A 72,089-nucleotide genomic window follows, 5' to 3' on the forward strand; every position below is an offset into this window, starting at 1 on the left:
TTACTCACCTACTGATGCTGAAAGAGCTGTGTATTGCAGAGTTTTAATAAAAGCTTTCTTCACTTCATACAGCAGTCACTGTGCAATTGGTTCATGATCTTACAAAGCAGGCAGCTGGATGACAGTATTTCATAGAACTTTAATCAAGAAAAGCCAGGTCTGAGAAGAATTAGTGTAGTAATTTCAAGTGTTTTAATGAGAGCTAGCCTTTCTATGAGCTCTGTCTTATGAGATTTGAAATTCATTTTATGAAAGAAAAGTGAAGAAAATACTCAACAGGCAAAAAAAAACCTCTAATAAAGCAGGCTGTGATATTGTTTTAGTTTGCTGTAAACATTGCTGGACTTTTCTTTGTAAATGATTTGCTCCAAGAACATAAGTTTATGTAAAAATGAAATATGAAAGTATTTTTAATGCTATTTTGGAGAAATACCCTTGGTGTTTTCCTATTATACTAGATTTGAACTATGGGGAATAGATTTGCCACAAACTGTCTATGAAAGACTCTGCTAGTTTTAAATGGACAGACCACCACCCCAAAATTTTAAACATGCAGAGTAACATACTGCCATGGAGAAAGTTGTTTTTCTCAGGATTGCCATGGTATGCTTTGTTATGCTTGCAAAAGATGTGAACAGGTGGATTGAATTATTTCTTACTTTGGAGGCTTAGTTGAACTACAGTTTAGATGCTTTTGTGTATATTTTCAAGCATTAGAAATCTTTTCATCTTGCAAGTCAGGAATATACTCTAAATGCTGTTGATTACTGCATATATTGGTTTCTAAGTTTAAAATCTATAATTTATCAATACAACTATTTCCAGCCAAGAAAACCACCCATTAATTTATGAAGTTTTTTTGGCTAACAAAGTCTGGCAGTATTGGCAGCCAGTGGTTGGCATATGTCGCTGTGATGCTCAGATGAGACACAGGCAGCAGAGGGTCAGTCCATCTCAGGAAGGAAGATGCCAAAAGTGTGGTATGCATGAAATTGCTGGTCAGGATGAAGAAATACATCATTCAGTAAAATGTTGGGAGGAATGGTTTTATAATGATCATATTTATGGAACAGCACACATGTAAATTGTGAGCTATCTTAATTTCCCTAATCTGTTTACACACTTTTCTAGAGCCCAATTCAACTTGATGCCAGCCAAAGGCAATGTGACACGTTCCAGAATTCTTCATCCTGGGAAGGATTTCACTTCATCTGTAGCTTCACAAAGCCAGAAAATAAGTCATGTGAGTTATGCTGTAATCAAATTTCACGGCCTGCAATCTTTAGACTGTTACTGGCAAGCGTCTTTGTGAGAGAGAGACCAGAACAATTTGGAGTTTAAATGACCTTTGCATGTGGCTCAGTGTCTTGGATTCAGTGAGCTACCATCTTGCATAGCTTGTACTTTTAACTGAGATACAATGATACATTTTGTCTTGCTGTTCTAAGTATGCTGTTGTTGCCTTAACTAGCAAAGATTTTGTGGGGAAAAATGTCTTTAGTAGACATAAAATTCCCACTGTCTTTCTCAAACTGTTTTTATGTTTCAATAGGGTAGCATAAAGCTTATTTTTCACATGTACCAGATAAGAACACAAGGGTCATAAAGTAAGTGATTTGTCCAGTGTCATCCCTGGTGGTCTAACTCTGTGAATCTTTACCTTTCAAGTCCTAGACAGACCCCCCTATCATTGAATAGCTTTCTCTTTTACTGCTGTTTTTCACTGCCAACAGCAATGCAAATCTGCTGGGTTTGGCCATCTTAAGATTATACTGTTAGCAAGAGAATAGCTGCTCCCTTTAATGCTCTTAACAAGTACTTTTAATTCTTTAAACCTAGTCAAGTTAGGCCCAATTGACAAGATGATAGAAACAGCTCTGGGAATCAGAAATCTGTGGGAAGAGGAGGTCCCTCTACTGAATGGGGAAAACTGGGAATGGTCGGTGAATTGTGGAACGAGATATTTCCCCTCATCTCACCTTCCATGATACTTCTGTTACATTACTCGTGGTGTATGACAGTTGCTCTGTCATTTGACCTTTCTATGTGTACTAGATTAAATCTTGGCTTTGTGGACTCTGTTCAGTATGCTGTGACTGAATTCTGTTATTTGTGTTTCTGCACACTGTTGTATGTAGGCAAGAAAGTATTTGGTCATTAAATGTTTAATCATTTGAGTAAAAAATATTCTGGAAAGCTGTTGCCCACAGTAACAAATGAAGAACTAGTTACAGAAGTGTAATTTTTTTTTTTTTTTTTTTTTTTTTTTTAACAAAGACAGCAATGTTTCCAGAGTGCTGCAGCACAACTCTATGTTATCCAAAGTGATCAGGTCAGCTGTTTTATTGCAGAAACTGCAAAAATGATGTAAATAGAGTTCTTCCAGATTTTGGGAAACAATAGTTTTTTTAATTATGCCAGTAAGAAGCAGGAAGCTTCACAGACATAACTTTCAGTAAAGCTGTGCTAGCGTTTGGAATTTAATAAAGCTTTAGCTTATTACTTATAGTTTGCATGGTATTTTTTGATCGTGGTGATATACTTCCAAAGTAAATAATTTGAAAAATAAAAATGTAAAGTTCTCTTGAATAAGGTACTTAAGGAGGAGGGAAGGAAGAAGAAGAGGGAGTCCTTTTATATTTTAGACAATACCTGAAAGCTATTCAGTGTTAGGTGATATGGATGAGGTCCCAATTTTTTCTTTTATATTAATGTTCTTCTCAAATCTGTCTAGAGTAAGATTTCTGGAACAAAGTGCTCTACTCTATATACAAATTAGGTATAAATTTTGTTCAGAAATTTTCTAGAATTTACCAGGTGGAAATCATCCACTTCTTAGTGGTCTGTTGTGAGGGAGCAGTATGCTGCTGATACTTGTCTGATTTGATGGTTGGCTTCTGATAAGAAAACTTTGATAAAAATTAACAACTGTAAATTGCTGTCCAGCTTCAACTCTTATTGAGGTCAGTTATTCTGCTCACTTGGCATTCATTATGAATATTTTCTAATCAACAAATGTACGGTGATTGGGAGATCACAGTCTGGGAGAATGATTTAATAAGAACACGTGCTCCAGAGACCATGAGTTCTTGCTAATTTTGAAGATAAACTTGGCTTCCAGTTGCAGAAAACAGAGTGCTGTTCACTATCAATTCAGACATTTGTATGTTCAAGTTAGGATGTTTGCCTGGGTGTTGTGAAAGTGCTCATTAAATTCTTGGCTGAGGGTGGTGTCTTCCTTAATGAGCTAAGTCTGCTCAGACTGTCTAGACCAAGACTATTTCCATAGAGTGGCATGGTTTTGTGCTTTGATCAGTATTCACAGTGTCACTTCTTTTTAATATGGCACGGAGTTAAATGTGTTTCTATTGCATCAGTGTACCACAAAGCGTGTATGTATTATGAGTTCCTCCCCACTGTCTATGCTTATGTGTGTGGTATAATTCAACAGGTCATACCATAATCCTGAAACTAATGAAGTTTGATTTCCCAAAGGATTTGTGCTGTTTGTGTCCTAAGCACTACTTACACTCTCTTTGTATCATCTCAGCTTCTTCCCATGGCCTTGATGTTGCTCCACAGTGCCATTCCTTCACCCCATTCCTTCCCAGTTCCTGTTAGTCTTATCTGGACAACTACTGGTATACATTACTGCAGACTAGAATCTGGTCTTGTACAGATTACCTGGCTTTAACTTGTGCACGTCTTGAACAATTACATCATTCATTCAGATATTTCTACACATGGATAAGATCCTCCTTGAGCCTGCTCTTCTCCAGGCTGAGCAGTCCCAGCTCTCTAAATCTCTCCTTGTATGGGAATCATGTAGTCCCTCCATCATCTTGGTGGCGCTATGTAGTGCCTGTTCCAGTACAGATATGCCTGTCTTTCAGAGTGCCTCTCTGAGCCTGCAAGTAGTGGATGGTGGCAAAATTAAAGGTGGTTGGATCTTTCTGTTAATTCAAATTTCTTTCTTTCAAATAATCAGAGAAAGCTGCGGAGAACTGCAATTGTTTTTGGTTGTTTTTTTTTCCACTGAAAAGCAGCTAGGAAATATGACTCTGAAAGACAGCAGAAAATATAATGAAAGCATAAGGTACCGCTGTAAGGCATAAGGTATTGCTGTATGGCAACATGTGTGACAGTCTCATGTTTTGTCATTGTGCAGCAGATGTAGGCATGTTTATTCTGTAGTGTGTCATCGTGACATCAGGCATGAAGTAAATGACCACAGCCTCCCAAGCTATTGCAGTGTCTATGTTTGTGTGTGTGTGTGGAGCAGAAAGACCTGTGTTTTATGCAGCTGCTTTGTTTCTCTTGAGTTTCTGGCTCATTCTTCTTTTCAGATTTTCCCCAAGGTGATAATTTTGTGCAGAGATTGAATCCTGCCCTACCCTGAACTGCATCTGCCTATGTCTGTTGGGCAGAACTCCAGCAACTTGCAGTTAGAATAAAAGTAAATACCAGCTGAGTATATGGTTTCACATTTAGCCTTAGCAGCTGAGTCTGACCTGTATATGCAATATGCAGCTGTATGTGCAATACAAATTGCAGACCAACTGTGCCTGTATCTGAGAAATTCCTGATGGCTTCAGCTGAGCTTTCAGATCTCTGAGAGCTTCCTACAGTGAATGCATGCGGAAATCTCTTCAGATCTCCCCCACCTGCAGTGTTGTATTGTTGAGATGAGTAATATGTCTGCTTATTTATTTGTTGGAAGGACAGAAATTGGATGTTTACGTTCTTGGAGGGATATGATCTTCAGAGAGACAGGAACATATCTTCTACCTATAGACTATATTAAGATGCCAGACTGATTTTGTGCCAAAATGTTTTTCTGTACAGACCATAGGTCAGGATGGTTTTGGAATAGCTTTAAAATGCCTCTCAAGAGAAATGCATCAGCATTTTGAAAACTGGAAAAAAAAATGCTGGTGATTTTTAAGTTCTGGTGGCCAGTCAGGAATTAGATGTACATAACTGTAAGATTCCCAGATTTTGCTATCAAGAAAAAAAGTTAGTAAATGTTACAGACAGCATGATTGTGCATTCTTTAAGATATTGACCTGACAGATAAAAGAATATGAAACTGGGTACAAATAGAATAGTCTCAAAACACTGTTCATTTCTTTGGTAGCATCCTCATTATAGTTGATGTCACTTCACACCCATGATGCAAAATTTGTATCTGTGCTTTTGTATCATGTAATGCACTGTACACCTTAAAGCAAGCACTTGTGAGTGTAAGATATCAATGTAAGCATGGTTAGAACAAATTGTAATTTCTCTTATAAAAAAAAAATGCTGCTTTCTTTTGCTGAATAATAATAAAATTCTGTGGGTTTTCTTTTGTGTTTGTTTTGTGTTTTGCATTTTGCAAGATTTAAAGCTCTTCAGATAGGAAACATTGAAAATTACTAGTGCTTTTCCCGAGGAATTTTTTTTCTCTCTCTAAAAAATGTTTAATTTAAAATGCTGAATGTCTCCCTGGAATAACACACTTGTGCAGCAAGTCTGATTTTTAAACATAGTGATTTATAGAACAAAATTCTGTAGTTAATCTTTCAACATATTTTTGAGTGACAGGTTGATAAATGTTATTTCCATCAGTGCAGCACCTCATTTGTTTCAACAGTTTAAAAAAAGAAAAAAAAAATGCCCTACCACAATGTATCTTTCCCTTTCCTGCCAAAATAAAGAGCAGCTTATAAACCTAGAAGACTGGAAGATTTAATATTAAAATACAAAAGTATAAGCATTTACCTGAATTGGGTGGAGATGTATACTTAATTCTAAAGATAGCAATGCACTGTTAACTGATAAAAAGCAAACGATTTTTTTTAAATTGTCAAATCTTGGCCATAGAGCTTATTTCACAGAGTAGAATAATACTCTTAGGCTGTAAGCAATGCCCAGAATGGGAAAAAGAATTTTGCATGCAAACTGCAAAAACATGGTAATGTCTACAGATACACAGCTCTGTGAAAGCAGCAGTTTGTAAAGCACTGCCACCAATGAAACTGCTATGACAAGATGACAGCCAACTCACAGAATTGCCTTGCTAGCCTCTTGCAATAGAAGTAACCCTGACAGATTTGAGTTTTACTATGTTTTCAAGTTGCTGGTATTTACCTGAATTTGTCTGACCTGCTGTGACCTGGACAAATGCTGGTGGTGGGAGAAGTTTCCAGGGGCCTGGTGGGTTGTCAGCTTGAAGTGTTGATGATGTTCCTTGAGGCCTTAGATAGGTTAACCACCTGCCGCCTCCTATAGCAGCTGTCTAAAGCAATTTTAGTCAGTTCTGTTTCATTTTGCTGAACTCCACAGGCAGGTAAGACTTTTAAAGAAAGTTTTAGGGAAGAGTTTTCAAATGACACAACTGTGTCACTACAGGCTTTGGGTTCCCAGGCTGGACAAGTGGGTAGAATTCACATCATCTGTATAGCTTTACACTGGACAACACCGTAAATCTGCACAAGGATATTGGAGTCCCAGTTTACATGACAGTGGCATACAAAATCCACTTCTGCTCATCTGTATCCACTAATGTTTTGGAGATATACAGGTGTTTCCTGGTGTTTTGGTTCTGTCAAAGGCAGCAGGGTCCATCTCCCCAAACTTACAGCAAAGAGTGACCTGAGGCCATACAAAGGATTCTCTGAGGGGATACAGCTTTGAAATCAAACTCTGAATAATAGGCTAATGCCATCCTGATGGAGAAATTTGTCATGATAAACATGATGCAAGACAGTATGCAGTTAATGAAAGCAAAGCTCAAAGCTGTGAAAGCAAAGCTTTCCTTCTCTGTCCTTTGGCCAGAAGAAATTTTCTTAATACGAACTATGTTCTAGGTTTGCTCCTGGCATCACAGTAAAGTAGGAATTTCTAATATAGGTTGCAGCTGGTGCATTTCCTACCAGAAATATTACCAATTTTAACTATTTCATGCCTCAAATCTTAATCTTAACAATGAGATCTCTGTGAACTCCATAGAGACTGGAATAAACAAAAAAAATGCAATGGAAAGAATATCACTGCCCAAATATGGAGGTTCAATCTCACCTATTGCTTTCTGGTATTTTTCTCAGTGTATTTTCTATTGTGTGCACAGCTATCCTTTCACAATGGCATGAATGGCTCTTAAAATCATCATGAAAATGGAGGTTTTTCTTGGGCATAAGCTTTTGACTTGCTGAAGGTTATGTACGGAGATCAGAGAGTTAAAGAGAAGTCCCAAGCCCTCCTCTTAGAAGAGACCAGGTGGTTGTGCGGTTATGGAAAATAGTACTGAGGGTGTGTACAGCACAGCATAGTTTTTAAGAGCTCAGGGTGGTCTGGAGAGAGAGACTCATCATTCATAGCTTTCCTTCTATGCCTCAGCTATTTGTCACTGCATAACTGGGAGTTTCTGGTTAAAAACAGGCTTCCCTTCATAGTAAGATGTATATATGCAAAACCACTTGTGGAAACACCAATAAAAAGGACAAATAAGTAGACTAATGTCACTGTATTCTGGAAATGTTTGTCAATGGAGCCTTTCAGAGCACCCTGTGAAACCACAGAGGAGTCTTTCTAAAACATCACAGGTGGTGCTTCCTAAGAGCCTGGGAAAGCCTTGCCACCCCTCTTGTACCCTTTACTTTCCTTGGGAAAGAAAAATCTGGCAGTTTTAATGCTACAGGGTATTGACAAAAAGACTGCCAAAACCGTGTGCAATTTGGGGATTTACCACAATTAGTCAAAAGTATTTATTCATCTTTCTGGATACTGATTCTGACTTTGTTGGTTAAGTGGCTTTTTCTGTAGCTCCAAGGTCTGGTCCAAATGAAACAAGTTTGAGGTATTGAATGAGAAGCTTGTGAATGGAACCTTTTACAGCAGTGTCACTGCTCTTGCTCCATGATGACAGTGCATGGGCGTGTAACAGCCTAAAGCATCATTTACTCTTCTGATAGATGCAAATAAAATTCTGAATATCTCTGTCTACAGGAACCTGACTTCTTAATATGAGTTGAATGGTCCTTATGTGTTTCATATTACTGCTTTGCTTATCTTAAGCATGTTAAAAGCATCTAACGTGACAAAAGTCACTGCACTTGTGAAAGTTAAAAGCCAGTCTTTCAAGCTGAGTTCAACACAGTTCTCTCTAGAGGGCTGTCTTTTTGCTTTGTTTCTTTACTGCCTCTATGCTGGGTTATTGTTGAAAATATTAAAAAAAAATCTTACTTTTGATTGAAACTGATAGTTCCCAACATGGGAACAAATGAAAGTGGTGGGGAACAGAGAATGAACTGAAGTTTCAGTCTACTTTTATAATGGTAGTTTAGCAAAGCAGCAAAATCAAAACTCTAAAATGTCTTGGAACACAGAGTCAGTTACAGCTTAACTATTTCACAAAAAATGAATGCTATGACATTTCGATTCAGATCAAATTCTAAATTATATGGAGACTTAGATCTTGGTCCTGAATCTTATTTTATTCTTAGAGTCCTTTGTAGGATTTGAGAGCTTTTTCAATCCTTTTTTTTTTTTTTTTTTTCCTTTTCCTTTTGTCTTTTGTCTTGTTTATTATTAAAAAAAAATTGTATTCTTGAAAAGCCAGTTGCCTGGGGAAGATGGTACATCTATTTATACTGTAATTTGATTGATGAGAAGAGAATCTGATGCATTTCAGACACAGTTTGAAAACTCCTTTCCTTCCATTACTTTTGACCTATGGAAATGAAGGAAAAACAAGGAGAAGGTGTCCTTGCAAAACAAAATTTGGGAAGAACAAAGGAAGGATAGGTGGGGGGTCTCTGTAAAACAAGATAAAGGAAAAGCTGAAAAGAAGAGTTTCAGTCAGAAGGATCTAGTCAAACAAACTTATCTTGCAAGTATATGGCAGAAGATGCTAGCTTAGCACCTGTGTGTAAATCTTATTTGCTGGACAGAACAAAGAGTGATAGACTTTACAGAATATAAAGACAGTTCTAGTTGGGCCAAACAACAAACTCCGGATCCAGATTACAAAGTATGTATAAACAAAGGAAATGAAGGGGAATGAGCTGATAGGAGAATTGAGAAGACTGAACCCTAAGTACATCAGTAAATGAGGAAAGGAGGAAGGGCTCACTAGTGTTAGGGTACAGGGATAAAAGAGGGGCTGTGTTCCCCAGCACTTTGAGAGTCTCCACAGGTGTATGCTCCAGTGGACTTCTCATTTATTTGAATAAAGAAAGCTGATGAATCTCCTCCATCTCTTTTTGGGGTAAATATGATTGAGCAACCTTACTGGAGCAGAAATTTTCCTAACAAAACAACGAGATCATAGAATCATAGAAGCATAGAATGCCTTGGATTTGAAGGGACCTTAAAGATCACCTGCCATGGACAGGACTGCCACCCTCTGATCAGGCTGCCCAAGGGTACATCTGACCTGGCCTTGAAACAGCTCCAGATGTGTCAAACAGCATCACTCCTTATAAAGAACATCGTTAATTTAAGAGACTTCAAGAATAGCACTCAAAATTTTTCAGACAGGTTTTTTTTCTTTTTTTTTTTTTCCCATCTATAAGCAAACAACAAAGATTAACTGAGCAAAACAATTGCAGGGAAAGTATATTGTGTGTCATCCATTTTAGTTTTGCATAATTGATTCACCTTCTTTTTCCCCTCAGATATTATCAACATTCAGCATCAAGCTAAAAAAATTAGGAAAATAAATGCTAGAGTTTTCCTGTTGTATCTCTGAAAACCTTCAATAGACCACCTGAACTAAGATTTTAGGAATCCAAAGTCAAGATTGATTGCATTACTAATTTAAATATTTATACTTGGATCTTTTATTGGAATTGTTTTTCCTGTTGTGAGAAGGAATCAAGCCGACAGCTGGGGATTACTTGAGAACTTTTAAACATTTTTTTTGCTGTCCAGACAAATCCTAGAAAATTGCAAGGTTGATGGAGTAGTTTCATTGATACTTTTTGCTAAGTAGAAAATTCAGATAAATCTGAAACAATGGCAAATATACAATGATCTTCCCCTATGTTAAATATTGTGGGTAGGATTTTATTTCTAGGATTTTGTCTTGAGAAGATAAGATTATTTCCAGATGCCTGAGCCCATTTTTATGCTGAGGTCTTTTCCCATGACTTTATCAGCATAAAGCAGGATGCGTGCATCAGATGCAGCATACATGAGCATGCATCCTCACCATGGCGTTTCTGACACTACAGTAGTATATGAAGGTGAAGAGCCAGATGTGGTCCAAAGGGGCATCTCTCTGGACAGCTGGGGAAACAGAGTGCTGCAACATTCAGCAGTGTATCTGGGAGGGGAGTGCAGGAAGAGGCTAAGTCTCTGGGAAGGCAGGCAGCTTGTGGTCCCCATTTAACACAGCTGGAAGATGTCATTGCAGTTGTTTCTGGAACAGGGATGGGAGGGCAGGAGTATGCAGAGCTGCTCATTTTGCATGGAGCTGCTGATTTTACAAGACCGCTTATGCAGAAGATCTAGAATAAGCAGACCCAGAATTTCTTTTTATCAGAAGGCTTTCTCTAGATATGCTGCAGGAGGGAATATGAAAAATACTTTCAGCAGATAATTGATGTGGAGGGAAAAAAAAAACACGGCAGAAATAGACGTGGGTTAAGCAGTAGGCATAGTAGAATGGGCTGTTAGCAGCAGATCGTTAACAGCCCACAGTGATACTGGGGACACTTTAATAAACCCATTTAGGAAGGATTACCGCTATTAGAAATAATGATCAGTGGCAGCAGTGTGTTTTATATGAGTAATGTGGATTAAAGCCACCAGTGATCTCTGCTGGAGCTTGTGTATGTCTGCTGAGAATCAGGAATTTTTCCTTGATCAGAGCATAGCATAGCATGTAGATTGATACTTATATTTTCACGACTGGAAAAAACAACAAAAATATCAGAACTGTCCATTAGGGTTGTAGAAAACTTGGACAATTATCCAAGAAAGTGTTTGAAATGTGGCAGGAAACTGTGAAGTTACAGTTCTAAAACTGCTCATTTCTATCCTACTGACCTGTCTCTGTCTGCTTGGAGACAAAGCCAGGAACTAAAGTACACAAAATGTTTCCTACTTTCTTTTGAGTCATGGTGCATGAAAGTGAGCTAAATTACACATCTTCTTTCTTTTCAGACTCTGCAGGCATGCTGCAGCCCCAGCCTGCTGTTTAATGTCCAGTGCAATGTCACCTGAGCTTGCATGTGTGTCAATGAGAACTGCTTCAAATGATGGAGCAGATTGCCACTATTAAATTATCGCTTACAGATGGAGAGTTTCATTACTAGGGAAGTCATCCTTAAGATGTGTATTGTTAAGAGCAAATAAACCACTGCTCTGGGTTAATGTAGATGAAGCAGGGGCTTGTTTATTTTACAGAGCTTCAGAGCTTCTTTTGTTGTTGATCCAACAAAAGGAGTCTTTTGTTCCCTTTCAAAAGACTTTAATTTTCAGTTTAAAGATGTGTTTGGCTGACAGCTAGGGAGAAGTATGTTTAATACAGAGCCGCCAAACCATATAAAAAATGGAGCTTCTAATACAATTTCTGCACAGTAGATCACGCATTAAGAGGAATCCTCACTGATCACATTTGTGTACATTTATTTGTGTATGTAAAGGAAAATGAAAGAATGTATGGGAAAAAGAAAAGGAAAAAGCATGGAGCCATTTCCCAGCTCTCCTTTCCCTGGTATGCTTCAGTTCCTGTGACATGTGTCGTGTTCCAGCTGTTAAGTCTTTGTCTAGCAAAGCTTCCATCAAGAAAAATATTTCCAAGAGATGTGAAGAGGAAAAAAAAATGGACCTTATATTTCATTTATATTCATTTATATTTCGAAGGTCTTTCTGCAGGATCACTTTCTCAATGAACCTGCATAGAGCCAACAAACTATGTGAATAGTGACAAGTAATGGGCCTCTGGCATCTTGCATGAGCAACATGGATCTGACATTTGCTCAGAGAAAATATGCAAACTTGTCAATGCAAAACAGTGACAAAAGCTAAGCAGGGACTGTTGTGTATCCTGAGGACTGTCTTGCACATACAGACATTGCTAATTTTCAGTTTCCCATGGACATCATTGGTCTAACTCTGCTGCTTCTGAGAATTATGCTTACTGTTTTGAAAACTAGCCATCTTAAGGCAATAGTTTGGAGATTCCATCTCTCTAGTAGCAGTCCAGTCCATACCTTAGTAGGGAGGGCATTTCCCCATTGGAAGGAGAAGAGCAATGTCATAACATCCCCTGGAGCCCAGGCCAACCTGGAGTTCAGCATGGTGACAGATTTCAGACAGACATCTGAAAGGCTTTATGTTACTGTCACTGTACTGAGGCCCTAAAGGTGCTGTTCCAGTCTCCTAACCCACTTTCATCATCACCAGACACAAGTAGTATTGTAAAAACTGGAGACTGCTTGAATATGTGGGGAAGTAGAATTATCTGTTTGGATTACATTAGGACACAAAAAAGTTGTTGAAAAGCTTATGTAGCATATCAAGTGGTTACTATTATAACCATTCCAGTTAGGTTGCAGTTTCTCATGACTTTATCTCATTTTAATCATTTCTTGTGGTAGTGTGAAGTACAAGATGTCTTTGTCCTTCAAATAAGCACATTCCAGCAACATTCAGCTTCTACAAATAAAATGTCATGAGCTTGGATGTAACAGGCATGCTACCTACCAAAAGTTTGATCCTCAGTTGCTTGTGAATACGTCTTAGTTTCTTGGAAGCATATTTTTATCTGAATTGTGGATATAAATGTAGCTGGGAACAACTTGTTTGTGTTTATTTTGCCTGTCATTTTGACCAACTATCTTTTTTTTTTTTTTGTGCCTTAAACTGAGTACCATTGTTGTGACCCCTAAACTCATATTTTGCTCAGCTTCAAACTCATCCCGTTTCCATAGCAACCAGGGGAGGCGACTGTTTACCGAGCTGATTTTAGGTACTTACAGTGGAGAGTTCACACCTGAAATAACAACATGCAAATTGCCACGCCATCAAATAAACAACCTAGGGGAAAAAAAAAAAAAAAAAAAAAAAAAAAAGTTTTTTTTATAATGCAGAAGCTTATTTTCTTTTAGAAATTATCTGGACTGTTGATAGATCCCTTCTGCCACCTCTTCTGTGCTGTCTGGCAGTATGATATAAACCTGTTTACTTATACCTTCACATTCCAAAGTGTTCTTAAATGGAAAACAAAACTGAGTTACAAGCAATAAAAGCTCTGTCATATCTTTTCTTTCCAGCTTGTAGGCCGAAAAAATAGCTAATTTCTTGTTCTCTGTTGTAAGTGTCTCTCCTGTAATACAAAATGAATGCTATTAGTCATGATAAAAAGTTATGATATAGCTCACCTTTATGCACTTCAGGAATTAACTATTCAACACCTAACCCAGGTTGCTTATGAGAAAGATTCTGGGAGAGATTAATTTTTTTAAATCTAGGATTGAAAGTCATGCATAACCAGAGTCAGTACAAGACTGTGAAATGGCCTGGTTAATCAGAAAACAGTTTTCAGCTGCTTGATGTGAAAAGCCAGAATTCAGTCACATAGCTTTTCTACTTCTCCTCTTGTGGTCTGAAAAGATGGTGTTAGTTGTCTGATAAAATCAGGTATCTATATTCTTCTAGTGTACTCTGGCAGGATGTTGGCACTGAGATCTTGAAGAAGCAGCAGTGTAAATAGCCATGTGGACCAGGCTGTCATTGTCAAGTTGCTGCGTTTGGAAGTTCAGCCTGACAGTGGGATTTCAGTGCAGGAGAATATGAGGTCAGACAGCCTCCTTATTTTTCCAGGAGGTGGTTTGCATGAATTGCAAATGTCTGTCCATTCCTTGCAAGGACGCAAGGGAAATCATTTGCAAAATTGCAAAGGGAAATGCAGTTCTTCGTAAGGAGCAGCAAAACCTGCCACAAAGCCAGGTGTGCGACTCCTTTCATGCCCACTGAGGGCAGTGTGCAAGTCTGATGTGACAAACAGACCTCCAGCTGTTGATGTACCTCCAGCTTCACTACCTGACTGCTTTGTGCTACAACATCTATTGGTTTGTGCACTTTGCAAGGCCATTTTGTGCACTGTGGCTGCTGTAACACTGGGTTTGGCTGGAAAAAATGGAGACTGATTTAGTCATAAAATGAAATGTCCTGCTCACACTTGTTAAACCTTGAGCCTGCTGCTTTTGCCTGTATCTCCCACTGATGAGTCCTACACTTGATGAAATTAATGGGAATTTTGGCATTAACATCAAAGACTGGAGGCGAAAAAAAAAAACAACCAAACATTGCAGAAAAAAAGAGGTTGTTTTGGAGTCAGAATAAATATCTCTAGCTTGGAAGAAAGAATAGTCTTTGGCTTCACTAGAAAAGGTGGTTGTAAATCATACTTGTTCTCTGGTGCTGCTGGCTTGGGACAAATTAGACCTTGAAAGAAATAAAAGCAACTCTGAGGCAGCTCTTGGATTTATCCCAGCTGTTCATGGCATTAACCAGAGACCCCTGAGTGTCTAAGGCTTTTAACCAGGCTCAGAATACCACGAGCTTCTAGCAATCAAGCCAGCATGCCTTATTTTGGAAAAGCAAAACTCTTTGGTAGTGGTAATAACTGAGACTTCTGTAGGAGGGAGCAGGCTGAGGGCTGAGAAGGGAGTGAAGTACAGGGGAGTATTTCTGCCACTACTAGATCTGAGATGCAATTTTTATCCTGGAGTTAGCAAAACTTCTACTATCCACAGAAGGGATTTCTTGAGTGAGATTTAAAACTTCACCCATAAGAGACTTCTGGAAGACCTTGGAGCTCAAAACTATGAATCTGCGGTCACCGTATTTGCTTATACATATATTTCATATATACATACTTAGATTTACATGTAGGTGACTGTCACTACTGAATGTGCAAACTCCAGCAATACCTAGTATGGGAATTGTTGTACAATGTTTCAGGGAAGTCTCCAAGCTGTTCTGAGGCAGTAGCATGCCTCCTAAACAAAACTGTGATCGCAAACCAACTAAACAAATGTAATCAAGGTGTACAATGCAGAACTGTATTACTTGTAGAAAATGTGTGATGGGTCTTTTCCTATGTGAGTTTTCATTAAGCATCCTATGCCTAAGAATAACAGATACAGTTATTACAGACATCAGACTTGTTTTAAAAAATTCTTTAAACTTTCTACAAAGACTACAAGAGAATGGAAGTGGAAAGAATTGTGTATCATGATATGTTTTAATGTTTCTCTCTCTTGTTTGCCATCTAACAGCTAGGATACTTCAACGAATGAGCATCCTTTGTAGAAACCTTGTCTCTAGGTTATATTACTAAACTGTAATTTTGCAAAGATGTTTCAGAAAGCTGTGATCTACCTAGATCTTTCAAAGACAGTATGCTGAGACCAGAGTCATCATTGGTTGATGGGTCACTAGGGGTAACAATAACAGCAATCTCAAGTGCTGTATTTTCAGTGTACCTGAAAATATATAGAATATATATGAGATGTGATACAGCGTAAAATAGAAGTGAGAAAAGCTATCCCAGATTCCACACTATGATCCTATTATCGAAACCATTGCTGACTTCTAATGTATGTGACGAAGTGGGAAGGAAAATAAGGGAAACATCCTGAACAGCAAGGAAATAAAAGAACATGTACAGGAGATCTGGTGTGCTGTGTATGCCCAAGGGCTCAGTGCTAGTAAGGAAGAGCACAGAGGTCTGTACTCACAGACTTCCACTGCTGCCAAAAGAGGAGCATCAGCTGCAGACCCTGCTGGCCTGCCATGCCATGCACTCCTGTCTCTGCGTGGGTCAGCCAGCCTGTGACAAGGACAACAGGATATGGTGCAGGTGGCTGGGAGAGGAGGAAAGAGGAACAATGCAGCCATTCATTTCCTGTCATTCAGAGGTATTCTCACAGTCCCATCTCAGCATATAAATCAGAGCAGCAGATACACTCTGTGCCAACCAGCTGCATGCTAGAGTGGGAGTGAGCATCCGTGACCCCTGCTGACTTTCAGGGTAGGTGGATGCAGGTACAGATGGAAAGCAGGGCTGTGGAGACCAGAGAGCAAAATGTTTTGCACCTAGGAAAAGAGGCTTGCTTGGCCCTTGTTTCCTTCCTGTCATTCCACCCACATAAGAAAAAAAAAAATTGAATGTCCTGTTTTTGAAAAGGGTGGGAGTAAGCCTAAAAACACTGCTATTATTAACAATTTAAGAAATCCTTCTGAAAAAATATTTTTAAAATAGCCAGTTGTCTATGTTCCTATTTGTCTGACTGGTTACCTTGATTTAAAACGTGTCAGATAGAAATAAATGTAATGGCAGGAAATAACTAACAAGATCTAGGAGGATTTATTGCCCATGAGAATAACTGATTCTGTAGAGAAGAGTGGATCCAGTTAACAAGAGATGTTCTCAAATACAATTACATGTTAGCAATGCTTCTTCTGTCTGTCCTTAAATGTTATTTTATTAAGCTGAGATACATTTGGTTTCCTTCTTTACACTGCGGAAGATGCACATTAAGATAGAAATAGGACATACGCAGCTAAGGAAATTAGCTTCCTGATAGCAGATGCTTCCATGTAATTACAGTGTCCATAAGTGAATAATCTGCTCAGATGGATGAATGAGATTCTCTAATACAGATGCTGTGCAGCATTTATAGAAAATTGACTCTGTCTTTGGGAAGAAGGGTGTAATTTGACCTGTCAAGATACGAGGAAATTCTGGTACATGCAACTCCAAATGGTGCAGCGGATTTCAGTTTATTTTGGCCTTAATACCAGAGGTGACTTCATGTTTCACCACACCCTTACTTTCTGAATTACCTGAACAAGAGCTCCAGTTCCAGCTTGGTTTGAATGAAAGATGTATTTGACCAAAATAAATATCATTTCAGAGCTTTTTTTTTTTTTTTTTTTAAATAAGGAAAGAAACCCCTGTCAGTTATACTGGAGGAAAAACGCTTTGGCACTTAAAAATATAGACATTTTGAAAGATGGATGTCATTAATATTGTTGTTATTTTTATTAATTTTATTATTAAATTAAGACCTTAGGTAGAAGCAGTTATTCTCTTTGTGAAAAATGGAGTAGTCTGACCTGTAACATTCTATTTTTTAGAGCTCATCGAGAATTACAAAGAGATCCATATAACACTTTTTTTTTTCTTTTTTTTTTTTTTTTTCCCTTCAGGATGACTGTGTAAGCATTTACTAACCTAATTGTCCCTATCAAATCATGGGGCAATATGACATTCACACTCACCTTTGCAGGCTCTTCTCATTCTTCCCAATCAAATGTGAATATCTCTGGAAACAGCACTCATGAAATCTATCACAAAGTCTTCTAAAACCTTCTGTTGACCATTTTCTTTGTATCTGGGCCTTTCTTCCTTTCCTATTCCTTTTTTTTTTTTTTTCATTTCATTATCTCATCAGTGTGAGATCTCTACCTTACTCATTCACACTGCCTGGAAAGTATCTGTACATACCTCTAATTCTCTTGAAATTCCCTGGGTTTGGCTTACTTATGCTGTAGTATGAAAAAAACAAAGCCAAACACCCTCTTTTTAGGTACTGCTTTTAGTTATTTTTCTTCTCTCTTCTTATAGCTTAAATTAAAATATTTGGCTTTGGCTGAATAGAAGGACTATGATGCAAGTCTGGCTTCCAGTACTGATTCTACAGTAGATCTCCTTGCTGCTTCAGGGGAACAATATAAAGACCTCATTCTTTTTAGTTTCTTAAGGTTCTAGTCTCCCCCACCTCCCTCCCCACCAATAAATAAATAAATAAATAAATAAATAAATCTTAGGTAAGTTAAATTTCTCCCTCTGTAAAATATCTTGATACCTATAAATACAGTGCTGAAGTTAAAAGAGAGAAAAAGGAGCAGATATGCATCTATTGCCAAATACTGCCCTTGGCTATAGATCCGCACACCTAAATTTAGAGACATTTAACTTCTAGAAGTGTTGTAGAGCTGATGTCATGGCATTTCTCATGATTGTCCTTGACAGAAGGAGGCAATTTTTATAAACCTGTCACCCTTACCTTGAATAATAGCTTAGATATAGATTTTCACACTTTCTCCTCTGGCTTCCAAATCACTTTTGTATTTGGAGGACTCGGCACATTATTCCATTCTGAAGGCCGGTAGCTCTCAGGCACTACAGACTACAGTGAATGGTACTCATGGAAAAGCATCAGGACAGATAGTGTGACAGTCTATATGAACACTCATACTTTCTGACAGCTCCATTTTCTCCTGCCATCTGTGTCCTCAGTATTTCTGGAAATTATGGTGCATCAGCAGTTCTGTTTTATTACCCAAAGCTAAAGCAATTTAGAAAGATATTTGATATGGCAGCAGATTCTCAAGTTTCCACAGAAAAACTAGAATATTTAACACTTAAATAAAAGAAATTATACATTGTGGGCTCATACTTACTGGCATGCGTATATTTAGAATCAGAAAATAAATTTCACATTTCTGAGTCTTCAAGTCCTTCACCAAATTACTTGGAGACTTTAAATGCATTTTTAGCACTTTTTTTTTTTTTTAAGAAAAAAAAAGAAGAAAAAAAAAGAAAAAAATAGAAATTTTAGCTATCTCATCCTAAGAGAAAAAGCTCAGCATCATGTTTAAGCCTTGAAGTCTCCTGGGAAAATTCTTGAGACTCCTTGCAAAATCCTGGTGAGGTAACTTCTGTGGTACTGTTTTCTGCTTTGACAGTCTGTGCTGACAACACATCCTGCAAACTGCCGACTTATCCCATTGTTTGGCCCCATGGATTTTCTGTCTGAGTCAGGAGATACCTGGTAGGTAGCTTGGTTGGAGATAAATATAGCAGTATCTGTGGACAGTGCACTTTTATTGGCATCTGCTGATCATTTTTTATTCAATAAAAACCTTTCCTGCTTAAGTTCTATGCATAATAATGCAAGTTCTTGTTTTGTGCAGCATTTTATTTTTTTTGTTTCAAGAAGTTCAGAATTTGACTGCATTAAAATCAGTTGGATTATTTTTTTCATTGATTTCAGTGGGGCCACCTCAAACAAGCCTCATGCTAGGATCCAAAGTGATGTTTCCTATATTCTCAAGCTCCATTCCAAAGGATATCTACTTGTTTCATCTCTGTGGTTCATAAACTTCCCACTAAACCCTTTCTTCTTATCAAGAGATTGTGTTTTTCCTGTTATGGGACTGTAAGGTTGAAAATTCATCTTCTATTTCCCTACATTTAGTTAAAAACAACATAAAATAACCAACATAAAATAACATAAAATAACCATGGCAAAATCTTGTTAGACCATTTGCAGATAAATTCTTTGTTATCATTCCTTCCTTGGTTTATTTTTACTGGGTATTTTTGTTTCATCTTTGTGAATATCAGGATGTTGTCAGATAACTGAGTAAGTACAACATTGATGATGGACTCCAGGGCTTAAAAACTATAAATGACACATACTTAAGGTTGACAAATCAGCATAAATACACTGATTTTCCTACCTGAATAGAAATGATTCAGGAAGAAGTAAAGCAACGTTTGGGTGTTTGTTTGTTTGTTTTCGTGTATGAGGTACAGTGAAATGTAAAATAATGTGCAATTATGGCTTTTTAAAATATATTTTTTTCTCTTTCTATGTTATTTTCATACAACTCTTAAGTACCAATTGAAAATGACCTACTTACAGATGTTGTAATTTTTTGTGAGAGCCTCCAACCAAAGCTGTATCAGAACCTATTGTAACCACATGAAATGAGAATAAACACAGTTCTTCCTCCCACCCATTAGCTGTCTGCTTCAACTGATAATACATCCTCTTGATAGAAATGGGATGCTGTGGCACGTATGTACCACCAGACTGGCTCTGCTGATGAAGTAGGTAATATGCGGAACACAAACTGTGGCTCATCAGTTTGTTCCCATGGATGAATTGGCTGTTCAAAAGATGCTTGTATTTCCTAACCAGCCCACCAACAGGTGGCATGGGAAAGTAAAGGTTACGAGTCCTTCAGCTATAGCAAGTGAAAACTGGCTCCAGGTAATCAAGTGGGAAGATCCTATAGATTTTGTGAGGCTACATGTTCACTCGGTGTTTGTAGATTAATTTAAGATTTCAAAGCATGGTAATTTTCTGTGTTATTCATGAGAAGCCTGGTGGACAACAAACAGTCCAGAAACAGATTCCTTCCCAGAGAGCGCTCCTTCTTCCTGCTGACTTTTCTTAGGCTTTCCCCTGGGATCTAGAATCAGTTTTCCAAATCTGTCAGAGGTCAAAAACCAGAGACCCAAGGGGATTATTTTGTAAATAACTTCCACTTGCCTCACCTCTCTTCTGGTTGGTAAACTATCTTTGTTCAATTGTATTTTCCCCTTCTCATTACTGAGAAGATGACAGTCTCCTAGAGGTTCTGAAAATGTCAGTCTAACATGCAAAACAAAAATTGTCATTACTGTGTGGCAAAAATCTCTAATAGCACACATTTCTGAACACAGGGGGCAGTTTCAGTCACTTTAGCCCTAGAAGAACAAGTAGGACAAGAAATGTCATGGGAAAGAGAAACCGCAATGGTCGCAAATACATGAAAAGACTAAGAATAAAGAAAAGCCTGTGATTTGGAGGAAGATGGCCTGAGAAAATTTGAAGAGAAATGTAAAATGTCTAAGAAATGATAATTCATCCCTTTCTTACAAAACAAAAATTAATTGACTTGATGAAAATAGTAGGGTATATATTCAAGCTTTTCACTGGAGGAGTAAGAGGAAAAAATCATTGACACATAATTGATTCAAAAAATAATCTGTACAAGATTTTGAGGACAGGTATGTCTGTCTGTACTAAATCCAGGGGCATGGGTCCAGTCTTTGTATATGCTTGTGCAGCTTGTATACTGATGATAGATGGAAAGATATGATGAGACTCATCTTACTCAACATGTTTGCTGTATTTATATCATCCTTTCCCCAGGCATCTGTTACCGGCCATCACTGAAAATGAGCAGTGACTGAGATACTCTTCTTGTCTGGCCCAGAAAGGCAGTGTTTCATGTCATGAAACATGTCATGACCTTGAAGACTAACACCTGATCTGACTCTGAGAACAGGAACTGGTGTATAGAGCAGAGAGGGAAGGTATTCCCTTGCTCTAAATGCAGCAGACAGACCAGCTCAGAGGTCTGCCTTACAAAGGAGGGAGACAACGTGCTGTGACAGCTGGTCAGCTGTAGGTCATGGCAGGAAAGGAGCCCTGACCTAGCAGTGGTCCTGAGAAAGTCCTGCATCATCACTTCCATAAAGCAAAATGTGTTTGTGTAAATCTAAAAACCTATTGGATTTTGATTTGTAGCTGTATTTCACTTTTGGAGCATTTTGTTTTTAAGAAAAACATTTGGCTTTCTTACAAAACCTTTTTTCCTGTGCTAAAGGATAAGATAATTTTTCATCACGGATTCTGTTCATCTCCATTTCCTCAGCCCCCACTGAGGTTTTTCTGAAGGATCCTGCTCTGGTGGACATTGGAAATGTCTCAGTACCTGAGATCTCCTGATGGTACCTTTAGACTGTATTTTGGAATATCTTTCTTTACTCAAGTGGTTCTGGTGAGCTCTAATCTTATAAAGATACATAACACATGTCGTACGACAGACGTGTAATATTTGTGATCAGGTTTTGTAGCAGACATCTAAGTGTAATTTGAGGCAATACTTGAGTAAATTAAATATAAACATTCTCCCTGCTGAAGGCTACCTTTTAATGCTGACAAATATTTGTGTAGCTGCTTGTTTTTGTTAACCTTTTAAGATCAAGGAAAAAGGAATAGCATACAGACCAGTAAATGCATTTTGCAGAGCACTGACTTGGACAGCCTTTGGAGTTATGGTGGATAATCAACAGAGCATGAACGTACAGTGTGAACATAGAGTCATAGAATTACCAAGATTGGAAAAGACCTCCAAGATCATCCAACTGTCCACCTATCACTAATATTTTCTGCTAAACCATATCCCTCACTACAACATCTAAATGTTTCCTGAAAACCTCTAGGGATGGTGACTCCACTGCCTCCTGGGGCAGTCCATTCCAGTGCCTAACCATTCTTTTGGATATACAGTTTTTCCCAGTGTCCAATATGAATCTCTCCTAGTGAAACCTTAAGCCATTCCCTCTACTCCTCTCGCTAGTTACATGAGAGAAGAGGCCAAACCCCGTCTTGTCACAACCTCCCTTCACAGAATCACGGAAATACCAAGGTTGGAAAAGATCTACAAGATCACCCAGTCCAACCATCCACCTATCACCAATAGTTCTCACTAAACCACATACCTCAACACAAAATCCAAATGTAAGTAGTAGTAGAGAGCAGTAAGGTCTCCTCTGCACCTCCTTTTCTCCAGACTGAACTATCCCAGTACTTTCAACTGCTCCCTGTAAGACTTGTGCTCCAGACCCCTCATCGTCAGCTTTGCTGTCCTTCTCTCAGCATGCCTCACGGCCTCAATGTCTTTCCTGTTGTGAGGAGCCCAGAAGTGAATTCAGTACCCAAGGAGTGGCCTCACCAGTGCTGAGTACAGAGGGATGAGCACTTCCCTGCTCCTGCTGCCAACACTACTTCTGATACAAGCCAGGATGCCATTGTCCTTCTTGGCCATCTGCACACACTGCTGGTTCATGTTCAGTTGAGTGTCAATCAACATCCCCACATCTGTTTCTTCTTCAAGGTCTTCCAGCCACTCTGCCCCAAGCCTGTTGCATTGCCTCGTTTGTTGTGACTAAAGTCCAAGCCATGGCACTTAGTCTTGATGGACTTCATCCCACTGGCCTCAGCCTCATAATTCAGCCTGTCCAGATTCTTCTGTAGGGCCTTCCCACCCCCAGGCAGGTTGACACTTTCTCCCAGCGTGGTGTCATCTGCAAACTTACTGAAGGTGTACTTAATGCCCTCATCCATGTAATCAATGAAAATATTGAACAGGAGTTGCCCCAGAACTGGTATGAAGGGAGTTTGTTTCTTGAGTGTGTGAAAAGAAAAACACAGTAGGAACAGAAAAGTTGAACAGACCTTGTATGTGGCATTGGTCATAGCATTTGGAAAGTATTCTGTCCAATCTTAAAAAAAAACTAGGTATATAGTTGAAAATGAATTCAGTGAATAATAATGTTTTGTAAAAGCTTTTGCCTTATGAGGAATGTCTACATAATTATTAAACAGGTTAGATGCCATTGTTTTAAACTCTCCTGTGGCCACAAAACATTCTCAGGCACGTGCTCAAACCAGCACTGTGCAGATGCAGGCAGGCAAGTTGCTCAGCAGCCACAGCCTCTGCTCTGTATTTCTTCTCATTAGATGGAGGCAGAAGGTAGGAGCTTCTGGCACATTTGCAGGTTTTGAGTGCTCAAGAAAATCAATACACACAAGATGGTCACTGCATTGTTGTCTTTGTGTCCTGTGCCTCCAGTCAGGTAGTGCAGTACAGCCAGAGGTCATCTGTACAGCTTGCCACATCAGGGACACAGCCCATGAGACGTAAAAGCATGGAAGGAAGTATATGTGGTTACAGAGGGTCCTACAGTCTAGCAGATAAGGGATTCAATCACTGCCTAGAGGCTGAAGCTAGTTTCAAAATCACTATAATTATCAGGGCAACAATGCAATTAGGGATGCTTTGGATTTTGTATCACTTGTTTTTTAAAATCTAGCCTGGATATCTTTTCACAGAGCAATGCTTTAACTCAACCAGGAGGCACTTGTCTTAATAAAGGAGATGCATAATAACATTTTATGCACTGTGTTTTTCACAAAGTCAGGCTGAATACTGTTAGTATTTCTTAAAATCTGAAACTCTAATGAGGTGCTTTGTCTTCACAGTCAATTATTTTAGTTTTTCATGCACAAAATAAGATATAAGTTTTTCATGGAACAAAATAAGATATAAAGAAGGCCAAGCAACTCTACTTCTAGTGGAGTCATTTTCTTCTAATGTCTGAATTAGCTGCTCTTTGACATAACTTTTTGCCATTGACTTCTGATGTGAATCATAGCTGATTCAGACATATCAAGAGATAGAAGCCAAAGAAGTTTTGTAGATACGCAGCAAATGAAAGAGAAGGTAGGTAGTGGATACATTTTGCTGCTTTCCTGCCCAAATTAAAAAATGGAAAACTTTTTTTTTTTTTCTTCATGTACTTGCCCTTCCTCTGTCCTCATTAACGGTCCTACCTATCCTCCTGTCTAGTCCATTATATATAAGTGATTGAAGATTCTTGTTCTTATTCTGTGGCTTATAAACACATAAAGGGAATGTATAAGAAGGATATAGAAGGAATTTTTATAAGGTTCTGTAGTGACAGAACATGGGCCAGAAGCCTCACACTGAAAGGGGTTAGTTTTAAATTGGATATAAGAAAGTAATCTTTTGTGATGAGAGTGGCTAGTACTGGAATTTGGAGAAGTTGTGGATGCCCCATTATTGGTGTAGTTCAAAGATGTGTTGGATGGAACTGAGTAAATGGATCTAATGAAAGATTTCGCTGCCTATAGCAGATGATCTTTAAGAGTCTCTTCCAAATTAGACCATTATGTGACTCTGTGTTTCTTGTTGCCTTGTACTAATAAAATACTAATACCTCCTTTTCTTATTTAGTCTTTAACATGACTGATGTCCTGTTGACATAGAATCACAGAATCATCTAGGGTGCAAAAGACCTTCCAGATAATCAAATCTATCATAATTTTGTATTGGTAAAAAAGAATCACTTCAGGGTGAAAAATAGTGGGAGTGATGTGTGTCTCACAAGACTTCAGCACAATGATGAAGATCAAGTTCATTTTTGACCAACATTTTGCTTTCTGTATGTTCAAAATATTGAATAAAGTACATGAAGTAATACCAAAAGGGACAAACAAATTTAAGATCAAACACTTCTTTTTTTATGTTCCTAACTTTTCTAGAAAAGCTTTATAATAAACATGACTTTTCCAGAAATACAATGGGAATCAACTTTCAGACTCATAGAAAATGGGAGCATGTATGCATCTTGATTTATAAAGGATTGTTTTGAAGCCTTCAAACACGGTTAAAATTCAGTGTATTTTAAGCCAATTCTTATTTGAAAGAATTTTTGCAGTACTTTATTATTATTATTCATGTATGTTTTAGAGTTAATTGATAATAAATCCTTCCTGCATCATTTTAAACAAGAAATCAAAATTTTAACTATAAATCACTTTTTTTGATGCATAAATGTACCACTGGCAACAAATGTAATAATTTCATTAAAATACTACATGGAGTTCATAAAGTGCAATTTTTCCAAACAGACCAAGGGGATAACAGAGGTACACTTTGATGACATGATACATACAGTTTATTTGATTTTCTGGGGGGACATCTTGATATACTGCAGTGATTAGATTTGCACTTTGGATTGCTACACCAGGTTATTGTAGAGAAGAGTGTGAAAATAATTTCATGAATAATTAAAAAGTGTGTTTATGCAGATGCCCTTCTTGTTCTTGCCCTTACAATAGCGAACTGCTTCAGCCCTTGACGAGATCTGGAGAATGAGATCATATTTTGAAAACAAGAAAGGGTATTATAGCCCTCTCTCTTTGTTAAAGAAAATTGTCATGGCAATGCAACAGAAGCATTCCAATTGTTTCACAACTTGGACTTGAAATATTTAGTATTTGTAACCTCTTATTTTGTAGAAACTTCTACAAAACAGAAAACAGCTCTATCTTAAGTGGGGATTTTTTTCCCCTTGTCCTCTTGACCTAACAAACTGCTCTAGTGGGAAAATTTAGCAACAGCTGGATTGCTCATTAATCACTGGTAAATTAAGAAAATGACCTAGGTTGGTTATCAGCTGGATTTTGCAGTCTGCTGAAGAAGTTACATTAGTCTCCAGACACTGCAACATGAGGTAGTATAACACAGACATCTTATAAGGTAGTATAACACAGACATCCCCAGTTAGGGATCTCCTGGAGAGAAGAATGGAATGCAGAAGAGCGGTTGATGGCACCACTTTTTGTTGAACATCATCCATGAGGAGTCTATATGGTAGCATTCTAACTTATGGAAAGATAGCCGTGAATTTGTGTGCTAGCATCTCAGTATCCGTGTCACGCTGACATCATAATCTTGCGCTGGTGGCAAGAATCTAGCACTGTTTGCTAGAATGATAAAAATCCAAAATGATGTCCCTCTCATCAGTTTTTACAGAATGTAAGTGCACAATTCTCTCCATTACACTTGCAATGACATCTTCCTTTCTGACTCAAAATACAGAGTATATGGTCTGTAGTCCTTTCCTGTAAATGCTTTATAATGGTGCCTAGAACAGAATTACTATGAATATTTAATGCAGTTTTCTCTGAAAGTATTGCCTCCTATTTATTTCCATGGAAACTACAACAGAGCACAACAACACTATTTGATAGAATAAACTCTCAGCTACAAAACATGCTTTTTCAACATAGATACCAGCACTAGCCTAAGCATCCTCACCACTGATGAACAAAAGCCTGCATGCCATGCTCATAAAAATCTGCACCAGTGGAGGTGGCCACTGTTGCTGTCACCACAGCTGAAATGCACCACCCACCACCTCCCTGTGCTCACATCTACTGCTGGTCTCCATAAAGCAAACATCAGTGAATGTTAGTGGGTGCCTGCACTGAATGGAGGCATGCACCTTTGCTTTATACGTACTTCCGTATCAGGCGTCATTTTGTCAGAGTGCCCCTCTGCGGCCATGTGTTGCACAGTGACAAGATGTAGTGAAATATTGGTGGGAGGGTTCAGTTTCTTCTCTCATATAAACAAGATCTGCCTCTGATGTTGTGGGCCAACATCATAAAATAGAAGGCATTATTTTTGGAGCAGGCATCTTACGCACTTACAATACCTTTCATCTGTCATTTTTTCACTTAAACTTGAATTATGGATTGCCTACCTTGTTCCAAAAGCTTTTTTTTTTTTTTTTTTTTTTTGTTTGTTTTTTAAGTAACCATAATTCTTGTATTATAGGCTTTTGGACAGGTTTCCTAAGGAACTGGAGTTCCTGTTTGCAACAAAGGCTGTATCTCCAACTATAGATCAGTTCCCTCTTCTCTGGAAACTGCAGCCTGCTGTCCATATTTAACTGAATTTGAAGGAGATGAGAGAAGTCTTAACATGGAATATGTCCCCCACCCCAATTTTTTTTATTTTTATTTTTTGAAAATCTGTCTGAAGAGAGGAAGGATTCAGAGGAAAAGGCAGATACACTTAAGCTGTCTGACAGCCATTTAGTAGCAGTCAGCCAGTCTTTGTGTATGAATATAACTGATCATGGCATATTGGTGATGTGAAGGAATGGGTGAATGCAGGTTACTATAAATAAATCTGCAGTAAACACTACTTTTGTTAGTTTTGCTCTTTATTGAAAAATGTTTTGGGTTTATAACATCTTGTATGCTTTCAGCTGCAATACAGTGACAACTCCTGAAACTTAAATTCAATCAAAATAGGAAGTTTCTGATATTTTCATTTCAGATCTAATCAGTATTTTAATCACCACAAGATTTCATGTTTGGAAATTTTTCTCTTTTTGTCACAGAATCCTAAAATTATAGGATTATTTGAGTTGGAAGGGACTCTTAAAGACTCTAGTTTTTACTCCCCTATAGTGAGCAGGGATACCTACAGTTAGACCAGGTTGCTCAGAGCCCCATCCAGCCTGACTTGAATGCCTCCAGAGACAAGGCAGTCACAACCTCTCTGGGCAAACCTGTGCCAGTGCCTCACCACTCTTACTGCAAAAAACTTATTCCTTATGTCCAGTCTAAATCTCCCCTCTCATAGTTTGAAAACATTTCCCCTTGTCCAATCACAACTGACAGTTGTTGAATCAGTGGGTTCACCTGGGCCCACTGCTCAAGCCTATCTAAATCCCTCTGGATAGCATCTTGTCCTTCTGGTGTGCTGACTGCACCCCACAGCTTGATTACCTCAGCAAACTTGCTTGGGTGCCCTCAACCCCACTGTTAATGTCATTGATGAAGATATATGAAGATATTAAAGAGTACCAGCCCTAGCACCAATTGGGGGACACCAACCACAAGGCTCCCTTTGTTGCCTCTAACTCTTAGCCATAGGCTTTTGACTTTTCATGGACATCCTTCAGGAGCAGCTCTTCACACTCTATTCCTTCCTCGACTTCATTCCCCTCCTTTCTCACTTGTCTCTTCTGAATAGCTTGTAGCCATCAGTAGCCATAGTCCCATAGTCATGGGAATCATCCCACCAGGTTTTAGTACAGCAACTACACAGTCTTCCAATGAATGGTCGCTTCCAACTCCTCCTGTTTGTTTCCCAAGCTGTGTGCATTGGTGTAGAGGCACTTCAACTGGGCAGCTGGTCTTGTCAGTTCCTTGGAGGATAGCTCCTTAATTCCTTTGAAGTATTTACTTGAAGTATTCCCTGCCTATCATCATCAGAAGATGGGTTGAAGGGCCCCTGCTAGCACCTTGTCCCTCTAACTTAGTTATGCTATCCTTCACCTCGTTGTGAGTTTGCTATCACTCCATTCCCCCTACAAAACTAGTTTAAAGCCCTGTCAAAGGGTCCTGATGGTTCCAGGGCCAGAGTTCTTTTCCCTCTGTGACCTAAGTGGACCCTATCAGCAGGCATCAGGCCAGGTGCTGAATGAATTGCCCCATGGTTAAATAAGACAAAATTCCTTCGGTGGCACCAGTCTCTGAGCCACATATTATTAGGTGGGTTTTCCTGGTCTTCTCAGTATCCCTCCCTGCCACTGAAGTGATAGAGGATAATACCACCTGCACTCCTTCTCCATCAACTAACTGCCCCAGTCCCCTGAAATCCCGTTTTGTAGCCCTCAGGCTTCTCTCAGTGACTTCATTGCTGCCAACCTGACCAATCAGTAAGGGATAGTAATCAGAGGGGCAAGTCAGACCAGGGAGTCTCTTAATAATGTCCTTGACCCAGGCAGCTTACTTTCCTTTGCGTAGAGTCTGGCAGACATACGGGGCTCACTGTTTCTCTCAGAAGTGAGAGAAAGTGCCCACGATAATTATCCTTCTTTTCTTTTTGATGGAGGCAGTCTTGAGGCATGGAGTAGATCTCCTTGCCCTAGACAACCTTCTGGGTCATAAAAATTAAGTTATCTTAGGAATTACCTTAAAAAAAAAAGTGATAGGATTTACTAGGCTAGTACATCAATAGACTGAGCTCTTCACCACTTCATCTCTTGAAGATCTGCATGATCTTCTGTAAAAGATACAGATTTTGGGTTTCTGTCTTTCAACCTGTTTTTGATCTGCAGCTCTATGTACATTTTGCCAATGAAGAAGTAGTGACACATTTTAAGCATAATATGATAGGTTTGTTTTTACCACCTAGCTCTGTACACTTTTTTGAAGTGGTTTGTGGATGTCCAGAATTCTGTGCATAAAAGTTTGCAAGCCTCTTCTATTGTAAGCAGCAAGACATAGCTGCTGCTGGATTAGGTGGTGTGGCCAGTGTTGCCTGGGACCACTGAGGACAGCAACAGTCTCTTGGGCTTACTACCAATTGCATTTACTTTGGTTTTGATCTTCAAATCTCAACTTACTGTAACCCTTGAACAATGTATTCCTTCCTGTTTGTTTATTGATATCCAAACATGATTTGAAAGAACAACGAATGTTCACCAAATCAAGAGGCTTTCTGCTCTGGTGTCATATTCTCTCTCATGTCTCTTCAGATGGGTGCAGAAAAAGAGTTCTAGAGCAAGATCACTGAAGGAACTGGTCCTGAGGGAAAATAAAGGGATAGTCAGACTCCTCTGCTTTGGTTAAGTGGCTGGTAATGATTTGTTCCTGCCTAAAGGCAAAGAGTTTGGGAGAGACTCCAGCACTTCTCTGGTGCATGGAAGTGACCTGCAATGCAGTAGGGCCTGGGGCATGTCAGGCAGCACAGGCAGAGAAACCAGCTCTGCAAAACAGCAAAGTGATATTTTGGATCTGTGCAGGTCATCAGACTCTGGTCAGTCTGGAGTAGGCCAGGGGGTGATGTGACTGGTAGAAGGATGCACTTGGAGAGGAAGGGCAGCAGACGCATGTCCCTTATGCACAGAGGAGCTAAGATGCATCCTGAAATCCTGCAGCTTTCATTTTGGCCCTGCTTAGATCTCACAACTTTGAACAAATAGATCCTATTCCCTGAGGAAGAGCTCAAATGTTTGTGTGAAGCTTTGTGATAGTAAAGAAAGCTACTGGAAGGAGACATAATGCTGCATGATTTGCTTGTTCCTTCAAATTCAATAAAGCCCTTCGTATACAGCAACTGCCTTTATGCAAAATAAACATCTCTAACAATGAAGCAGGTTACTGGAGACTAATCTACTTTCTTGGAGGGTTTCTTAGCAACTACAGCTGTGAATTAGCTGCCAAGTCCAGCTCAATACTTTGCAATGATGCAAGAAACAAAATAAGTGAAATAAAAGAGCGCAAAACTGAATTATAAAGTTAAGTGCAGGCTAATATGCAAATATTTGCTTGTTCTGTAAGATCATCAGCTATTATTCTCATGTTTTTTAAAAAGTACATATTAAAAATGTATTTGTGATTGAAAGTTTCACTGTCTCCTGGCAGTGGGTAGAGTCTTGTACTGCCTGGCACAGCCATACTGCCAGGCTATGAGGAGTGGTGGCAACCTGATGAGGAACTACCCAGGCACAGAGCATCCCCTTGAGACACTGGTCCAGGCAGCACAGGCTCCAGCATGATGACAGGCAGCCTCCAAATCCTTTGCCTCCAAATGGACTGAAGGCAAAGGTTCTGTATTTCTCCAATGTGAAAATGTTTTGTCTACATTCATTCTCTCCTCCTTGCTGGAGTGGAAACTATTTTTTGGACAGGTGGGGAAAAGAGGTGGTGTAAAGCTCAGTTCCTGGAGACACAGTGGAGATCTAGACCTAGGGAAGGAAGAGCAGGAATATAACTGGAGCTAAGAAACTATGAGGCTAAACTGGGGGGGCACACAGAAAGAGGGAGTAATGTTAAAAGAAAAGAGCTGTTGGTCACTGATGGGGTTCTGATACCTTAGTTGAGATCATCCATACCTGGCCAAGGGAGCACTGCTAAGAAACACTGGTGGCTTCGAGATCAGTGACAGGGGGTCAGCCATGTAGTGAAGGGGGAAATCATGGGACTCAGTAATCCATCCTCATTTGCTGGGGCCAGATGTATGATCATGCTGATACCGTATATCTAGGGTCTGGCTCTTAATATAAATTGGTTTATGTCAGTGTCTTCCTCAGGGCATTAGCCTCAATACTCCAGATGCGTAAAGTGCCCTTGGTACAGAAACCATATGGTGGTGTATAGGAAAGATTCAGAAAGGAAAAGAAATACACTGCACTTCTCGTTTCTCATTACAATATGGTCAATGACATTCATGTCAGCATTAGTTCATGGCACAAATAACAACAGGGTCATGAGCCAGCATAATCTTTGCTAGCAAAGAATATTGTACAGCAAACAATCTTTACAAACAAAGAATATGGTCTTTCAAAATTGAGTTGCATTTCAAGACTTCAGCTTAAATCTCAATTTAAGAGATGTAAAACAAAAAGATTCTAACAGGACAGATGTTTTAAAAGCTTCTGGAGCACAGCACTTAGAAACTGCAGAGTATGCAGTCTTATTGCAGTGCTTAACACTTCAAGCAGGTCTTGGAACTGGGAAGCTTAGGATTGCCCAGAATCAGACCTGAGGCTGCACTGGATAGGGCAATGTCTCTGTGATTTCCCCAAGACAGATAAAAGGAGCGTGGGTCTCTATTTTCAGAGAGGTGGCAGGGGGAGTAGATTAGGAATTGCTTCAGAAACAGTCAACTCAGTCGTATATGTTTCTTTTCCTGTACTAAACACTGATGTGTTGACTAGGGTCTTAAAACTCAGTCTGCAAAATGTGTTTTTGTTTTACCATCGAAAAAAAAAGAGGCATTTTTGTTATCTGACCTCACCAGAGCTGCATCCTTTTGCTGCTGCTGCTTTTTAATGATCATTTTAAAGTGATTAACAATGCCTGGAGCCATGACAGACTGACTTCCTGAGCTGAACTTCTACATGTCTGGATTTGCAGGAGGGAGTTCCTGACGAGAGAGTTTCCTATAAAACAAGGACACTTGAGTCATTGTTTAGAAAAAATGACTACATGGAAGAGATATAAGTCATGGACTAGGACAGCTGCTCTGGAAGAGAGATTTCTACTTGTTTAGTGTTTCTTTTTTTAGTACCAGAAACACATTTGTTTGAAATTTCTAAAGGCATCAGAACAGCAGTGACTGGTCACATTAATCTAATCTCTATTTCTATCTTATTAAACTGAAAAAAAATACTGAAGTGATTGGAAAGACTTTAAAATTAGGTGGGACTGCTGGAAGATTTCATGCAGTGAGAAGCATGACGAAAGCTCACTTATACCATGGAGAAGTAGAGACTTTGAAGATTTTAGTTTCTGAAATACTGTCCTCAAGTATTTAGTTAAAGAAGAAACAAAAACTCCAGTGATTACTGTCAACTCAAATAAGTGGAGACCCATTTTTGACTGATTGCAGGACTCCTGTCTAGTATCACTATTCATGTTGGAAGTTTCTTAAAGCTTATTTCAAAAGGATAGTTATGGATTTTTTTTAATGTTTGTTTATAAATGAATTTTCTCGTATTGAAAATGAATATGGTCCCTATTACTTTTTACTTTAAATTTAAAAATAGAAAAAAACACTTTTTTTTTAATTGAAAAAATAGGGAAAAAATAGAAAAATAGATAGGAAGGAGGAGGAAATCCAATCTCTGCATACTTTTGGCCATTTTTTACTTTCCAGTCTATCCACTGTTTTTCTTATGCTTCCAGGGACCCTGAAAGAGAATCTAATCCTCACATGCCTGTACAAACACACACACAGCATGTATTGGGATGTTACACTTTTGGACAAGGAGATATTTGTATAAAGTCTGAGGTTGTCTCCTGGATACTGTCTGATAAGAGCAAATGAAGGAAAGAGTCTTCACTTCTTTGTTCCAAAGGGACAAAATTGTTGAAAAAGCTCATATTAAACCGCCAAAGCAGTTCTGATGTGGTAGGCATCATCACATGTTAGATACCTGGTGCCATTTAGAACATGTAAAGATATCTTACGTGGCTGATTTGTATCATTCCAGAATGCCAAGGGTCTCCTTTAGGTTTCCTACATCATCTTCACCAAGACCACATTTATGTCTTAGACATTTCAAGCAGTTTTAGGTACTTTTGTGCAACTGAATCTTGATTGTTATTTCTGAGCTTGTCTTGAGGCACAAGATACAGATCCATGCCTTGATTAGCACTTGTAAAGCACTTACTTTCTCTTCTTTCTGTTAAGCAAAACAGGTATTAGCCTCTTTGGGTTTTAATGAGAGATCTCAATACAAAATATCTTTGAAAACAAACCAAAGCTTTTATTTAAGTCTTTACACCCCCAGGTCTGCAATTCCTATTTAAGGATTACAACATCAGATTTTAACATAGTAGAAAACTCATCACATGTATCATTGTATTTGTTATATTTTTCAAAGAAGCTATCTCATCATTTTGTTATCTTTGATGGTCTTTATCTTGTCCAGTTTTAGATGTTGGTTGAACTTAGATCTTAACATATGTAAGGATATCCTCTGAAACAAAAGGGAGAAACTCTGTGTTACTTTGGTGTCTAAGCAGAGTTTGACTGTCTGAAACTGAGTGGAGACCACAGAATAATCATGCTGTAGCTGTTGCCCAAGTAGCAAGATCAGCTGATATGTAGCTTAAGATCTATGTCATACACCAAGGTGCTTTTTATGAAACCTGAAAGTCCCTGGGGCAGGTGGCAGCTAGTGAAATCAAACTCAGATAGGCATATTTATATTACTTAATGACCTTTCAGACTATGGTACATTTTTCTGCGTGAGTTAGTTTTGTAAAGGAGCTTGCTGGAATGAAAATCAAATGTCGTCACTTCAGTTTTATTTTTATATTTGTCAGGGCTGCTCTTATTTACTTGGAACTGATAGATTTCTGTTAGTCATTGAATCACAGAATATCCCAAGTTGGAAAGGACTCATAAGGATCATCAAATCCAACCCCTGGCACCACACAGGACATGCAAACATCATACCATATGTTTGAGAATGTTGTTCAGAGGCTTCTTGAACTCCAGTAAGCTTGACCACGGCCTTGAGCAACCTGTTCCATGCCCACTGCCCTGTGGTGCAGACCTTTTCCCTAATCCCCACCTAACCCTCCCCTGACATAACTCCATGGTGTTCCCTCAGGCCCTGTGCCTGTCACCAGAGGAGCTGAAGCTGCCATGAGGTGTCCCTCCATCAGCTTCCTCTGCTCGGGACTGAACAGACCACTGTCCTGTCATACAAAATTTCAGTTTAGATTTATTTTTTATGTGGAAGTCTTGTTTCCTAAAGGTAACAGAAGAAGACAAGAGATGGTAAACACCCTCTGAAACAATCAGGGAAGATGATCACAGTTACTACAGTTAGCATCTCTTCAAAACAGTGTCAAGCTGTATCTTTTTGACTGCCTTGACCTGCATCTTCTTTCCTACTGGGGCCTAAAATTTTAATTCAAATCAGCAGAAAGGCCTTGCTTGCTCATTGTATAAAACTATGGATTATATTGTGTCAAAAAGGGAAAGCTGCAATATCTCTAACAAAGGAGAAAATATCACAAAATCACTGAGAGAGGCTGCATCATCTGAATGATATGGAGTATTTTTCCATAGAATCACAGAATGGGCCAGGTTGGAAGAGATCTTGAAGATCATATAGTTCCAACACCCTGCCTTAGGCAAGTTTGCCACCCACCAGCTCAAGCTGCACAGGGCCCATCCAACCTGGGCATGTCTCCAGGGATGGGACATCCACAGCTTCTTTGGGCAGCCCATATCTTCCTAGCATCTAACCTAAATTCCTTCTCTTTTAAAGCCATTCCCCCTTGTCATATTACTATCAGAACATAGAAAAGGTTAGTCCCCTTCTGGCATATAAGCCCCCTTCATGTACTAGAAGGCCGCAATGAGGTCTGCTCAGAGCCTTCTCTTCTCCAGGCTGAACAAGCTCAACTGCTTCAACGTTTCTTCATATGAAAGATGCTCCAGCATTCTGATTATCTTTGTGGTCCTCTGGACCCACTCCAACAGCTCCACACTCTTCTTGTGCTGGGGGTTCCAGGCCTGGATGCAATACTCTGCATAAGGCTCGCAAGGGGGACAGTCACATCTCTCTCCCTGCTGGAGATCACATCCCTCTCCCTCTCTTGATGCAGCCCAGAATACAGTTGGCCTTTCAGACTTCAGCTACACAGTGCCAGCTCATGTACAGCTTTTCACCCACAAGGACCCTCAAATCCTTCTTCACATGGCTCTTCTCACTGAGTTTTACTTCCAGTCTGTATATATATCTGGAATTGGCTGACCTAATTGCAGTATTTTGCATTTGGCCTTGCTGAAACTCATTAGGCTTGTGTGGGCCCACTTTTCAAGTCTGTCCAGGCCTCTCTGGATGACATCCCCCTCTCTGTTGTGTCAGCTGCCCCACTCAGCTTATTGTTAACAGCAAACTTACTCACTTACTTACACTCACTCCCACTGTCAGTGGCACTGACAAAGATGTTGAAGAGCACTGGTCCAAAGATGAATCCCTGAGGGACAACACTCGTAACCAGCCTTGCCTTAGACATAGAGCCATTGACTGCAACCCTCTGGCTGTAGCCATACAACTGATTATTTATCCGTTAAGTAGTTCTTCAGTATGAATTAAAATATAAAATAGATGGTGTGAAGGACTGGCTGGTGCAGCATGCTATGTTCAAAATTTCAAGTGGAAAATGCTTCAGTAACAGAAAGATAATAGAATCCCCTCTAATATCAGTGTAAATATTAGCATTGCCAAAGCTCTTTACAATTAAAATTCTTACTGTTCCATGTAAACCTGTAGTAGCGAAAATGGTTATGGATCTAATGACCCAGAATTTGAGCATGTTACATAACAAATGTGTGCCAAGAACTGTTTGTGTCCATTAGATTTAATACCTCTGTAAATCTGGAGATGATGACAATGACTGATTTCAAAGCAGGACCGGTAGCATCTGCGAAGTTGCACAGAAGTCAGCAAAAAGTTTTCAGCAAGGAGTAAACAGGGAATTGTGGTAAACAGGGGGTTGAATTTTGAAGATCATCACATGTCATTCTTGATGACAAAGGCATTTTTCATGTAAATTCAATTTGCCAGTGTCAAAACAACAGAAATCAACTGCCACTAAGGGCGGAATTGAAAATAGCCAATTCAGCAGAAATAGATCTAACAGGCTTCGGTAGACTATTTTTACTGTTGAAATAGACCATACCAGTGAAAGTGTGAATCAGTCACAGACTCCACAGACATCAGAGTGGAACTGATGCTTCATCAAATATGTGTTTCAATTGCATACTTCTTTGAATATGGTTAGGTCATCTACTATGTACATTAGAACAACAATGGATTTCTTCTGCTGAAACCTCTGTTTCTGCCATCACACACTGGGAAAAGACCAATTTTTCAGTGAAGGAAAATATGGTTACAAAGTTATTGAACAAGGAAGTCAGACAAAGCAGAAAACCAATTAACTGTTGTCCAAAGCACAGATATTTGTATTGTAGAAGCGTGAGTCTGACTGCCATGCTGGCTTAAGTTTCCTATGCTGACACTATAGGGTAGATTGGCACGAAAATCAAACAAGCCAGAAACATTTAGAGAGAGAGTAAACAATGCAAGCATAGCTGAAACAAATCATCTTGGAGTTTCTGTTTGTGTTATTAGGGAGAAGAGTGCAGATCAAAGAAGAGATGGTGTTAGCAGATATTAGCAGAGCCTGCAGAAAGAAGCCAGTTACTAGAACAAACCCACATGCTAGAGCTGGATAATATGATTTCCCTACGTCATATATGAGTTCCTCTGCTTCAAACTATTCAAAGGCAAGAATAAGGAGATGAGATTTTGCAAATAATTTCAAGAGGCACATGTGTGGTGTTTTTGTGAAGATTGTATCTCAGCAACAGGTACAAATCTGTCCATCATTCCTATTGTATCAGAAAGTTGGACCAGATACACTGGGATAACATAGCATGTTCTGTTGCATTTAATGCATGTAGAATATTGATTGGCCCACAGTAACAGTGTGAATAGAGGATGCCTTTGCTAGATTTTTCAGGAATTAAGTGGTTTGCATGCCTTATGGTAATCCCTAAAACTGCAGTCAAGATGAGGAATTGTTTCTTCTGTGCAAGAAAACGGTTAAACTTGAAAACTTCAATCATTCAGAACCTCCCTATTTTGTTATGCAATGTATGCAAACTCCCTTCCTGCAATGTGGACACCAAGGCTGGAATGTGAATCCACTGTGCTGGGCTTTGCAAGCTGCCATTTGGTAGCAGGGGCACTTGGTCATCTATCAGTTTGTCAGAACAGCAATGTTACCTTGGAGCCTATAAAATGTGAGTTTGCTAATTCCTGCTGGATTTAATGCCTGTAAATGCAGGAGAAGGGGATTCAGTTCTCAGAGATGCACAAGATGGTGATGCATGAAAGGCAGGTCCTGCTTAACCAACACGATCTCCTTCTGTGATTGAGTGACCCACCTGGTGGATGAGGGAAAGGCTGTTGATGTAGCCTACAAAGACTTCAGCAAAGCATTTGACACATGGTATAGAGAAGCTGGCAGCCCGTGGCTTGGAGGGCTGCACTCTTTGCTGGGTAAAGAGCTGACTGGATGGCCAGGCCCAGACAGTGGTGGTAAATGGAGTTAGATCCAGCTGGCAAGCAGTCATGACTGGTGTTCCCAAGGAGTTGGCATTGCGGCCTGTCTTTTTTAGTATCTTTACTGATGACCTGGATGAGAGGATTCAGTAAGTTTGCAGATGACACCACGCTGGAAGAAAGTGTCAACCTGCCTGGGGGTGGGAAGGCCCTACAGAAGAATCTGGACAGGCTGAATTATGAGGCTGAGGCCAGTGGGATGAAGTCCATCAAGACTAAGTGCCATGGCTTGGACTTTAGTCACAACAAACGAGGCAATGCAACAGGCTTGGGGCAGAGTGGCTGGAAGACCTTGAAGAAGAAACAGATGTGGGGATGTTGATTGACACTCAACTGAACATGAACCAGCAGTGTGTGCAGATGGCCAAGAAGGACAATGGCATCCTGGCTTGTATCAGAAGTAGTGTTGGCAGCAGGAGCAGGGAAGTGCTCATCCCTCTGTACTCAGCACTGGTGAGGCCACTCCTTGGGTACTGAATTCACTTCTGGGCTCCTCACAACAGGAAAGACATTGAGGCCGTGAGGCATGCTGAGAGAAGGACAGCAAAGCTGACGATGAGGGGTCTGGAGCACAAGTCTTACAGGGAGCAGTTGAAAGTACTGGGATAGTTCAGTCTGGAGAAAAGGAGGTGCAGAGGAGACCTTACTGCTCTCTACTTCTACCTGAAGGGAGGTTTTGGTGAGGGTTGACATCTTCTCCCATGTACCTAGTGATAGGATTAGGGACAATGGCCTTGAGTTGTGCCAGGGGAGATTCATGTTGGATATTACGAAAAACTTCTCAAAAAGATGGTCAGACATTGAAATGGGCTGCCCAGGGATGTGACAGTGTCACCATCCCTAGAAGTGTTCAAGAATTGTTTACATGTTGTACTGAGGGACATGGTTTTGTGGGAAAAATATTGGTGATAGGTGGATGGTTGGACTGGAGGTCTTTTCCAACCTTAATAATTCTGTGATGCTGTGATTCTGTGAAGATACAGATTTTCATTGAAGAAAACATTGATGACAAAGGAGAATGTTTATCTTTTAAACTCTGAAGAGAAGAATAAGTATAATGATTATTTTAGAAATTCATATCTAGAGTTATTAGAAACATTTGGAGCACACTTAAACTACTTTTATAAGAAAAAATTTTGGACACTTTTTGGCACATTTGAACAGTGACAACTTAATTCCTCGTCTGCGCTAAGAATTTATATTTTGATCAATAATTAGATAAAATGTGTCGTATCATACAAAAGAGTATTTCGCACCATCTGAAGTATCATTGTGACAAATAAAGTTGCTACACAATTCTTCAGCAAAGATGGTAGTAACTAAACATAACCTATGAATGTAAAATTATTGGAAACACTATTACATTTTGTCAGCTGATGCCAACAGCTGAAACTTATGAATGTGGCTCTTTGATAATGCAGATATCATCTCATATCTTTCTCTCTTTTTCCAAAGTGTTTATAGCTTAAATAACAGCAGCTGAGGCTCACCTGCCTGGCTTGCAGCCAGCACAAGTGAGGGTAAATGGCCAAAAAGGAAATGTTCCCAGTTCTTGTATGCACCTGGTAAGTGGATTCCCAGGAGATAAAATTAGAAATAGAAATGGTTGAGAATTTCCCTATAAAAGAGTTTCTTATAAAAAAAAATATTTTGCTGAGATGAAAACTTCATGTGGAGTTACATTATTCTCCTGACAGGAAAGTTTTCTATGAGAGAAATGAATTTTTCTCATGTTCTCATTCTCTTACAGTCTATGTGAGTGTGTTAACTACTGAGCTATGATCCATTTGGTGCTGGGAATTCTTGCTGTTACTCTGTGGAGGTGTTCCGTTTTGTATCAATACAATTCTTCTGGATCAGGGAATCTGTATGACTAGTCTTTTTTCCCGGTCCAGTGAACACTATCTCCTTTAAAAAGAAGAAGGAAGGGAGGGAGGGATGAGGGTGGGAGAAAGGCAGGAAGGCAGGAAGGCAGGAAGGCCAGAAGGCAGGAAGGCAGGAAGACAGAAAGGCAGGCAGGGAGGAAGGAACAAAACAATAAGCACAATGCTATCTATGGTCTTGGCTTTGGTCCAAAGGGAACAGAAAAACTGGACTTCTTCACAGTGTTCATTCTCAGACCCTTTGCTACAGAACATGGAAATCATTTCACAAGCATTCAAAATTTAACTGTAGAACAGTAAACTGATGGTTGAGATATCCTGATGACATGCTTTCCAGCAATTAGTAGCAGGAACCCACCACACACGTGCAAGAGTTCTCTGAGAAGCTAATGAGGTACTATCTGTGCCCTATCTGTGCTTTGGTTTATCCTTCCAGATGGACAGAATAGGTCCTAGACTATATGATAAGCACAGAGACAGAAAGTGAAGCCTGCCTGAGGTACAGAAGCTGCCTGAGTTCAGGGAGCAGATACCAAAGAGAAAGGGACTAGTGTGATGGGCAACTACTTCCAGGCAGATGGCCTGGGACCACCATCCCCTGGAGAAGAGGGCAGAAGGGAGGGAGGGAGGTGAGGACGAAGGGAGATGAAGGGAGGGAGGGCAGTCTTCATAGGAGGGAGCAGAGTTCTTCCTTCATTTGGGGAAGCAGCCAGGAGATGAACAGGGGGGACACAATGTCCTACAAAAAGCAGTTCACAGGCTTTTTGTGGAATTGATGTTCACTTGTTTTTAAGTGGATTTCAAGTACTGAAGTGCCTCACTCCAGTAGGCCATAGTGGTACTTCAGATAGGACTTTGGCCTACAAATGCAGACACATGCATCCTGTTCTGGTTCACTTCTGTCCTGGATGCATGTCTGAAATCAATCAACCACAGCTCTTTTGTCTGTAATTTTTTCCTGAGCAGGCTTTTCTTAGGATTTTTGCACTTTGTTTCTGGGCAAGCCAGATATGAAGCCTTTTCTTCTGGCAGAATTGCAGAAAGATGTGAAAATGCAAAGAGTTAGCAGAAAACTGCAAAACTTTTCCACTGCCTAGGCTAACTGATGATTTCTGTAGATTTGTATTGCATATTAACCTTTTCTTTTAATATTTTACCAAAATTATTTGAGGAAAAGAATCAATAATGCTTTTGATATGAAATGTCATTTTGCTTCTGGGCAGAACAGCTGTCACACATGCTTTCAGAGCAGGAAAAATGGATTACATTTATAGGAGGATATGTGTGCAGTGTAGCATATTGTTCTTATCCAACAAATGAAGATTTTCCCATAGGATATGTAACTGATTCTCAGTGACACCATCACTTCTGCTTATACATCTGTTCTGCTTTTAACTGCAGTATAACTCAATCATTCTGGACAGATCTTCCTTTCAGATATATATTTCCTCTAAACCTATCAAGTCACAGGCATGACAACATCTGAACCTGTGCCAAGGCCTCTTATTAGAGGCCTGTAATTAGAGAGATTAGCTTCCTTCTTGCTGCATATCAGTGTGCTTGTCACTGCTGAGCCCACTCCTGCACCCTGGCTGAATGGTCCCATGTCACTAGGAGGTGGCCTGGCTGGACAAGGCTTGCTGGACTTCTAGTTTAAGGCCTTTGATTTGAGACTAGAACAACACACTTTTCCAGTCTGCTTTTTAAAATACATGCTATACTTACCAAATTTAGCATATACATGGCAGTGTCTGAGAGAGACACCTGGAGTCTAAGTCCAGGATTTCCAGAGGAGACAACTGCTTTTTAATACACAGAATCATGGAAATGAACAGGGGGAACCATCTAAGTTGTGGTATTTGTCTTTCTTCATGGCAGATACTTTCTGTTGAAAACAAATCTTTCTCATATGCATAGATCTGTGACACATTTGCAAGGAACCTAAGGTGAACAAACTATGGGCATTTGTTAATTTCCTAATGCTCTAAAGAGGAAGCAAAGGAGAAAGTTATTACTAGATATAAATTTAATCAATGACATTGAAAAATGTATTGAGAATTAAACTGAACTCCTATGGGCTGTTAGTACCAAAAATAAAAAATTAAGGATTGAAATGCCTATGCTAATGGTAGCTGGAGTGCTGCTCCTATTAATAAATGTAGAGTCTTTTCCTTTGTGGAAAGATGTACTTTGCAAGTGAGCGATGAATAGTTATCCCCAGTGGTTCAGCTGTGAAATATTCGGAAGTACGAAACTCACACTTTTAACAAAAATGAGCCTTAGCATGCCCAACCTCTGATATCTGCAGTGTAAGTGTCTACTTCTCATCTAGCTGTCCTGACTTCTGATTATAGTCAGCAAAGTACAACAAATGTATGTGTCAGGATAGTAAGCGACCTGCTCCTTGCCTCTCACCAATTATAGAATCATTAAAGTTGGAAAAGACCTCTAAGATCTTTGACTTATCACCACCATGCCCACTAATCATGTCCCTCAGTGCCACTTCTACACATTTCTTGAACACTTGAACAGTGCATTTTCCTGGGCAGCCTGTTCCAGCATCGCACACGACACATTAAAGAACGTGTCATCAAAATCTAGTCTGTCTGAGCACCAGTGCCACCCACCTTGTAACATATCATGATAAGATACAAGGTATGTCCATGCAAGCATGCAGGCAAGCATGTGTTCTTTCTCCAGCAATATGCAGGATTGGGTGGACTCCAACCTCTCCAGCATGAGTGGCTGAGAGCACTCATGCAGCTGACGCCCTGGCTCTGCAGACCTACCCCAGCAGCCATCTGGTTCAGTCACAGAGATTTTCACAGCACTGCCTACGCAACTCTGCCTCTGAGACTGTGAAAAAGTACAAGTACTGCTATAGATAGGAGATTTCAAATAGCAGGGCCTATTTCTTCACTATGTTTTCAGAGCAATAAAATGCATGGGCTTCTTTAAAAAGATGAAAGTGGCAGTACTATAAAGGCCACTGAAAATTTAAACAACTGTTTGAATCAGCATTCTCTCTTGTGTTCTGGACAAGCAGCCTCATGATATACAGAACTCCATAAAACAGATGTGGAGCAAGCAAAAATTTATCAAAGTTTTAGAAACGGAGAGATGATCATATAGAATGTATAGATTGTGACCTCAGCAATTACTGGAGAAGAAGAGGTGAAAGTGTTCAGCATCTGATAGGCTCAAAGTCTGGTCTGTATTGGGATGAATTATTAATTGCACACACTGAGATCTAAGCACCAAAAAAAAGTGTGTTATATTTGCAAAAGCTTATCCTTCTTGTTTGACAATTAAAATGGCAACAAAGAGTGATTTATTTGCCATTTTTAATCAGTTTTTGAATGTAGCTCTCTTTTTTGTTTATAGCTTTCTCTTCTTAGAGAAAGTAATAAATATTTTAGGAGGGACTGATTATTTCACATGTTGATTTATATAATGCTCTTAAAAGTGTGGAATTTGAAGTGCTGAATAATAACTCTTTGCAGCATGAGTGAGCAATAAAGCTGCCCAGTACAGTGGCTTTGATGTACATCTCTGTGGAAAGTCAATAATATAAATCTACTACCATTTCTAAAGTGTATTTTAGGTAGAGTATCGTGCAGTCTTATTTCAAATGTTCTCTTCTGGCTTAATGCATATGCAAATTAATATACTGCAAGTCTTAGCAAGCAATATCTGTCCTACAGAGGTCAGTAGGAATTCTGTCATTAGTTTCTGTGGATGCAAAATTTCATGTTAGCTGAAGCATAACTGTCATGGTTTAATAGGATTAAGCTGAAAGATAAGAGGTTTTTATTGGGCAAAAATATGAGGACTTTTAACAGCTGCTTAAGTGAACCATCAGGCAAAAAAAAAAAAAGTAGCTGTTTTTAAGATAGGACTTAAATTCATAATTCAGATCTGAACTGGTTGCTATGTATGTTCCCAAATCTAAGTCAAAACAGTTTGACTGAACCCTCAGTACTTGTAGGAACAGCAGGCAGGCTAAAGGAAAATCGAGGAAAAACAATAAGCATTTGAAGGTCCTGTGCCTGAGGTATAGGTGCTGATACTGAGTCTCTTTCTAGTGAAGTTAATTTTATGGTTCTTATTCTATCAGTTCATCCTTTCGAAAGGCATTACTCTTTCTCTCACTTGGATTACCCAGACTGCTTATGCCCAGAGCTTATCTGTAATGAGCTAATGCATTATGTTAAAAACTGATTAAGACATGTTAACAAGATGTTGCCCTCAAAATGGACAAGAACAGTTGTAGCAAAATGTGTTATCTGTGCAGGCATGATTCTAAGTCCTACATTTTACATCTGCAAAGTACCATTTTCAGTGAGAAAATGCCTTCAGACCTGTAGAGGAAAATCAATTCGTTATTAATTAGTGTATTGTGTTTACTGCTATTTTCACGTCTTCCCAATAATCTGAATGGCTGAATGTTGTAGATATCAGCATACAAATAAGGACCGTAAACTTCCCTCTTATTGTAGCGTTCATAGAGCTAAAGACATTTTTTAGTTGAAGAGAGCACTCATTCTGCCAGCTGCCTTACCATAGAAGTAGCATTACCACATTTGATACAGCCTCCTGAGGGCTGTTACGTGCTTGTTATGACAAACTGTTAAGGGTCTTGAAAAGGGAAAGTAGCTGTGCTACTGAATTGGTACTTTTACTATAGCAGTTGTCTGTAAAAAGCAATTTTCAAAACTCAAAACCTATCAATGTTTGGATGGACTTAGAGGCTATGGTTCAGACTCATTTCTTGGACACCAAGCGTTAAGGTAAAACCAGTCTTCATTGCACTGTACTGAGCACAAGGCTGTTATTATCAGGACTGGTGGTTTCTGCAAATGATGTTATGGTACAACGGTGTGTTCAAGAATAGCCTTATGATTCACATTTCCTAAAAAGTGGCTGTGGATTATAAACATGCCAGATGTAGGGAAGTTCAGGTTATTGAAGGAGGTTTATGGGTCTTGTTTGTCTTAATCTGCAAACCCAGATTAGAGTACTGCAAGTGAGAGGTGGACTGATGTGCATGCAAGTATTAAAGAAAACTTGCTGTCCTGGTACCACGATGCAAAGCATGGTGCTATAAATGATTGAAACAGGATGCCAATAATGATACCTACTGAACTGCATGGAGATGATTCCTAAAGGCCTGCTGTATGTCAGTATACAAAGACACATTCTCACTATGCTTCCTGCACCTGGAAGAGTGCAATGAAAAATGGGTGCTGTATAAGGAAAATTAGTTGAGTACTCTGTAATGGTAATGAATCTGATGCGATGATGATATGATATATAGCCACTCCTAGTGATCATGATGAACCACCTACCAGGTTATTTTTCTATGTCTCTGAAAGCAGCTGAATAGTGCTGGAAATATGATCTGCAATGATAACAATCCTTTTAACAGAGTTGAGTAAGCTACATATTATTGGAACAGCAATACTGCTCTCAACAATGTACGGACATCCTGAAATACTTCAGTAGTCTAAGTACCGAATATAATTATTTAATGGATGAAAAAGGAGAGCATCTCTATTATTAGACCAGAGATTGTAGCATGAAAAAATGGGCATGGTCTCAAGCCAAATGGAGGGGCTTATAGAAACCTTCAGCCCTTTGGAATAGGGGTAGTCATTTAACATGAGAAAAGAGAATCCTCATTATTCATTCTCTACTTAGAAACTAATTTAATTAATACAATACAAGAATTTCTTCAATGTCCTAACTTCTTGTAAACAAGCAGTAATTGTTTACAAATTTGTCCAACAACCAGCTCACAAGCTTCAAAGTGAACTCATTACCAGGCTAAAAATTCTTCAAATTACTTTCGCATCCATCTGAATTAAATCTGTAATCAGTTTGTAATGAAGTTCAGATCTCATCCTTTAAATCATGAGAGAAGTATACATGGATGAACCGTGATAAAGTTATTCAAGTCTGGTGTGATTATCTTTTGATTATTCTTCCTCAGAACAATTTACTGATTTAACGACGTTTTGATTAAAAAGTAAAAAAACAGCAATGAATGATGGAAATAATTAATTTGTCAATAAGGACTATCTTATCTGATATACTGATTCACAGCTGAGTATTTTTTTTCCTCAAAGTGCATGAAGCGCTCCTGTTTTGATCCTCTGTACAAACCAATGAAGAAAAGCTGTATTTTTAAAAGTAGAGCTGTCTGTGTAGCAGTTTTGATGCTATCTCTAAAGCCAGAATTACTTAGCGAGGAAACAAGTGCTCTTTCTTTGTTTGTGAGATAGTATCTTTGAAGATGCCCGATCTCTACAGCTAAGTTGGTGAGTTGGAGTTAAGCATTTCTAGCTCTAAGATGGATTTTCTTTCTGGCCATTTCTCAGTCACACTGGAAATCACTGATCCACATGCTGATTTGTATGATCTGTATGGTGAATAATAAGATAAGTGTAGGGTAAATAAAGAGAAATACATGATTATGTTGGGTTTTTTTGTTTGTTTGCTTCCTTGTTTGTTGTTGTTGCTTGTGGTTTGGTTTGTTTTATGTGAGACATGCATCTTACCGAGTTTCTGTAACAGACAGAATACTTCCGGAAATAATTTCTTCCTTCCTATTTTCATCTTTCTTCAGAATTTAGTGTTGGAACTCAGAATTAGGGCCAGTAAGGATTCAGTTCTTACATCACCAGGGCTTTTTGAAATCTCAGCCTTGCATTCAATGGGTGCAACCTTTGGCAGACATAAGTGTTTTTCAGGCAACATTTCTGTAAACAAGTGGGATATTATCCCTGACAAAGGTAGTATAGCTTTATTTACAGGCAGAAGTGAGAGCCAGAAAAAAAAAAAAAAAAAGAAAGCAGAAATGTTTTATTATTTCTGCTATCTTGAATAATCAGAAAGGAACTATAAATTTTAATGAATATAAGAGAAATAACCGGAGTAGTATGTCTGATGTCTTAATTAAGGAGTGGTGGTGAAGTAGTCAGGGGAGATCAAAAACTCACTGGAAGTAATGCTTGCAGAATATGATAATATAAAATGTTTTGCCTCTCCTTAGTAACAAATGGCATGTCAGTAAAACATATGAATCTCATCAGAAATCCTTTTGGATTGTTCAGACTGCTACAGATAAAATAGATAAGGCTTGCTTTGTTTCTTAAATTAGCAGTGAAGGTGGGGGAGAGAACAAAATCTCTATCTTCCCTAAACTGTAAAATGCTTAGAGGAGAAGGCAGTATCAGAAGAGATAAGCAATCGCTTTCAGAGTAACACCAATGTCTTATTGTATCATCCATATAAAATGTCACTGTCAGAATGTTGAAAGTGAAGTATTCTCAGTAATGCCGCATAGCCCAAGTACAGCTTTCTGGATATAAGACCCAGGAGATTTAAAGATCCATGAAAGAATAAGCAGAGTTTAATGTACTTGAAACTAAGTGAGGGTTAGATTCTTGTCATTTCTGCTTTTGAAATATCCCCCTCATTACTTTGGACCTTGGAAAAGAAATGAAGATTACAGTGGCTTTTATATTTGTACTTACTTATTTATTTTACTATTTATGGAAGATATTCATCAAAAAATATTTAGAAAGCTGATGGAATAAATCAGTTCAAAAAAAAAAAAAAAAATTAGCCTGATCTGATGCTCAGGGCTGTAGTTAAGTAGGGTTCCTTCCCACTATTTGCACATAGGAAAAAAAAAAATGGCACTGTCCATGGCAAGCAAGCAATGAAATGGGCATGGTGCATCGAAGTAACAGTGGGTAGGGTGGCGACATCAGTGCATATAAGCCCTTCAAGACATGGATCTACAGAGAACATGGCTGGGTTTACAGAAACACACTTATTCTGCTTTCAAATGCTTTTTTGGAGTGGGTGGGGGTAGTGGATGGGGGAATGGATGAATTGGAATTTCAAGACTAAATGTCTTTGGTTTTTAGTTCTGAGGATCAGAAGTGGACCAGTACTATTCTGGAAACTCAGGATGAGTATGAAGCCTGCTCTTATGAATCACAGGGCTATAATTCAGCCATACGTATAGATTGAGGTCCTGACTCTAACATAGATCCCTCATATGATCTTGGCAAGTGACTGAAACTCTGTGCCATGATCACTTAGTCTCTGTGTTTGCAAAATGAGAATAACAGTACTGCCTTTGTCTTGTCTGTTCATATTGAAAATTCTTTGGAGCAGGAATCATCTCTGGATGTTTAGCAAGGTTCTTGGCATGCATCTCTAGGTTCTATTCTAATAACAGTGCATAATTGCTGCTGGTTTTATCCCTAACCTTTTTGGAACAGAGTTGGATTTAGGATATCCTTTTTTTCAACCCCATCCTCTTTGGGAGATTCAAAGGCCAAATGGGACCTCACTTAAAATCACACTTGCACTGCAATACAAAACAAATAGCTTGCCTTTGACCCTGCATGACCTGGCATTTGGCTCCCTTACTGGCAGAAATCCCACTAAATGATCCTGCTCAATTTGAATCTGCCAGCTTTGCAGCCAGTACATTGACTGGCTTATCTTCCAGGGACTGGATCTGCAGTGAGTTTGTAGCTACATGAATTTTATTAACCTCCTCCATGGAGAAAATCAAAACATCTCCAAAGAAATTAAGGCCACTGATTACAATTAGCATTTCCGCTAACCTAACTAGCTAGCACTGTGATAGCATTTTAGCTGACTAACAGTCAGTGAGGAAAACAGTACATTTCCACGTAGCTTGCTAACAAATCCTGCCTCTCTGAACTCTCTGTAGAGCAAATGTGCAGGAGCACTTAGCAGTGGCTGTCGGAAGTAGTTTGCTGACAGCTGACTATTAAAGGGTTTCATTAACAAAGCTTGGTGTCATGAAGAGGAAGAGAGGAAATACTGCCGGAGGTGGGGTGCATGTTTTGTACATCTTATCAATGCAGACAAAAATGTCAGCACTGTGATTCTCTTTCCTTACTGTACCATGCTGAAGAATCACTTGGGTTTGATCCTGGAGGCATAATAAATTGCTGTGGGATGGTAGCACTTGTCAGGAATGTGCCCAAATCATTGCCCAGTCCTTTTTGTCCAAGAGAGAGACCCAAAAACTTGCCTTTTCAACTGTAATACCCATTTCATGTCTGAGAATCTCTAAGTGCACAGGGAAATCAGGATTTTTTAAAAGCATACTAATCCAGAGAGTTTGTTAGGATTTTACAGAGTACCAACTGGTTTAACAGTTGTTCATTTTTCTTACCAGCATTTTCCTTCTTAACTGTCCTCCCTCTGCTGTTTCATCTGATGTGAAGAGGCTTATGATGGAATAAGCAAAAGTGAAGTGGAGGTAAGCAGACTTTGAAGGAATTTTCTCTTTTACAGGACTAAAAGGAGGCTTAATAACCATGTGCTATTCGAGTCTAAAGACTGTTTCTGAACCTAATCCAGTTTGCACAGTGCTGTTATACATGCCATGACGTTAAACATCAAAAACACTTAATATCATATGATGCTTATTTTAACTATCTTCCTGAAGCTCTTTTTCTAAGATTGAAATAGCTGAGTGAAATATTAAATGAGATATTCCATGCATATAAAGCAAGGGGCTAAATGCATGGCTGAGTGGAAATGACAAAAGCGATAGCAGTCATACTGCTTTATTTTGCAGCTGAAGCTGCTTAACTTCTGGGATGTGGTGAGCAGGAAGGTACTGGATAAGTACGATGCTTCCTGGGGATAAATGCCAAGACCCTTCTCAGTCCTTCCTGAAATAAAACCCTGTGAGGTTACAGAAGAGGAAATGTCCATTCCTCCTTGGCAACTTCTTGGATGCCTCATTTGAGCACAATTTAATTTTGATACTAGAGCAGACTGAGGCTCACCCAACAAGCTTTCTGGCTCAGTGCAACAGTCACTGGCGAACTGGGCTGTCCACACAGGGATCTAATACTCTTGTTTTCACTTCCAGCTGCTGTGAAACATCTTTCATAGCTGCCAAAGGCTCTGTATGTTTTCCTGTGAAAGAAAAACCTGATGGTCAGGGCAGTGTTAGCTTTATCTGGTTTCATCAGGCCCACCCGGAAAATACATTGTGCCACCATAAGCCCCATCCTTTACCTGACCTCTCTGTGCCTCACTCTGACTCATCTCTTTAAGGCTGGATAGAGGGGGAGAAAGATGGTGAAGGCACATCTCTCAGATCACTGGTTAAGGAAGCACAGCCAGTTACTATCCAGTTTACAAAAAAATCCATGAACTAATTCATCTGCCCAGTGATGCTGTTTGAAAGCAGTGTATCTCATCTAGGTTAATCACTGGCTTAGAAAGAATGCAGTGTAAATACCAGTGAATGTACAGATCAAAGGAGCACAGGAGAATCCCAATGGGCCGTTTTCTAAATGTAGCTACTCTCCAGCACCTGCATTCTTTTCTCTTTGACATACCAGGTCTTTGTTTCAACATCTATGCCATTGGAAAATATTTTAAATATTTCTTATAAAGAGGAAGAAAGCCAGTACATTGTTTATGAACCTTGGAATCTCCCATGCTGGGACTAAACAGCCCCAGCAACAAGTCAGTCCCTACTAAGCACAGCACAGGAAGTTTTGTTGAGGCATTCCTGCTCTGTGCTCTGAGATAGGTTATGTATGAGTTTATCTATGGATTTATCCATAGTAGTACGTCATACTGATCCCTCACCCAGTGGGATGGCACTGTCCAGCCTGCTGGGTGGCACCCTTCACTGGTATTTGGGGTTTCTTACTTTCCTTCATGTTCTATGAAGCCTCCTGCAAACCATACAGCCTTGTGAAGGCAGTAGGTGTGTGTGTGCAAGAAGCTAGTGTTTAGTGATAAGCTCCTCAGAGCTTTCTTGTCAGAACTGGAAGGCTCTCAGAACTGGCGGTCATGGCAAATGCTGTTAACTCTGATGAGTTTTCTTACGGCCATAAAATTGCAGGAAAGAATTCCCAGCCATGCTCTCTCCTAAAGGCGGCTGCTTTATTAGTTTCTTCTGAGCACTCTTATCCTCAACTATCTGGGCCAGTTCTTTCAGGGACTGTTTCAGGGAAAGAGTTGACTAGAAAGCTGAATGCCTTCATCTTGATAACCAAAAGCAGTGGGACTTGTCATCCTTCCTGTCTGGCTTGAGGTTTGTACTGGGCTGTGCTTTGGGCAGAGAGTGTCCAGAAAGATGAAATATTCTGTATTCTGCAGAATTCTGCATCTTCTGCACAGTAGTGACTGTAGCCTGTTTTATGATTGAGGGTACCCTATCTCACAGGACTACTTAAATCTCTCATTTCCCACAGTTTGGTTCCACTGCATCTTCCAGGTGCAGCACAGCACCATGAAATTCAGCCTCTGCTGAATTTGACAACTCCAATGCTATTGTTTGATTATGAGCAACGGCTTTAACTTACCCTTCCTGCTTTTCCCCTCTCTCTTGATGTAGTCATGCTTGCATCTGTTCAGAAGTGACTATGTTCTGCAAATGTTATGCCTTTAGTAGCAGTTGTGTGTCAGGAGAGACAATAAGCCATCCAAAAGGTAGAACAGAGCCTCTTTGAGCTACTGCCTGCTACAGCTTTCTCATCCCACGTTTCTGTCTCTTTTCTTGGGCCTGCCCTGACAGATGTCCCTTGTCCTCCCTCAAGGAATAGGATTAAGGCAGTCACTTTGCTCTACAAGACCAGTTATGCTGAATGGTTTGTTCCTGGCTGCCTTCACTTTTGTCTTTGCAGGGATAACTGGGAACATGCTAGGAAAAAAGTGTTTTTTTCCAGATGAAGATGATTCAAATTTCTATCTGGATAATAAAAAGTTAATAGTGCACAGAAAAGGATTCAGACAGCTTGGAAATCTAAACATAATTACTTATGAACATGGAGCGTTTATTGCTGTCAAAATTAATCACTTTTCAACATCCAGCTGTTAAAATCCTTCTGGCAGATCTCCAAGCAATTCTCCTTTAGTTACTTTTCCCTCAATTAAATATTAGTGCAGTTCTCAGGCTCTTGTTACATAAGTAGTGATTTGAAGCTATGCTTCTCAGCTCTTTTAACTACGAACAGACAGAAATCCATTCTACTGCACAATTTTTCTCAAGTTTTACTTGAAGTTCATACCAGCAAAGGAGTAACATCAATTTTGGGCACGGCTAGACCTTCATTTGCAAAGTTTAGATGCACAATTGCCATGACTGACCTGAAATGAGGCTTGGGGCTGGATCCTGCCAGGTGCTGAGCACCTGTTGAGGTAAATAGAAACTGAGTGCACTTGACATTTTACTGAACATTGAGTAGTTCAGCAGGATTCCCAGAGAGCTGCAGTGAGGGCAGGAGAGTGTCTCAAATAATGCTAAGAATAAATGCCTAAACTTCAGGTGATGGCAGTTTCATCACAAGAGGTGCTTACAAAGAATGGTTTGAATCTCAACAGAAGACTACATTATAGAAATGAATTGATCTAAGATGGGTGCATAAGCTGTGTGGTTTATTTTTGTGTATACTTATTTCACTTTGGGCCTCTAGGGATAGAGTTCTACCACAGGGATACAGACAAATTCTTTGGGAAGACTGGATGAGAGGGCAGGTCTGCCAGAGCCCTGATGGTGTGTACTTAAACACAGTCTGAGCCACCAGAGTTTTGATGGAATGAGAGGTTGTTTCTTGATCTGATGCTTTGCAACTTGAGTCAGGAACCGTGGCACAAGTATTTTTCACATCTGAACCGTAGCTGCTTACTCAAAGCTGTTATTAGTCCATCAGCCTTAGGGACAGAATTGAAATACAGAGAAGAAGAACAACACAAGTCTGGACAACTTTATTTATGTATTTTACTCTAGTCACCTACGATCATCTTTTTTTTTTCAAGCACAGCTTTGCTGAGTGTATTTAATGATGCAAAGGAAGAGAAGTGACCACAGTAAAATTTACTTCTTGCTATGCAAACATGTGGCAGTGCTCCAGTGATTGGCCATGGTTTTGACTGGCACAAATGGGATGTGCTTCAGGTTTTAAAATGTGTGTACAAATTGCACCTCTTTTCCAGAAGCAGAGAAACTAGATAACCCTTTATTTTAGCGATGAAGATCACCTATGTTTGCACAGGGAGTATTCGTGCAGCATCTTGACTCAGGGAAGCCAAATTATCATACAGGATGATAAAATATGGCTTCATTATGTATCTAGAAGGTTGGACTTGATGTCTGATTCTGAGAGATGTAAAATAGAAGTGTTTAGATCCAGATGCATTGAACTATAAGTGAGATATATGTGTGCTGCCAGGTGTATGCTATATAAAGCCTCCAAATTTCTTGGGAGCATTATTTCTTAATGCCAACAAGTGAGGTTTTTTTCAGCTGTTTTTCCTTCATCACTCCCCTTGTTAACACATTTCTGCATCTATCTGTGTATCTCCAGTGCCAGTAATTGCACTGCGTGTGATGTCAGGACTGTGGGGAGAGGGAGGGATTATGAATGTAACATGAATGGAAGCCATGGCCTGCACAATATTTAATGTGCACTTTTGATTTCTAGATGCAACCTTTGCTTTCCAATACATTGCCCTTACTTTGCTTATGCTCCCCTCTTCCCATTTCTTCCCTTTTCCTGACTCCCTTCTACTCAAGAGAGCTGTTGCAAATGAGTGAGCAAATGTAATGAGAGTGAAAACACACTGCAGTCATGGGACAGCTACACCCTGTGGAATGCAAATCACTATTTTCATGAAGCTTAGAGACTCAGTATTTGTGAGAACTCAGCTGTTGTGTCAAACTTTGTTAAAGCTGGTCACAGGGTTTGCAGTGCATTCACCTAGCAGATGACATAGAGATTACACTGAGAGTGTAACGGCATAAATCTGGTATTCTTAGAAAAACAGACAAATCTTCATCCCCAAATTCAATAAAGGTCAACAAAACGCTTTCTTGTAGATGATGGGAAGGAACAGCCTGAATGTAACCAAAGATTTTAAAACATTTGTGTAGTGATTTTATCTAGTTTAATCATCTTGGAATCTCAGCTTGTGCTTTTTCCTGCAGAAACATCCTTTGGAACAGGAACAGTCCTACAAACCAGTTCACCTCTCAGGGCAGGAAAGCTCCTACAGGCAGCTTAGAACTTTCAGTACTCAATTCTAATTATAAGTATCTGCAAATGCAAATGTGGAGCAATGTCATCTCATGCAAATATTGGTATATTTGAGGACTTGGAAAAGTAGAAACAGTTTGCTTGAACTGATATACTTTTTGACTTTTTTTAAACTGACTTTATTGATTTAATTGAAGATAATAAGGAACTCATTTTAAACTAAATCCAAATAGTCTGTTCTACACTGAGATAGAAATATTACTCAGGGCTGGTCAATAATCTGATATAAAAGAAAAGAAAGCTTTCTAGCAGTCCAAGTGTTTCTCAGTTGAAAAAAAATTCACAAAAAGTATACTTAATTGTAGAAAATGCATGTTTTTGTTCCATCTATTTATGCTGATTTAGTTGAATAATTGAGGGTACAGAATAGACTATTCCTTTAAAAGATGAGGTTTTAAAATTGTGCTTTTCTTGTTGCAGAATAAAAGTGACTTTCCTGAAGGCTAGACATGGACTACAGCTTATTCAGTGAAGCAAAAGAAGTCTTTGCAAAAACTGAAAGTTGCTGATGTGGCATGCAAAATTGCAATTTGTTATCATTTGTAACCTGGGCAGCCATAGCGCTGAAAAGAAGATGAGAAAGACCTTAGCAATATGCAAGAGGTAGGCAGGGTGTAGCTGAATAGTCGGAAATAGAGCTCTAAAAAGAACCATGGCATGGTGCATGGGGTGGAAGCACTGGCTGTGAGTTCCTTGGCTTCTGTTACTCACAGCTTCCAGTGGGGAAAGATGAGAGGTGGACTTTCACTCACTTTCCTATGAGCATTGTGTTTGCTGAGTGCAGGATAGGGTAGGGTGACATCGGAGTGGGTCTGCATCCCCCGTGAGATGTGAGACCAGAGGCCTGGGGAGCTGAGGAATCAGTGCAATGCTGCCAGCTGCCTCCTCAGGCATTCCTGCGGCACACTTCCAGGACTCTGGAAGCTGGTGGGTGACAGCAAACACAATCACACAAGAGCCTCTGTGTGGGCAAGCAGTAGGGAAGGGAGATTCCAAGAAGATTTTTGAAAAATTCCAGATATTTCATAAAAGCCCAGAAGCATTCTTGAGTTTTGTGATCAGCACATTGCTCTCACTCCCCCCCAAGGAAGGGAATAGCATGCTCTCAGCATGGCAGAACTGCCCTGTGCCCATCAGCAGGGTCATGGGACTGAGCTCTGCCATCACTCCTCAAGCTGCTTCACTGCGCCGTGAAAAAAAGTGCTTGTAGGGACCTCTCCATCACTGAAAGTGTCCCCTGGTAGGGCTCTGCATGCTGACAGGGCCTGCACAGTGCATGTTGGGGGTCTGTGGGGGGGAGACACTGGGATGATGGGTAGAGAGGGAAGTGGGTAGAGAGGGACAGAGAACTGGAAGAGAACGTGAAAAGGACAGAGTGAGAATTGAGCTATTGGCGGCATATACTGCAAGAGGGAAATACATTAAATGAGAAAAGTATTAGTTAAACAAGGAATTGAGACCTTTTTCCTCCTAAGCATTAAAGTGCTTTAAAAATGGCATGTTTCAGCTCACAAGACTGTTAATAAATAGCCATAATTACAGCACTATCCAAGTGCCTCTGCTTTAGCAACTTGCACTTATGTCTGGGCCATAAAAATTCAGTGTTGCTTGGCAGGAAAGTGTCCCAGTGAATGTTGGCTCAGTGTGCAAGCAAAGCTGACAGTTTTCAGAAAGACAAAGATTGCTGTAGTGCTAAGCCAAGTGGAGACACGAATTGTTGCCTCCAGAATGAATCTTATTCTTGATTTATGCTGTGGGAAGGGAGACCACCCCATCCTAGTTTTTGATAACCACACACACAAAAAACAACAAATAGACACACAAAACACAAAAACCACAACAATAGACTTGCTTAGAAATTTCAAATCCAAGTGGTATTATTCTGTTCTTACACTCACAGATCACTCTGAGAAATATGACAGAATCTGGGGGAGACATTCCTGGTTTAGGCAATGCAGACAAGCAAGCTGCATCCTCATGCAGCTAGGCAGAATCTGTGCTGCTGGTGCTGGTGTCTTGCCCTAAGACAGGCCTGGCTCTGGACCTGACTGTTTATGTCACTTGAAAAATCCTTAAATTGCTTTCCTACTATCCCCAGTAAAGAGTGGTTCCTCGAGCAAGTATTCCTGGCTTCTGGGTTTCCTCAACAAAAGAAACTTGTTATTCTTTCTGATGTGTTCCTCCTCACATCAAAAGCATCAGAGTAATGGTAAAAACTTTATTGACTCATCAGATAAAGGAACAGCACACAGTTTTGGTCATGTATTCTTTCATTTGCTCTCTCGATTTCCCCCTCTTCCTTTTCTCCCCTGAAGTTAATGCAAACAGTCTCTGAGAGCCTGATGCAGCCTGTGCTAATGTACCTGTGCAATCTAAAGGCTGCAGGGACCTGTTGGGATGATACATGTATTAGGCCAAGTTCTCACTTGCCACCAGCTCTTTGCCCCAGCAAGTGTGAGCATTACTGGTGGTGTTGCAATGAAAATGGGTATTGCAGTGTGCTGTGCCTGCCCCATGCACACCTTCTGTGTCCCTGCAGCTAGCTGACTGGTCACAGCTCTGCAATGTCCCTGCAGCTACTTCTGGTATATGTGCTAAAGCAACAAGCATGCACCTCTCCAGCCTTAATGACCCTCTTGTTCTGAATTACTGCAGTGTCCATGCGTTTATGGAAATAGGCAGCTAATTAAGTTAAAACCTGCTTAGGTTACAGGTGCGTGTACAAGTTTGGCCAGTCTGGCTGCAAACACATGATGTGGCTTTTGAAAGTCATTTGGTCCCAGCAGTGGCAATTTAGCCCTGCAGTCAATAAGAACTCCATTTCCCACGCTTTCAGGTGCCTCTCTTTTGATGTGTAGTTGGCTGCTGCTTTCCACATTCACATGTACTCCCTGCCCATTTGTAAACACAAGCTGAAGCACATTTTTCTCCATTTTACCATTTGGGAGGCTTCTGTCCACAACCCTGGATCGCAGCCCTGTTAAATTTACAGGGGCTGTGTCATTCTCAAAGCAGATCTACTGATTCCAGTGGTAGAATCTTGCTGACTTAAATGGCCTTTAAAGAGATCTTGTTTCAGATGACTAAATGTATTTACTCCTTGATATCTTCTGACAGTAATTTTAGCTCCCTTTTACTTCAGCCTTACCAAAGGCAGGCTGCTTTATGCACAAACAATAGGTGATGTGTATTGTCCCCTTCTGAGGTTACCACACCCATGGACAGCCAGTGTTATGAGTCCTGCTGTCACCAGGCACTTAGGCAGCGAGCTCTGGGCAGATATCATAGTGCACACTGGTGTTACAATATGCCTCCCCTGCTCATGGAAGTCATCTGGGCTACCCCAGAATCGCTAACTTGGTGTTAAGAGAAAAGCTGGATATAGGATTATGAGGAGTGTAGTGGATATAGATGGACTTGAGAGACTCAAAGCCAAAGGTTGCAGGTCCCTAAATTTCATGGTAAAGCCAAACTTTCCAAATAGACATGAGCTTTTTGCTAACTGCATACTGAGCTGTGAACAGGATGAAAAGATTTCAGTGTAATTACTTTAGGCTTTTTTCCAGGGCCCTGGCTTGGGTTGGAGACAGGAAAAAATCCCGTCAGGCAAAAATCCAGGATGAAATAACATCCAAACAGACTTTTGACAAGAGATCAGGACAGTCCCGATAGCCCTGGCCTGCTCCAGCCAAAAAGGAATATAGGGTCACCTCTGACTAATGTAACTGTGTTGCATTACTGGAATTATTTATGGCTGGTGTTACCAAAGGGCTTAGACACCCTCACTGAGGGTAAAGGCTTGTGGTGTGCAAAAGCATTTTTGCAGACACCTCCACTCTGAACAGCCTAGGGAGACCAAAAATCGCTGGGCTGTGAAAAAGGAACTATTGTTATTCTCTCTAATACATAGGAAACTCATGGACATAGTCATTAACAGGAGTGCCTGGAGTTACCTCAAGAGTGTGTATCTTTACTACTTCTATCTAGGTCAACACTAGTGGCTGAATTTGTAGAGTTTATATTGGAAAGCCCAAGCCTCTATCCTGACTATCACACTGGAAGTGATAAATGATGTAAACAAGAATAAAATACGCTCAAAACCGGTGAACAGCAGGATGAAACTGTATTGACCTTGTGCCCTACAGATGCTTACGTATGGAACTGTTGTACTACCTGTAGCCCATAACCTTACATAAGCTTTGTTTCAGATGCTTAAAAGTTAAGTGAGTATGGCACTATTTCTTAAATAGGGCTTCCAGGGAGAATCTAGGCAACCATAAACCAGTGAACTTGACTTGCATTTTGAAAGAAGTAGCTGGTATAATAGAGAATACTATTAGGAAAACAGGGAAAATAAGAAAGGAGCCACTATCACTTTTGCAAAGAAAGGAGTACTGTGTAAGCCATCAGGGTTCTTGTCAACGGTTTAGGGGCTGGTTCGGTCCGTTCTGTGACTAGCAGGGCGGAGGGATTTTGCAAAATCTCTGGAAAAAGGGAACCCCAAAATAATTTAAAACAGCGGCAATTATCTGAAGAGAAACAAACTAATAGGGGAGGAGAGAGGGGAGGGGAGGGGAGGGGAGGCCCTTTCAGGAACAAACAGTTGATTAAAATACAGGAAGGATAAAAGGGCATTTTTACCAATAGAACACGTGCAATCTAAAAAAAGAGTGAACAGTGAAGTGACAAAATTAGCAGATATATAAAAGCATTCAGGAAAGCTGAACCTCAGCATTATTATAAAGAACTGTGTGAAGGTTTGAAGTCCCTGACTGACAGGACAGTAAAGTGACAGATGAAATCCTATGCTGGAAATGTAAGTACTGCCAATGTGACAAACAGTTTTTTGGGGAAGAGAACAAACAAAAGAAGTACTATGTCACACCATGCATAACTACATTATGGAATTGTTTGCTACAGAGATTATGGAGGCCAAGTGAATAAATAAGTTAAAATAGTGACCAGACAATTTAAAGGAAGAATGGTGAGAGAAGAGTATGCCAGCACATGCTAGTGATATACTTGGTTTACATATGGCATAACATGCATAGCATCACTGTGTATTTGTCCTTCTTGTTTTGTGAGATGTTGCCTATTGCCAGGACAGCATGTGGTGTGAGATAATCTCACTGCCTGATCCCATTGTCATGTCATTTAGGAACCAGCACTTAGAAGCATACGCAGAACTGAATGGAAGTTACTATGCAAAGAATTAGGAAGATATTCCAGATCGAAGCACCAGATTTGTGATTTAGCAAATTGATCAGTGAATCAGCTGTAGCTTGGAGATGAGATAAGATTACCACCCTTCCTTCAAATGAAGCCTGGAGTATCCTCTGTAATTTGCTAACCTCAAAGTGATACTGTTCAGAATGATGTTATATTAGCCTGTCTGCACATCCACTGAGGAAGAGTAATACTAAAAATGAAGTAAAATGAGTGAGAGTCCAGTTTTCCAAGGAGTACAGCTGACATCTGGATATGAAGGGGAGTCTGTATGGTGTAAGTAGATCCAGTTATTAATTGTTTGATTGATCAAGATGCATGCTATGAAACATAATCTTTGTAGCTTTCTCCCAGTTTGTTTGTTTGTTTTCTCAAGTGTGAAGAAAAAGGATGTTTTTAAAATGCTTATTTGATAGCCGTTAGTATGTTATTCATGACACTTGCCTTTATGTCATTGTTAATTTAGAGAATTACACACTGAAGCCTGTCCCAAGGTGAAGATCACCAATCTACATCCTGTGCTGGATTTTCCTCCACAGTATATTGTGACAGTCTGTATAATTGTGCTTCCAGACTAATATTCCAATCCTCAGACATGACCCAGTATTAAATGTTGAACTAGAGAGTTAGTGAACATCAGACAGTAAAGCAGAAGGGCAAATTTCCCTGCTGTATAGCCCAGGAGAATGAATCAGGAGAGAATGGAGAAACAGCATGGCTCCAAGAGCGTGTTGACCTCAGCTGTAAAATCTCTTTAGTAAGTGGAAGGCCTCATTTTCCACTGTGACTAATCAGTTTTGTGCCGGTGCAAATCTGTTGGCTTCACAAGAATCTCTATTTATGGATTCAAGTCAAATTTCTCATGCTGAACATTTTTTTCCTGGCTGCTCTCATGAAGCAGAGGAGGTGTTCATCTCTCTTCCTATTGAAAAGATAGCAGTCAAAGTATTTGTCTGTGATATGGAAACCTGGAATTAAGACTTTGGTGTTCCCCATATTTAAGAGGACGTCCTCACCCCTGGAGTTGTTGTCTCCTTCTTCAATCATCTTCTGTTTTACTCCCAGTCTTCTCTGCATATGTTTTTTCACTCTGTAGAAAATGTTCCTCAAAATTAAGACGCAAGTCTATATCCTACCTCTCAAGAGGCATCCAATTTATCATAAATTTATAGTTATTTTCCTTCCCTTTGGTTTCTGAGTATGTAAGTATTTTACAGCAAAATGGAACACCATTAGGATAAATTGAGAGCGATGTGTGTCTATCATGTCACCTTCCCCACTGAATATCACATAAAACATTATTTAGACAGATTGAAATAATAATTGAATTCTGTACCCTCTGTGTTATTGATTAGAGAGACCTGTTCCACCTCAATGATTTAGTAGATGGGGAATAAGGCTAGCCCTTCCTTTTCATTGCTTTTTTTCTAAATGTCTTGAACAGGATCTGTTTTGTTGTTTTACTTTTTATTAATTGAACTGTAAGTTAAAACATTTAAATTTTACCTTGACTGATCTCTAACATCTTTTTATTTGCCTGCCAATACAAAATCTCACTCACTTATTTAAACCTGTGTGGAACTGGGAGGCAGTCTCTTTATTTGTACCAGCCTTATGATATTATAAAATAACTACCCAGACCATCATTCAGTAAGTTTCCTTATCAAAGTCACTTTCCATATAATTTACCACTGCAGCCATTTTTTTTAACAAAGTTTAATATTTCTATTTTCTTGATATATAGCTTTTCATTTAACTTCAACAAAAAGACAGTATTTACATGAGTCCTTTTAGCACATTAAATGGGAGCTTTGCACAAATCTACTCTCTGTGTTCAATATTATTTAATCTTTCAGTAAATGTTTTTGCTGTACTAAAGTCTACTTGCATACTAATGATTTCATCTGCTACAAGTAAGCAGCATTTTTTTCTATTTTTTTCCAAAGAGGTGAAACTAACAACCATCCTTCAATTCTGTGTAGATGCAGCACCTGCAGACATGATTTTGTGGGCATGATGATGCACTGATGGATGGATTTGATGATCTTAGAGGTCTTTTCCAGCCTTAATGATTCTATGAATCAAGCATTTGTATGCATACTCACAGGTATTTGTGTGATATAACTCTTTTTACTCCACTGCACATTACCAATTGCCAGAATAGGTCACGGTCTTGCTGCATCCACAGCTGTTGCCAGACTCACTTAAAGTACACATACAGCAGAAAAGCAGAAAAGTTACAGCCATTACTGTTATGGGAAACACTGTTATTTTTCATGGTCTTGTCACCTTGACAATAGGAGCAATATTACTGTCTCCTCTAGGAAAGCCCACTGAGCAGCTCCAGCAATAGCACAATATGCTGCTGGTTGCCTAAGTGGCACCCCATACCTTAATCCAGACTTCTCTAGCGGCTTCCTGTTTGCTTGCCAGGGCAGCTCATTGTATTGCAGAGTCAGGCTCCCGGATCCTGTTAATCAGAGTGGCTTAGCTGAGTGCTGATTAAACTGATTCCTCCACTGTTCTTGTGGATATTACTGCTGCAAATGTTTATGTTCACTTCAGATGTTTTAGAACTGCTAGTTAAAATCTTTTTTTTTTTTTTTTTTAAACTACTTATTTTCAGGTATAACATCAACATTACTGTACATATGAAGAACATATGTCTGTTCTAGCAGCCACTTGTACACTTTGATTGAGCTAATGAGATGAGATGCTCAGATTACTAGGATCCCACTATTAGAACAAGAATCCTTTTCTCATATTCTCTGCACCACTGGATATTTGAACCAAGTTATCATACTCACCCTGTCTATCCCCAAATCTGAATTTTGTGATCTGATGGTAAAGTGTTCTTAGAGGAAAGTCCTGCTATTGTCATTTTGTCTGTTTGGTGGATCATTAGCCCTCAAGCTCAGATTTGTGTCAGTTTCCTTCCCATTGTAATACTGTGCCAAAACATGATGGAGGCTACAGAAATTAGACACCTGCAGAGGAGTAATTCCCATATAGAGTAATCAAGAAGATTGTCACTGCAGGGTGCTACAGATGTTGTGTCCCTCCAAAATTATGAGAAGAGTTGTGAATATCCAATAGGAAATCACAATACAGTGGATGTGACATCAGTTTCACAAGCACAAAGGGATCCTGTTCCTGATAATACATTTTAGTGGGGACCTGTCTCATTGGAGATGAGATTGGCACTGGTGGCTGTAACAAAGCCAGACAGAAAAAATTCTAGCTTTGAGAATCAGCCTTTTTATGCAATAAAACAAATGTGCCTACTTGAATAGTTAAAGTAGGTATTAATTCTACCAGTGACAACAAATCTATCTGGATGTAGGTATCTATGTAGCTTGCTAAAGACTGTTATCTGGATATCAGTGGAACTCAGTAACACATAAGTTTATTAAGAGACAGAGACTGTAACTGTTATAGAAAAGAGTTTTTAGACTCTAAAGGAAAGAAAAGAAAAAAAAAAGTCACTGTTCATTGTGGTTTGATTTATTACTGAGTAATACTGCCCTATAGAGGATGTGATACTGATCTTCCAGCTGTGATTGACTTAGTGAGCTTAATTTTAAACTGTGAGTTAGAAATGGGTCGTGCATTTTCTTCATTTCTTCAGGGCATAAATAATCTAAAGAACAGAAAGGCTAAGCAGAAGTCCTGACTTCCCTCACACATCAACATAGCTGACCTAAATTCCCTAATATATTCCCGATTTGCACTATAGCAAGTATGAAGAGGTTCTGTCTCTAACCATTGAAATGAATGCAATTTCCCTCCAACTTTTCAAGGATTATGAAAGGGTGAGGAATGAGCTAGGCAACGTGATTATCCTACTCTTCCTTTGGCATTTCTTGACCTTGGCTCAAGAGGAAAACCTCTCTGATTCATAAGATTCGTTGGGAGTAAATGAAGTAAACCAGCTGCAGGCAAAATTAATAACAACATGAAAATATCTCGTATTAACATGGGGAAAGAATTTATTGTTGGAAATCAGGCTATTTGATGTACTGTTTGACCTGGCCTGCTTTCATGTCACTGTTGAATTTTCCTCCTGCCATTAGGAATATCAGACTGGAGAGAAAATCTCCCTGAGCTTTTCAGGCTGCCCTTTCCAGCACAAGTCTGTGCTGATGAAGGTTCAGAATGAGCAGGACTGAGTCAGCACCAATGAATGCTACTATAATAATTTTTGATAATCTTTTCATAGCTGTCTGAAAGAAAAGGTAAAGTTAAAATGTGCATTGTTTCTACCAAAAGCTGCTAAGGAACGTTTCTTGGCTTGGCACTTGAGGAGAATCCAAGGCTTTTACAGTCTATTTTGAAAACGTTAGTTTTTGTTGTTGTTGTTGTTGTTGTTTTTCCCTCAGATGTTGCTTGGGGAAAAAAAAAAAAAGCCCTCATACTGGAAACAGATGTACTTCGAGGACAGAGTTGGACTCAAGAACTCTCCACCTTACCCTTGTAGTAACCCTTCTCAAGTGTTGGTTCAGCATGAGAAACTTGTGTAATGCGGCTATTTGATGGAAATCACCATATTCAATAAGCTAGGCTTTGAGTGAGTTAAGTTGCTAGGATTTTGCAAAAAATGTCAAGATCTCTTTGTGAGTAGGATGAACTATGTTAGAGCTTCCTGCTCTGGGGATCCCCACTGGCTGACTCTAGCTGACATCTGTGGAGACCTTCCTCCTCTGGTCAGGACTGCTGATTTGAATGGGTAAGGTGGAAGACATCAACCACAAATGCCATTTGGCATCCTCATGGTAGCCTTCGGATAGCGTGCCAGAGTCTGAATGGGCAACAGGCAGAACTCCAAATTTTCCTGAATGGATTGGAGAAAGGATTCAGATCAAGACAAAGGCAGGGAAAGTGCTTTGGGAAAGTGGGAATTGCTATACTTCTTACTTTGCCTACCTGCCTTTCTTACCTTAGCTAAGTTTTACTACAATGTTTATGTTCTCAAATAATTAAAAATTGAATGAAACTTTTGAAGGATATGCTTCATGTGTCTTTTCTTGCAGGACTTTCTTTTCCCATAAGCATCATGTGAGTTCTGTGTCAAATCAGACATCAAGATGTGTCTTTATTTGAAATCTGTATAACAGAGACCACATCACCTCCCTTGACAAGTCAAAAAATTATTGCATGCAGGCCATCTAGCCCAGTTTTCAATGCTCTCATGAAATGCACATCGGAGTTACATAACCCTCTCCCCAAGGAAAAGCAAGCATTGAAGAGCTAAAAATTAATGTAATTAGTAACAGGGCTCAGGAAAGAGTATGTGCTTAGCAGACAATGTCACTTCTGGTTGGAGAAGCAAAACAAAATGCTATGGCCCAACACACAGCCACTCCTGAAAATCTATTGTAGATACCTCTCTGTGGTACTCCCCATTCCTATTAGCATACAGGGATATTGCTCCTTATGCCCTTTATCTCTGCCCGTTCTGAGCCAAACATGTAAACAAATGCTTCCACTGGAGAAAAAAAAAAAAAAAAAAAGATAAGGAATACTCATGCCATTTAAATTAAGCACACACTTAAGTTTTTGCATGGGCTTGTGGTTCACAGTGCAGATCTGCTATTTCTTCAGAACATAGGTCTTGTAGAGGCTGCTGGGAAACCAAACATCTCTGCATGTGATACATTCACAGTTTGATTTGCACAAGCGTCTGCTTGAAAATAATAAACTATTTCCTTTCAAACCTCACTCCTTGTCTGTTCAATGAAACAAGAAACTTAGCTGATATCCTCAGCTTTGCCTTACACCAAGGTTTTAATAAGGCTGAAGATGTGAGAGTATCAGGTTACTTCTCAGTGAGAACCAAACAGCTATTTCCTGAGGGCACTTGACCTACTTCCAACCACAGTAAATAATATAGTCCTCAGATGACAAAACTAAGTCTCGTCCTTTTATGCATCAATGGTTCAGCTATGGCCAGGCCTTATTAGTTGCACCAATTACTCCAGATTATGAGAACTTCTCAGGATAGTTTTGATAATTGGCGACACAGACATTTTTATTTAGAAACCAGCACTTCCTTGAAGCTGTGAAAACATTTTTGGTATGGTAATATCTGCAATATGTAACAAATGGATAAATTTGGAGCTTCACTGTTCATTATGGCCAGGCTTTCACAGTAAATATGACTGCTGCACTGTAAAGATTATATACCGCAATGCCTTCCCTGGAATTATTTTTTACCTAAGATTTTCCTAAGGCTCTTGGCCACTTGATCATTTTTAACACACAGGTTGCAATACAATTAGATGCAAGGAAAGCAGAGACATCTCTGCAGAGAAGTAACAACTGTCTACAAATCTGCACCTCAGCACTGCTGCAAATCACATCTGATCTCTGAAAATTGCAAGAAACTAGAGATATCTGACCTCAGCAGTGCTTCCAGTGATCTTGCTGTACTAGTTCATCTTGCTTTGTGGTTTCAGTTTCTCAAATGAGATTCAGCAGATACAGTAACAAAGCCCATGAATAAACAAAAGGACTTAATGACTATGCACCCCTGTTGTAGGCCCTGAAGATGTGTCTCAAAGTATTTGTGATGCTGCATTTCTCAACATCAGCTGCATTCAGTCTGAGTCTGCAGGGTTCTGTGTAGGTGTTTCATGCCAATCGAGGAAATGCATCCATGATGCCCAAAACTAGTACCCCCCAGTCCTAGGCAGCCTTCCATGTCCCTCTTGACAGAGGTCACCTTTTTTTACCTGTTAACACGAGCAGCACAAGAGGTTCCTCTATTGCCTTAGTACTGATGTTGTATCTTGTGTTAATTCTACCCACTTGCACAGGGTAATAGGCTCAGTAGGCAGCCTCTGCCTATCAGCAGAGTTGTGGGATCTTTGTGCCTGTCTTTTATGAAGGAATAAATTGCACAAACAGAACATGTATGTGCCTTCTTCCTCTGCTGGTCCACCAAATACATGCCTACGAGAACTATTAAAAAAGACATAAGAGCAAATAAAGGACTCAAAAAAGTCATGAGGGCAAAGAAATGACTCAGAGGGCCACTGAGGTATACTTCTGGTTGGGCTGGCTGGAGCAAGGTGAGTACTGTTCCCTTTCTTCTCTGGGCATAGAGAATTTTCTAGCTATGCTTCTGCCATTAGCTTCAAGCAAAGATTTCTGTTTGCATGCAGAATTTTGCATTATCATTCAAATGAGTGTTCTCCAGCTTGAGATCCACTTGGGAGAGGAGCATAACTCTGTTTTCTGAGGTTGAGGGCATTTGACACTTCGCAGCACACTACAAGATCTTGTTTCATTGCAGAACAAATCAAAAGTTAAGAAAGCTGTAGCTTGAATTTCTAGAAACTACATGGATAGATAAAGAATTAAAATTTTCCAGCATATAGCAGGAGCCCAAAAAAATGATAGAAAGCAACTCAGATCTGCCATATACCTCTCAACAATTGACTGCCCCCATGGTAACCTAGAATGTTCTTTTCCCCTTCACTGATATTTTGCCCATTTTTTCTGTGTGCAAAATAACTGTATAATTGAAAAAAACAATACTCCAAAATACACAAGGAGTGATTGCTGCATTTTACCTTTCTGGGCAATTTGACGAGACTGTTCTGTGCACTGATGATTTCTCATTGTTAGTGCAGGATGTTGGTCACTGAAGCCATGTGGTAAAGGTTTTACAAATGGACTGTCTGCCTCTGTAATTCTGCTGTGGAGGCAGGTCTGCAAACACTTCTAGTCCATGTTAACTCACGAGCTTACTGTTGTGAATTAGGCCTTGCTAGTCTAAACAGTGCAGAAAGCAAATAGAGAAGATTATAAAAGCCATCAAGAAAACTTGTGGTAATGTAGGCATTTTGGATGAATGTTAACAAAAATGTCTCTTTCTATTACAGTTTTAACCCTAATTCCCATGTTGGTCACATTCAACAGAAGAGCAGTTGTTCAGACTTGTCTAACAGAAACATCTTTAAGACTTCCTTTGTTTTTTGAAGTAGACATGAAACTTAGCGGTATGATTTGTTGCTTTTGGCCAAATTCTTTGTGTATTCAAATTAATTTCTTCTGTAAGTTTATGGAAACCTATTGGCAGACGCTGCGTATTGAACTGGAAAGTTAAAATTTCTCTACAGCTGTTTTAATAAAGTGAAAATGTATTTCTGATAGATAGTGCTTGGAGGTTGGAGAGTGCTTCTGCTACTAATCTGTGGCTTATTCACAATAAAAATAAAAATTAAAAATTAAACATGACTGAAATCCCCTCTGTGCAGTGAAGTTTGTATGAAGAATTTTGCAAAGAAGCTGGCATAATAGCAGAGCTTTTCTGTAAGATGATGGTTTCCTGTGTGAAGTGGTCATTGTACAGAGGTTTGAGAAGGGCTTTTGTATTTTTGTATTGAAAGAATTAATCTGAATAATCATGGAAACTTTCAAATAACATATGAAAAGCAACAACATTAGACTATCTATAGTAGAGTAATTATGAAATCCACATCTATACCAAATAATGTAAAATCCATCAAAACCATGTATCAAAAGCTCCTAATTTTTTTAATATGTAAGAGTTGCATCACAAATAGTTTATTTCTTTGGGGTTAATTCTGACTTTACTACACAGATGAATAGAAATCAATGGCTTAATTCTAAAAGCAATTTAGATAATGTTTCCACTGTTTCTCCAAGGGACTGTTTGATGAACCACAATTAGCTGCAGCTGAAGTGATGTGGTTTGCTCTGCTGCAGTCTTATAGAAAAGCTTGACTTTATCAACTGGCAAATGTATCTGCACAAGAGCAGGAGCCATTCTCGCCTGAGCTCAGTGATGGGGCAGAGTGAGGTGGTTCACCTTTCTGTTCTAAAAGTATGTGAGGTACACAACCTACTGACTCATGGGGGAAATTAGAGAGAGCCAGCGTCCACTGCTACATGCTACACGCTACTACCCTATGCTGCCACTGTGTTCTATGAAGGATGGGCAGAAACATCTGTAATTTAGGCAGCTGACATAAAAGTTCCATAGGGTAGCTAAACTTATTATTGCACAGAAGAGCGATATGATCTGGCAGACAGTAATAGGTCTGTTCAAGCCCAGTGCTGACCAAGTAAGCTAAGCACTGAGTCACTCAGTTGTGACTCTAAAATGATTGGCACGATGGATGCTTGCATGGTGATAATGCAAGTTTGAAAGGCGATGAATGTGGGCTGGTGAAGATGAAGTTCAATTGAAAATAGTTGAAAGTATAGCCAAAGCTGAGTACAGCTGCAGGCAGCCTGCAAGCTGGTCTGCTGAAGCTAACAATTTCAGCTCAGGAAAATCCCTGTGCACAGAGGAAGGCTTTCTCCTTTGGGATTATTACTTTTCTCTGAGCATGACAAAATGCTTGAAATTGGGAAGTAGAAACACTTCAGGAAAACTTTCTGCTCCAAAAAGATTACGAGATGTTCTCTGGGTTAAATGGCAAGCTATGTTTTCTGCACTCTACATACGTGCAACGATAGCACCAACCTCATTTGCAGAATGAAACAAACATACCTTTCTGCAAGCAAGAGCACCTTTGTGTCAGCAAAATGAGCAGCAAGAGCTCAGTGTTTAATTGATATCAAGGGCACTGTTTGTGTGTATGGGGGAATGTTGACCACTTGCCCTCCTGTGAGATAACCAGTGAAGTAACTCCATGCAGATGTTACTTAAGTCATTAACTGTGTGGTCAGAGATGGTGTTGTTTCCCAAGAGCAACCTGCCTATGTAGTCAGGCTAGGAGAGAATGACTACTCATTTGTTTCTCATGGTTTGTCCCACTTACTCTGAAAAGGAATAAAAATCCTTATTAATTTCCAGATGCTTTGATTACAATGGTAAGAGTGTCCCCATTCTGTTCAGAAAAAAGCAGTTATTGGGACAGAATGACAGATTTCTGCAGTGGATACAGCACAGGGTGGGACTGATGGGTAGCTGGAGGGGAGTGGCAGAGGGAGAATAAAGATTTGATTCACTTGAAGAGTGATATTATTGAATTGAGGCAAGGGACGGACTTGGAGAGGGACAGGTTTGACATGGTGAAGTTCTGCAATTCTTAGCATGGTGCTTTCCCAGGGAGAGGGCTCTGCTGTTCTGGGGAAAGCTGCATGTCATTGAAAGGTTTACTACTTTCCACTGTCTTGTGGCTACCAGAGAGTTACTCATGTTCTGTGTTGTTTTAGGCCACTAGTCATCACTCAGGAAAGATTCTACATTGAAAATGTTTCATTTGCCACATAGCAGGGCAATGTAAATCCTTTGGCACTGACTATTGTTGGTATTCTTACTCATGTGTGTAGCAGAGTGGATATGTGGCCCCGCTAAACAAGGAAAATGCAGTTAACTATGTGTCTTGAAAAGGCTGAGGCCACTGTGAATGGAAATGTTAATTTTACCTGATGCATATCTGAGATAAACCAGGTAACAATTTCTGCAAGAACTCTTCAGAAACATAAATGGTGACTAGATACAGAAAAAAAAAAAAACTGTTTTGAACCCATTAGTATTCACCACTCTTTTCCATGAAAATTGAGCCTATTGAAAGAGAGGTAGTGACAAGCCTGTGGGGTAAAACCTCCACCACTTCCTCTCCCAGCACTGATGAGAAAGTGTTGAGTTGTTTTATATTTTCACCTTTTTCTTCAAACCTTCTGTGCTGCAAAGATGGGGGGAGTGACCTTTTCCTTCACACAGTTCATTGATTTCTATGCTTGATAATGCAGGTCTTTCCTCTGCCCTTTGACACCAAATTAAACTTTAATTCCAGAGAAGGTAGAAGCACCGCTGAGCGGATGTTCTTCTGAACGCTCAATGAGATCTTCTGGGAGTTAATTACACTGCAGGTCTCTTGTTCTCACAGCTCATTAAATCCCGTCCCCCTCTCGGGTCTTTTATTTCCAGCTAAAGGGAGCTCCTTGTCCCCAAGCGGTTGCTATCTTTCCTAGCTAATAACCAGAGCTTGCCTGCTCCTTTTGCATTTCTACAGTGCAGTGCTCTCTTGCAAGATAGCAGTGTGATTTGCATGCTGTCAGAAAAGTTTATCAGCTTTGCCACGGAGGACAGTAAAACAAACTGGTCAATTAGTCATGTACAGCTCATTTTGATTCCTGTGATTAGTTATTAACATAAGCAAACAGAACCTACTTCAAACTTGGTACTTTTAAAAGGCAAAATGAACAGCCTATTAGTACTTCAAGGCAAATCAGAACAAAGAGATCAATGGAAGGCGTGTAATTCATCACAGTAATTAAATGGATTTAAATACTGTGCTAATCTCAAGCCTGCTCAGGAAAGCTTTTTCCTTTTTCTTTTTTCTTTTTTCTTTCTTTTTTTTTGGGGGGGGGGATATCACAGGAAAAAAGAGGGCAGTAGAAAATATCCTGCCATCTCCATAAAGTGTTTAATCAGCTCAATTTTTTGTCCACAGCAATTTAATTCATTCTCTCTTCCCTCTTGTCTGCCTACTGAAGCACTCAGTGGTAGGAACAAAATCCTTCTAGGTCAGCAGCTCCTGTCCGAGCTGCACAAGTGATAAGTGCCATAAGGGCCCTTGCTCTCTCAAGCAGAAATCAGTGATTCTTGCTGTATTCTTGGTTTTGTTAAATCTCAAGTGACCTTTCTGAGATGTCTTAGTCGCTTTGATGCAAACACTGGGCTCCTAAGACCTGTGTTTACTGACTCTACTCTGGACTACGCCCTCACAGTTCTGGGAGGTTGATTCCTTACGCTGTGGAGATAAGAAGGATTCTAGAAGCTCATGAACAATAATTTTGTTCAGATGTATTCTCTGTACAACATGACTGACCACAGGCATCTCACAATAACAAGCCAATGACTCACCACAGGCATCTCATAATAACAAGCCAGGTTTCATAAAGTCATCAGACTGTTTTGAAAATCCTGCATTACTTTTGGTTTTTAAATAGTTTGAGGTCTTTTTTGCTCATCTCCTAGGAAATCAGATGTCTTTCCTGACAGTTTTGCACTACTTTTCCCACAGCTTTTTTCTTGAAAACAAAAACTGAAATTCTCCCCAAATCTCATGGCTTCAGAAACTTTTAAGAAAGTTACAAAATGTACTCGATAAATGAGATAGTGACACAAGAGCACTATAAAATGTAGCACTCTATTTCACATCACAGCATCACAGAATTGTGGCGGTTGTAAGGGACCTCTGGAGATCGTCCTGTCCAGCTTCCTGCTAAAGTAGGTTCCCTACAGCAGGTCACACAGTAAAGCATCCAGGGTTTTAAATATTTCCAGAGAAGGAGACTCTACAGCCTCTCTGGGCAGCCTGTTCCAGTGCTCTGTCAACCTTAGAGAAGGCTTTTCTTGTGTTCACATGGAACTTCCTGTGTTCTAGTTTGTGCCTGTTGCCCCTTTTCCTGTCACTGGGCACTACCAAAAAGAGCCTGGCCCCATCCATTTGACACCTCGCACCCTCCCCTTTAGATACTTATATATTACGTATATATTTATTTATTTATCCTCTCAGATTTCTGTTCTCCAGGCTGAACACTCCCAGATCTCTCAGACTTTCCTATAAGTGAGATGTTTCAGGCCCCAGTCATCTTTGTAGCCCTCAGCCGGACTCAGTATTTCCCTTTCTTGAACTGGGGAGTCCAGACCTGGACACAGTATTCCAGATGTGGCCTCGCCAGGGAAGGGTAGAGGGGGAAGATCATCTCCTTTAACATTCTGGCCACGTTTTTTTTAGTGCACCTGAGGAATACCCTTGGCCTTCTTGGCCACGCAGGCACACTGCTGGCTCATGGGTTGGAGTAGTCATTTCTAGGAGTAATCCTGTTGTGAAGTCATTTCCAGCCTGCATGTAGAAGTATAATATGGCATTCATTTGTGAAGAAGATCCTAAAGATGACTGTTCACTCTCGAAGTGTGTGAAGGGACCATTCGAAGGTTTGGTTTTTGCAGTAAAGTAAGAGGATCCCTCT

Source organism: Meleagris gallopavo, chromosome Z (assembly GCF_905368555.1).
Source record: "Meleagris gallopavo chromosome Z, MGAL_WU_HG_1.1, whole genome shotgun sequence".
NCBI lineage: Eukaryota > Metazoa > Chordata > Aves > Galliformes > Phasianidae > Meleagris > Meleagris gallopavo.